General features: G+C 42.5%; 4 protein-coding genes across 8 annotated transcripts in view; 3 read left to right on the top strand and 1 right to left on the bottom strand.

Annotated features, from left to right (window-relative positions):
- Window positions 1-4,998, top strand: part of slc4a2a (solute carrier family 4 member 2a) — a gene marked incomplete at both ends in the record, with an annotated part of 32,240 nt that extends 27,242 nt beyond the window's left edge. The window contains 5 exons of the mRNA XM_083690260.1: window positions 215-381; window positions 1,048-1,301; window positions 1,562-1,731; window positions 4,357-4,530; window positions 4,918-4,998. Of these exons, the coding sequence (XP_083546386.1) occupies window positions 215-381; window positions 1,048-1,301; window positions 1,562-1,731; window positions 4,357-4,530; window positions 4,918-4,998 (846 nt within the window). The remainder of the gene's footprint in view (window positions 1-214; window positions 382-1,047; window positions 1,302-1,561; window positions 1,732-4,356; window positions 4,531-4,917) is intronic.
- Window positions 4,999-11,444: 6,446 nt separating this feature from the next.
- ubtfl (upstream binding transcription factor, like) lies at window positions 11,445-26,293 on the top strand. 3 transcript variants are annotated; one of them, XM_083672108.1, is made up of 20 exons: window positions 11,445-11,583; window positions 14,477-14,583; window positions 14,976-15,157; window positions 15,570-15,653; window positions 15,802-15,957; window positions 16,129-16,193; window positions 16,421-16,541; window positions 16,626-16,736; window positions 18,294-18,421; window positions 19,131-19,272; window positions 19,735-19,776; window positions 19,946-20,077; window positions 20,229-20,387; window positions 20,934-21,044; window positions 22,030-22,115; window positions 22,352-22,541; window positions 22,831-22,878; window positions 24,842-24,976; window positions 25,369-25,491; window positions 25,654-26,293. In XM_083672108.1, exons 2-20 carry the CDS (start codon window positions 14,523-14,525, stop codon window positions 25,741-25,743), a joined length of 2,166 nt encoding a protein of 721 aa, XP_083528234.1. In that variant the 5' UTR covers window positions 11,445-11,583; window positions 14,477-14,522; the 3' UTR covers window positions 25,744-26,293. The 3 variants fall into 3 exon arrangements, with proteins under 3 accessions (XP_083528234.1, XP_083528233.1, XP_083528232.1); XM_083672107.1 differs by having other exon boundaries at window positions 20,934-21,062; window positions 25,372-25,491; XM_083672106.1 differs by having other exon boundaries at window positions 20,934-21,062.
- A 356-nt stretch (window positions 26,294-26,649) lies between these two features.
- fastk (Fas-activated serine/threonine kinase) lies at window positions 26,650-42,905 on the bottom strand. Its single transcript, XM_083669391.1, has 11 exons — window positions 42,147-42,905; window positions 35,626-36,571; window positions 34,792-35,110; window positions 33,859-34,046; window positions 32,418-32,566; window positions 31,954-32,170; window positions 30,552-30,711; window positions 30,255-30,346; window positions 29,397-30,114; window positions 28,920-29,034; window positions 26,650-28,447 (listed from the first exon to the last, which is right to left on the bottom strand). Exons 2-11 carry the CDS (start codon window positions 36,527-36,529, stop codon window positions 28,361-28,363), a joined length of 2,949 nt encoding a protein of 982 aa, XP_083525517.1. The 5' UTR covers window positions 36,530-36,571; window positions 42,147-42,905; the 3' UTR covers window positions 26,650-28,360.
- A 1,818-nt stretch (window positions 42,906-44,723) lies between these two features.
- On the top strand, window positions 44,724-69,072 carry afg3l2 (AFG3-like AAA ATPase 2). 3 transcript variants are annotated; one of them, XM_083670850.1, is made up of 17 exons: window positions 44,724-44,940; window positions 47,444-47,543; window positions 49,462-49,539; window positions 49,903-50,048; window positions 51,358-51,510; window positions 51,813-51,887; window positions 52,359-52,483; window positions 53,214-53,487; window positions 55,402-55,539; window positions 57,299-57,452; window positions 57,720-57,827; window positions 58,556-58,681; window positions 58,921-59,031; window positions 61,816-61,931; window positions 62,302-62,502; window positions 62,805-62,999; window positions 66,463-69,072. In XM_083670850.1, exons 1-17 carry the CDS (start codon window positions 44,845-44,847, stop codon window positions 66,703-66,705), a joined length of 2,439 nt encoding a protein of 812 aa, XP_083526976.1. In that variant the 5' UTR covers window positions 44,724-44,844; the 3' UTR covers window positions 66,706-69,072. The 3 variants fall into 3 exon arrangements, with proteins under 3 accessions (XP_083526976.1, XP_083526975.1, XP_083526977.1); XM_083670849.1 differs by having other exon boundaries at window positions 49,462-49,548; XM_083670851.1 differs by lacking the exon at window positions 44,724-44,940 and adding an exon at window positions 44,971-45,176 and having other exon boundaries at window positions 49,462-49,548.
- Window positions 69,073-70,633: the final 1,561 nt, after the last annotated feature.

Genomic DNA, 70,633 nt, shown 5'->3' with positions numbered 1-70,633 from the left:
TGTTGGCACAAGACTAGTATATGAACAAATAATGCATACATTAGGCAAACACCAGCTGATGTACAACTAACTTCATTCCATCATGTTGACTGCTGGTCTCCAGCCAAACATTTTGATGTACAGGATTGTTTCCCCCTTTGACTACAAAGGTCAGTGTTTCCTGCACCTTTTCTACCCCCTCACCCTGACCTTTCCTCTTTGACCCCTGGTACAGAAGCTGAGCGTGCCTAAAGGCTTCTCTGTGACGAGCCCAGAGAAGCGGGGCTGGCTGATCCCCCCTCTGGGCTCCGATGGCCAGTTCCCTGTCTGGATGATGGCCGCCAGCATCCTACCTGCCCTGCTTGTCTTCATCCTCATCTTCATGGAAACGCAGATCACTACGTTAGTTGCTTCTCACCCTAGCACTTCATCGTTACGTTTATAGGCTGGTCACACACAGTTTTTGCCAGGCCAGGTGCATTCCTTACATTCTTTATTTGTATAACATTCTATGAAGAGTTTGATGGCCACCTGTGTATAATGCTTGTGGTGCATTATAATACTTATCCTTTCATAACACATCACGGCTCCTATGAACAGCCTATGCCAATACATAGATGCCTATACATTAATTACATACAGTAAAGGTGGTTAATGCAATTCTTCACATCATTCAGTACTGTAAGTGTTATTTGTCAGTATCTTCCCAGTATCTACCCGTTCCCTCTCCCTTCCCATTATCATCTTTGTCTTCTCTCCCTCTCTCTCTTTCCCAATACCCCTTATCTCTCTCTCTCTCTCTCCATTTCACTTGCTGTCTCCTTCATGCTTTCTATGTATAATGTTGTATTTCAAATTTTACAAGACACAGCAATCAATGAATCAATCAGTCAATCTTTATTTAACAACACACACAACACAACACACTTCATAGGAATAAAAGAAGCAGAGAAGCAGCTAAAATACAAATAACAGGTAACTGGTAAGAATGGGACAACAAAAGAACAAGTAACAAAATAATAAATAAATACAAAATGTCATTCTTTCTCTCCCTCTACTCCCCCTCAGGCTGATCGTCAGTAAGAAGGAGCGCATGTTGGTGAAGGGCTCAGGGTTCCACCTGGACCTGCTGCTCATCGTAGCCATGGGCGGGATCTCGGCCCTCTTCGGCCTCCCCTGGTTGGCTGGTGCCACGGTGCGCTCCGTCACCCACGCCAACGCTCTAACTGTGATGAGCAAGGCTGTCGCCCCGGGAGACAAGCCCCGTATCCAGGAAGTGAAGGAGCAAAGGGTAACAGGGCTCCTGGTGGCTGTTTTCGTTGGTGGGTGTCACATTCAATACCTTATGAAACTCTGAGACCACTTCTTCCTGAACATTATTTGTACTGTGGCATACCGCTGCATTTAACATGACATGACAGACATGATTGATATACTATATCATCCTCAAATGATGATATTATGCGATCATAACTGCTTGAATTATTAGCTTAATGATGGAGAGTATAGAATATCATTTTTCAAAAAGTGATTCCTCCTGATGTTCACAGGGTAGCAATGTCTTCTCTCCTCCCCTGGGCAGGTATGTCCATTGTGATCGGAGATCTCCTGCGCCAGATCCCCATCGCAGTCCTTTTCGGGATATTCCTCTACATGGGTGTGATGTCACTCAATGGTATCCAGCTCACAGAACGCATGCTTCTGCTGCTGAGGCCCCCCAAGTACCACCCTGACCACACCTATGTCCGCAAGGTCAGTGACATCCCAGCACACCTACTGTGGGATCTAGGGGCAGCTTCCCAAACACAGTACATGAAGTTTCATTCCAAAACGTTATATCCACCATTGTCCCAAAAATATTTTCTTTCCAATAAAATAATTGCTGTCATATAATAAAACCCTTCATGATATATTTGTAAGGACAGTAGCCATGTTATGTTATTTGTTTACATCATAATTAGGGCTGTATAGATAGAATGGAATAGAATAATCAAACAGATGTATGAACTAAAGCTTTTGTAGATGGATTTATATTAATATCTGTTTCCACATTTATGTTCGGCAGAGACTTTTGGCTATATTTTATTGATAGCAAAGCATATCTAATATTGATAATCTGACTCCAATGTAATTATCACTATGTGCAAATAATTGTTGAGTCTGTGCTTATTTAGTGTAAGAAAGGTCAAATAGAATTAATCAAATTAGGTTTTAATAATACTGTGTACTTATACATATATTACAAGGCAAATGCTTCATAGAAAAATTGTACGTTCTAATAGAGAGAGTAGAGAAGGAGGGAGAGAGATTACCACAGGTCATCACAAAACAATGCTACTCACAACATGATGAGAACCTCACAACAGGACACAGGAACAAGAGAGAGAGCTTTTCCCTGACCTCTGCTTTTTATATCATCCTAAAAACCACAGTATTTAAATCAGGAGCTGTTGATAAGGAGACCACCAACTATCATTCATCTTATTGCATCTAAACTGATGACATCACAGTTGACACCTCAAGACATTCCACAGAGCTCAAAGCCATTTGTTTCCGGGGATAGTAAACTTAAGAAGATTGGGGCACAATTGAAATTTGACACACATTTTAGAAAAACATTTATTGGATTTCTATATGTCAGATCAAGGACAAGAAGTTAAAGCTATAGTGAGCAAATGTGTTTAATCGACTGCCAGCCCTAATAATGATCATATTCTGATTTTATCAGTCTTGATTATTAAGATTATGATAAATGTTACATTCCCAAAGATTTTGCTAATCGAAATATACAGTTTGGAATGAAATACAAATTATGTCAACATTTGCCACCTGAATGTTTAGATTAGATTAGATTCAACTTTATTGTCATTGTGCAGAGTACAGGTACAGAGACAACGAAATGCAGTTAGCGTCTAACCAGAAGTGCAAAAAAGCAGAAAGTGCAATGAACAGTATTTACAGGTAGTGCAATATATGAGCAGTAAGTAGTGCAGTATAATATAAGTAGTGCAGTGTGAGCAGTATATGAGTAAGCATTAGCATTATAGCAGAGTAAATAAGTTACAGTATGAACAGTGTAGCAGCATATGAACTGTATAGTAATGCAGTCTAGCAGTATATATGTATTCACAGTACATGAGGTAGATAGCAGAATAAATATAAATATGGAATGCCGTATGAACAGTATAAACAGGTATGTACAGTATGTGCAGAGTATTAACAGTAGTATTAAGAAAAATATAAAGATATGTGCATTATGAACAGTATGAACAGTATGGACAGATATGTACAGAAGAGCAGTGGTATTGAGGAAGAGCAGTGGTATTGAGTAAGAGCAGGGGAGTGGTATTGAGTAAGAGCAGGGGAGGGGAGTGAGGTCCGACTCCTGCTGAAGGCAGGAGGGGAGAGGGGAGTGACAGTGCAATTGTCCGGGTGGGGGGGGGGGGGGGGGGGGGTTGCAGGGGTTGCAGGGGTTGCAGGGGTAGTAGGTTGTCAGGTAGGTGCAGTGTTCGAGTTCAGCAGGGTGACAGCCGCAGGGAAGAAGCTGCCTCTGAACCTGCTGGTTCGGGTGCGGAGAGACCTGTAGCGCCTCCCGGAGGGGAGTGGGGTGAAAAGTCTGTGGTTGGGGTGAGAAATGTCCTTGACGATGCTGCGTGCCTTACGCAAGCATCGTTTGCCCTGGACAGCTTCGATGGAGGGGAGTGAGGAACCGGTAGATGCGTTGGGCAGTTTTCACCACCCTCTGCAGTGCTTTCCGGTCAGATGCCGAGCAGTTGCCATACCACACTCATGTCTCAGATGGCAATAGGAACACTACCCCCCCTATACTAACCCTAAACCCGAGACCTCTTCTCCCCTGCTATCCCCCTGTACAAGTTCTCTCCTGCTAATAAAATATATATCTATAAAAAACAAAAAATGCCTACTGGCATTACGACTGCCAATGGCCCCTGGTGTTAGCATTGATTACTTTGTCTTATGATGACTGTTGGATAGATGATTCACTTACTTAAACAAATGTATTGTTGTACGTCGCTTTGGATAAAGGCGTCTGCTAAATGGCATAAATGTAAAAAAAAAAAAAATTTAAATGATGTCACCTTTCATATCATTATCATGACAATTTATTAAATTATCATGATATCGACTTTTTCCCCATATCGTCCGGTACCATACATTGTACTTAATTATAGAGTGTAACTCAATGAGAAAAGATCGATTCAAACAATATAGTTTGTTTTTTGTCCATTCTTTCCTTGATGTACAGACAGCATAACAATACAATAAATAGCGTAGTGTAGTGGAATATCAATGCAGCTAAGCTAGTCTTTGCAGCATACATAACCGTACTGCTCTGCTAATATCTCTCTGTTCCAGGTGAGGACCTTGCGCATGCACCTGTTCACAGTCATCCAGCTGGTGTGTCTGAGCACGCTCTGGGCGGTCATGTCCACCGCTGCATCGCTGGCCTTCCCCTTCATCCTCATCCTCACCGTCCCCATTAAGATGTTCCTGCTGCCCCGCATCTTCACCAAACGAGAGATGCAATGTGTAAGTCTGAGTCCTACCACACACACACACAAACACACACACACACACACACACCAGGGGAGCAATCCTGCAGAGAGATTTTGAAGCCGGCTATACCATGTGGCCATGGGGAGAACTGCAGCTTGTGCCAAAAAGCATGTTTCCCCGTTGAAACCAACGTTAAACTTTGTACTCCATCTGTTCTCTCTGTCTCCCTGTCTTGTTTTTCTGGTCTAGCTGGTTGTTGTTGTTGTTGTTCTTTTTTGTAATGTCCACTTCTTTTTGTAAAGTGTCTTTGGGTCAAAGAAAAGCCCCTCATAAGGTTCATCCTAAATGCTGACCATGACCACTACTCTTGACCTCGAAGCTCAGTTTCTCTCTCTCTCTCTCTACCTTTGTCTCTCTCAGTTGGACGCAGACGACGCAGAACCGACATTTGATGAGAAGGAGGGGCAGGACGAATACACAGAGATGCATATGCCTGTATGATTGAATGCCCCTTCTGGATTGGATGGACCAAACTGATGGGCCATTCTGCCAAACAATAGGGGCCCTATATCCATTAAGCTTGCCCCTAACCCACCTAATCCTTAATTTGTTCACCTGATGCTTTATGGCACACAACTGATCGTCTTTTTTAATGGAATTGTTTGAATCCTTGTTATAGTCCCCAATCGTGTATTTTGTATTTTTTATATTTTGCATTTTGAAAGGTCATGTTGACGATGTCACAGGATGTTTTACGTATATCTTTGAGGGGTGTTAGGTAGGAGTGGGAGGTACCTTGTGTCAAAGTTGGGGATTGTGATGATAGTGATGACCCTCTAGTAATGTTCTTCAGAGTGTCCTGAATCAAATACTGGTTGCAATTAATTGATTTCAATGTAGCTCTTCAACTTCCAGTCAAACTTCCCGATTCTATGGCTTGTACTCCTGCTGTAGTATCTTCTTGCTCATCATACCTATACAATACCTCTGATAGCTTATACTAGAGCTTAAAGCAGTAGACCAAGCAATGTGTTTGTGGAGCCTGTTGGCCAGCAGCTTGCAACTGTGACACCACTATAACCTTATACGTCAAATCAAGATTGTTTAGAGAGATAGCTGTAAGTGTTTTGCTGTTTGATATTGTAATGTATTTCCCCTCCACCTCATCATATCCAGTATCCACACGACATAGGAAATCGAGCAGTGGAGGTAGAAATCTGAGGACAGGCTCATTGTAATGCATGGAACGGAATGAGGAATTGTATCAAACAATTGTGTGTTTGATACCATTCCTCATTCCATTCCATGTATTACAATGAACCCGTCCTCTGATTTCTGCCTCCACCAGCCTCTGAAATCGAGAGCATGAGAACGATTTATTGATGACTGTTTCACGTCTTTTTACCTCGATGGTGGCAATTCTATGTGGCTATGCAATTATGTTATCATTATGAGATACAATAACAGTGTCCCCCAGCACACCAAAGAGTTCTAACCATGTCCTAGTAGTTTTATGTTCAAATTGATCAGTTAGACTGAGTCATAGAGGACAGCAAAATAGTATAAAACTAACCTTAGCCACAGTTGCAAAGCTTACAATAGCACTATTAGCCTGGCAAGATTGAAGCTCTGATGTGTGATTCACTCATCAATCTTCTGGCAATTCATTCCAGAAAGTTATCTTAGATGGTGCCTTTGAAACCAGAGAAGGAAAGAGTCCAGTACAATCTGATATTAAGAGGAAGCAGAGAGGGTTATTGTGGTAAGCTCCCAAATCAAGCTTTAGGCTGTGACCAAAAGCTCATACTGCCTACTGTTTACTAAACGTATCTACTATATACTAGGCATACTACATACTATTTAGAGCCTACTGTACTGTTAGGTGAAGTATGCAGTAAGGGACACATTTTGAACATACTACACCTCATTCATACTGAGAAACAGTCATCTGTAGCTCAACCATGTTGTTCATGGTCATTGGTTTGTTTTCGTTACTGCCCGCTTATCTTACCTGCACCATTAATATATATATATATATGCCATTTAGCCGATGCTTTTATCCAAAGCGACTTACATTGCAGTGAGTGCATACATTTCAGTATATATGGTCCCAGCAGGAATCAAACCCACAATGCTCTACCAACTGAGCCACAGAGGGTCAGCAGCTTGCGACTGTGACACCACTATAACCTTATACTTATTGAATTGTGGGACTAAAATCGGAAAGGACTTCCTGAATAGTGTGCAGTGAATTCATCCTACATGGAAAGGCAAATGTAGTATGACATCCTGCCATTTTATACATACTCAATTTCGTTAAATTTTGCATACTGCAAAAATTTCCTACCATGCATACTGAAAATGGCTACTAAATAGGTTACAGTATGAGCATTTGGTCACAGCCTTAGTATGCTTGCTTCCAATCAGATGATGTTGAGGACAAATGTCAGGGAACCATAGCAGGTCTAAAATACTACTACAGTGCCCTCTGGTGTATGTTTGGTACAAAGGGGTCATCTGAAATCTGTGTCCAGTAAAATACATTGTCCATTTTTTTTCCTATCCCCTTCCTATACTAAGACTGACAAACACTGTAGCTACTAGTGATGTACAGTGATGTAAGTTGAGCCTTGTTTTGCGGAGAAAATCGCAGTGATCAGAAAATCGTTACTATTTTGGGCCCATGACTTCAAATGAAGATTACTGGACACCTTCTGATTTGCAGATACTCATAATGTTATGGTTTTAAACTGTTGTGCTATGTCAGGTTCATCATAGGTCATGTCATCTTTTCAAAAGTAGTGGTGCGAAGATAGAATACAGAAAGTGCTTTAAATATTTGTTATCTCATGTTTTTGTCCCTCCATATTTTCTTATTTGGGTTTTTTTTTGTTTTGTTTTACTATTCATTTCATTTACATTTTATATTTCAGATCTATTGTTGTCATGCAGTGATGTAGAAATGAGACTGAGAAATGAAAGAGAAATATTTTCAAGAATGTGCAAATATATCCATACAGTATATTTTCTTAGGAATCAATCTTGATTCATGTTAAATGCTTCAGCTACTGCAAGCTGTTCAACTAGACAATTTGTCTTTGTGTTTGGTCTAATTGTCTAGAGTGTAGATTTAGGGCTTAAAATTATTTTATATGTTATTTTTTCACATACAAATAAATGTGTCTAAATGATTCAATAAAACAAATGATATTCTTTCGTGTCTGTCTTTGTACAACATATATGTATGTATTCAAGTTAGTTTTCAAGCAACCAGCAACCAACAAATATTTGGGTGATTTCTTTGTGTCACTGGGGTACATTTTATAGAAAAATATATATTTTTCATTTTTTTTCTTTTACTTCTATTGACACAAAAATAACCTTCAACTTTTTTTTTCATATCTGTCTGTCTGGATTCCACTGTTTTGCGTTGTTTTTGCCTTGTCACTCACGCAGACTTTTGATATTCTGCTATGATTTTCAATAAGAAAAATGTTGATAATATAAACATATTGAATGCACCTGTTTAGAAGAAGAGTGAAATAAATAGAAACTATATGAATATACTCTCACTGTGCACTTTATTAGGAACACCTGTACACCTTCTTATGGTGGAGGTGGTGTAATGGTGTGGGGAATGTTTTCTTGGCACACTTTGGGCCCATTAATACCAATCAATCATCTTGAATGCCACAGCCTATTTGAGTGTTGTTGCTGACCATGTGCATCCCTTCATGGCCACAATCTACCCATCTTCTAATGGCTACTTCCAGCATGATAATGCACCATGTCACAAAGGAAAAGTCGTCTCAAACTGGTTTCATGAACATGACAATGAGTTCAGTGTTCTTCAGTGGCCTTCCCAGTCACCGGATTTGAATCCAATAGAACACCTTTGGGATGTGGTAGAACGGGAGATTCACAGCTTGAAACTGCACCTGAAAAATCTACAGGAATTGCGTGATGCAATCATGTGATCATGGACCAGAATCTCAAAGGAATGTTTCCAACATCTTGTGGAATTAATGCCACGAAGAACTGAGGCTGTTTTGAGAGCAAAGGGAAGTCCTACCCAGTATTAGTATAGTGTTCCTAATAAAGTGTTCAGTGAGTGTATATGTGCCTAAACCATTTGTTGCTTTTTAATACAAAATACACTTGTCACCCAGTATTGCGTCATTACCATCACAATGTACAAATTATATGATTAGTTTTTCAAACGTTGGTGTACTTGGTTACCATGGAAATTAAACATAACAGAGCACATGGATTTCATAGAGGGAGAATTTGATGTTACATTTACATTTACATTTTAGACATTTAGCATTTTATCCAAAGCGACTTACAACAAGTACATTTGTCTAAGTAAGTGAATCATCTACACATCAGTCATCATAAGAAAAACAATGCTAAGACCAGGGGCCATTGGCAGTCACAATGCTAGAAGAAGGAAGAATTACTTTTTTAATTTTATTTTTTGTATTTTTATTTACAGTAGAGAAAACTGTACAGGGGGGTAGTGGGGATGAAGAGGTCTTTTGGAGGGACAGTCAAGATGTAGTCTGAAGAGATGGGTCTTTAGTCAACGGCGGAAAATAAGTAGTGACTCTACAGTCCTGACAGCAGTGGGAAGCTCGTTCCATCAGTGGGGCCCCAGGATAGTGAAAAGCCGTGAATGAATAGCACGACTGCTGCATCCACGGCGCATTCTGGATGAGCTGCAGAGGCCTGATGGCGGAGGCGGGGAGCCCGGCCAAGAGTGCGTTGCAGTAGTCAAGGCGGGAGATCACAAGTGTCTGGACCAAGAGTTGTGCTACTTCTCTCGTGAGGAATGGACGTATCCTTCTGATGTTGTAGAGGAAGAATCTACAGGAGCGTGCTGTCGCTGTGATGTTTGCCGCACAGGATAAGTGGTTGTCAAGGATCACCCCAAGATTCTTAGCTGTATGGGAGGAGGTCACAGTAGAGTTCTGTACTGTGATGGAGAATTCTTGGAGAGGACAGGCTTTCCCAGGGAGGAAGAGCAGCTCAGTCTTGTTAAGGTTGAGCTTGAGGTGGTGGGCAGACATCCAAAATGTCTGTGCTGAAATATCTGCAAGACACGCAGAGACACGAGTTGCCACCTGTGAGTCAGAGGGAGGGAAAGAGAGAAAGAGTTGAGTGTCATCTGCATAGCAGTGGTAGGAGAAACCATGTGAGAAAATTACTAAGCCAAGAGATTTGGTATAGAGGGAGAACAGTAAGGGCCTCGGACGGAGCCCTGGGGGACCCCAGTCGTGAGGGCTTGTGGAGAGGACAGCGATCCTCTCCACGTCACCTGGTAAGAGTGATTGGCCAGGTAGGATGCAAACCAGGAGAGTGCAGAGCCAGAGATTCCCGGTTTTGAGAGGGTGGAGAGAAGGATCAGGTGATGATGTCCAGAAATGTAAGAAAAATCAAGGTCAATATGACTTCAAAAGAGAATATTTGTATTGTACTTCATTACCAAATAGACTATAATTTCATCAATTTATGTTGACATTTTTAAATGATGTTTTCATTGTGTGTATTTAGGATACATTATATGATATGAACATGCTAGAAGCCCTGCAATTTGTGACCAAACAATGTAATTCCCATTCATTATGGTATCATTACCATCACATTTAGGCATGAAAAAGGTCAATAAATATGATGATAAAAAAATCTGATTTCATACACATTAAAATGTAATATCTTAAAACACAATTTCTGTAATTTCATTTTCAACTAAAATGGATTGTTTGGTAACGACTGAATGATGTGATGGTAAACACATTTGCCCTGGTCTAACTATATTTAAAAAATTGAAAAGCGATACAAATCTAATTCTTAAATAGAACGGTCTCTACCTCTATCAGATCATGTTTCCAGACAGTGAAAAAACTATTCAGATCGAAAAAAAAAACTGTTTTGTGAGGTTTTAGTTTCTAGAAATGTTAACAGCCAAAGGTGCAGTGGTTGCAAAATCATCCATTTTGAGAATTTGCAAATGATTAAATATCCAATTGATTATTATGAATATGACTTCTACATATGTTAATAAGAGTAGAATTATTATTTTTGTACCTTATCATAATCAAAATAAGAAAAACTATTACTTTATTGGTTATGTTGTTTAATTCAACAAGTCCTTCCAAGATATGTGTGTGTGCGTGTGTGTGTGTGAAAAGAATATATAAATCTCCGTAGTGTAGATAATTCATCCAATCCTCCTTTGGTAACAGATATGGAGGTTTTGGAGGTAGACTACCTTTTGCAGGGGGTGTGAGACGTCGCCTTCCCCACCCTATTTATTATTGGCCCGTTTCACGTCAACGGCACCGTGACGGCACTTTCATGAGTGTTCACGAAACGTTAGCATTTCCGTGTCGTAGTGTGTTCCGGATTCGAGTTGTAAGTTTAGAGATGCCTCGTTTGTGTGCAAACTAGCCTACCTGCGTGTACATACAACTTTAAATGTCCTCATTATAAAGGTCTCTAGAAGCCTGCGTTGTCTTTGACCATGCATGGAAAATGTAAATCGCATGATCTCTGGCCTGGATCTCAAGTGCAGTATGATAGTGTGGGCCTCTGTTTTGGCGAGACGTGGGCGCTAGGACTAATCGGGTTAGGACTCTCGACTTTGGCTAGTAGGGGTGTCGGGTCGGCTTGTCTGGCCAAATGACTCTACAGTCAACGTCTTATGAGACACTAACTCAGATAATTAAAAAAAGAAAAATATCAACAATCAATCAGTACAACATGCAAACAAAACATACCTGCATTATTATAAACAAAACATATAACACAGTACCGTCATTCACGCAAGCTAGATACTGCCGTATGTTTTTAGTTTTAGCCTCCGCCTTTGTCTCCTTTTTTCTCGCATGTTTTCCCTCGGAGTTCCTCCCCCTGCGGCGCTGGGCGGAGTTTCATACCGAACCAGACGCTCCTTTTGTCGGATCCGTTTCGACCTGACTCCCCGGGGTTTACGGCTGGAAAAAAACACACACTAAACAACCCTAAAATAATTAACACGAAAACCTTGCTTTGTAGTAACGCGCTGGTTCTTAACTGCAACGAAAGGTGAGTGAATACTTGTGTTTTGACGACGATACAAGCGGTTTTCATGTCGTTTGTCCCCGAGTCTTTATAACACTCATGGCGGCTCTGCAGTGAGAGCTTTTGGGCGAGAACAAGCAGAGGAACCCGCTCATGTAGGCCTAGCTGTTTTTCAGCAATCTGGAGCCAGTAAAAGCATTTCTATAATTTGTATTAATAAGCGCGTTTAGACAATACAATCACTGAGACTGGTCGTTCTGCAATCATCTGCGAATTTTTACATGAAAACAGTTTTCTTGCAAAACGATGCAAATTACAAAATCTGCCTTATTCAGTCTTAAAGGAAATTGCGACGACTTGGAGGTATTCTTTTCCATTGACTTGGTATTTAAATGTATCTTAAGCAAATTTGGTGTGGCAAAAACAAACGGGCTTTTCGTGCCAGCGGAAGCTACGTTAACTCTTGCCGGAATAAGGGCGCCATTACTGGGGTAGCAAGCACCGAACGCTCGGTGTTCCAAGACACATTTAGCGAGACACTAAAATTACCCATTAAAATAGTGATGCCACGATTTCTAGACATTTTAATGGTGACTCGTGTATGCACTGTAACCTATATTACAGTGTTCATAGTTGTAGGCCTGTTATTATCCAGACTGAGATTATTTGCTAACCATCTGCGTGCAGATTCTAGCATGTGACCGTTTAGTGCAGTGTCATTTTCGAAAATATAACTTGTTTTTTCGAAGTTTGACCTTGTGAGCGGGCTATGACACTGCACACCGGGAAAGCGGCGCCTCGGTCGGCTGCACAGCTGCGCCACCGCTTGGGGGAAGCGGGCGGGGGTGTACGCGCAGTTTCTGGCAGCCCGATTCAGCCGCCACGGAATGTTGAAGCTGTTCCAGGCGTTCTATCCGTTCTGTTCCAGAGCGCTCCAGCCTGTCACATGGAGTGTTGCAGCAATATTCTAAAAGATTTAGTTATACTGCTGTCAGTGGAGCTTTTTGCTATTCCAAATGTCATGGCATATTTTTTTCTTCTTTCAATTATATTTTGCCTGTCTAGTTTGGTTTCATATCGTCAAGCCTAAGGTCTGATGTGGGAAAACAATAGCTTCGAAAACGTATTTAAATGTTGTTGAGAGTTCAGGCTACAGCGTAGGCTCCTTTACTTTCTGTAGAGGCTCTCTGCGGGTTCGTGCCAATGAGGAACGCAAAGCGGGAAGGCAGGCGAAGGCGCATCCCCCCCAGCTGAACCTTTTTTCCGGCTGGCCCGTTCGGGAGACGTTCCCTCGCCTGCCTGGACTATTATGACAGACATAACCATGTAACGGCCTCACGACTTGACTCACTTTGTCATAGTTAACCATACATATCTGCAGCAACCCTTGATGTAGAAATAATGAACCATTAAGAGAGAAGAAATAATGCAATAAATGTATAATTTATTTATCAAAGGAAAAAATAAAGAAAAAAAACCTAGCATGGATCAGTTTAGGTTAGTTTGGCCTCCGTCTTGGAGTTACCATCGTGGCCGGTGGTGGGGCTGGGAGGACTGCAGACCCTCGTCCCTCCTGTCCGGAGTCGAGACCGAGGCTTCAGTTTCGGAAACGCCCGTGTCTGGTTTGCTGGATTCGGCAGCACACTCGTTCCATTTTCAAACCCATATAACCAACTACAATTGAACTTCTGCTTCACACCACAGTAGTTTATTGTAGTCTCATGTCATCTTGGCAAAGGCTGCAGTTTGCTCTCTCGGCATCCTATCAGTATGCAACCCTCACCGTAGCGTCGCTTGACTGAGGCCTTTGAAATGACATTCCAAAACGCATCGCCGGACGAATAAATAGAGTGTATCCATTGGGCTGCCGTTGAAATACAACAATATTGATCTGTATGACTGTATCCTCTGTTCATCGCATTCTGTGTCATTCTGCTCCACCAGACTAAAGGAAGGCGATGTTATTTCCTCTGGGCTGGGGAGGTGGGTGGGAGAGGCGGAGCATCCGCAGTGTTGATGACTGACTTTGCTCTGATCATTATAGAAGCATGTTCCTGACATCATGAAATATGAAATTCAAAGCGGCAAATGATTAATCAATATCGTGTTTGTAACTCCTTTCCCCAAATGTGTAGGCCGATGCACTGTTTGTGACTAAATGAAAATGACAATTAAAAATGCTTTATTGCATTATCATGATTGAGTACGCATAATGCCTGCCAAATTGGAAAAAGAAAAGTCTATTTGACTTTTCATTTGTATCGTACTATCTGATACAATACTGCCACATTGAAAAATGTAATGCAAATGCTTATTTGACAGGTCAGTTCCCATGATTGTCATTTCATTCACACATTTGGGAAAAGGAATGGGAAAGACGATATGTTATTGATTAATAATTCTTTGAATAATAATAATTTTAATTTAAGATTTCACGATGGCATGCAACGATAGTGAATTGTAACCATGATCGTTACTATTAAAAACAAAGTCGCATTTGTTTTTCCGAGCGCTACTATAGGCTCCGTTATTCCGAGCGCTACTATAGGCTACTTTGATCTGTTGGCCACAAAATATCAAAGCGAGTGTCTGCTTGCTTTGTACGACGCAAAGGTTGTGCGAAAGTGCTTTAACATATATCATCCGATACAGTATATATCGGACAGTGATATAGCGTCCGATACAGTATTTCGACGTAGTCGTGTGTTTGTATAGATGGAAAGAAGTCAGAAGAGCTCTTGAAACATTGAAACATCAACCTTTTACGCATATTGCTGTTTTTGACGCGCAGAGCTCGAAGGTAGGCTGTGTCTCTTGTCTCTGAACGTCTCCCATGTTTGGCCATAGTTTTCGCCAATGGCAGAACTCAGGTTTAAACCAAAGTGATTGAATGAAACTGTTTTCTCTTGGGTTTCAGAGTCGTCAGAAAGCGGGTCAGTTGATCTGCCCTCAGACACTGCACTATGAATGGCAGCAGCAGTGTATCCTCTGCGCCACAGACTGGCCGGATAAAGGTCGAGCCAGGTAGGCTGATGTAACATGTCCATGTTCATTACCAACATGTGGAATATTGGACTATCTCTTGTTGAATGCCATTCCTCCAAACCTGTGATTCTTGTTAAGATCAAAGACTATAAACTTATATTTTGGCTGGAGATCTCGCACAGTTAAACCTGTTTTTCTTCACCTTAGTCATGTTATCTTGCCTTGAAAAAGGTGATATAGTCAAAATACTTTTGTTTAGATGCATCTGTTGAATTCCGTTCACATTTGATTGATCAATTTGGATTTGACCATACATTTCTCGGTTGGGCCTATAGTGTTTTATTTTGGGTCAGCACAAGGTTAAATTGTGTCTAATGAGGGGCCAGTCAAAACAACTTTAAACTGCCCTGTCTGTGCTTGTACCTATGCAGTTGGGGATGCGTGGAGTAAGGAGGACTGCCTGATTCTGTTGGAGAGGATCCGGAGCCTGTTGCCTGATGTGGATGCCATGAAGTACAAGACCACAGAGTCTCACTTTGACTGGGAGAAGGTCTGCTTTGGAGGGTTCACCAGTGACATGTGTAAACAGAAGTGGCAACAGGTGTCCACAGAGGTTAGCCAATCAGAATTCACTGTGTAGCGGGGGAACAGAAAGGCCATTTGAATGTATATGAAGACTGAGTCAGCAAACTTTGACCTACAGTAAATGAAAATCATGTGGGAAGCATTTACAAACACAAGAGCTTTATACATTTTTCTAAATATGTTTTTCATCCATCTGTAAAGGGAGACATGAGAATGAATGTGTGTGACTGCGATGTTCCTCTCCTAGAAATGTGGCTAGAAATGTAGAATTAGGAATTTGGGCAGAGTTGTAAGTGAATTGCCCTGTGATATAAAGTAGATATGTCAACAGTAAATTGATCTCTGTAGTTGTATTGCTGCAATCACTAAAAGGGAAAATGTATATAAATGTGAGTTTCATTTGGAGGTTTACTGTATGTCTGACTTATTTATGGCTTTAGGTACGGAAGTACAGGACCTTGACGGAGCTCATAGTTGATGCCATTGAGTATGTGAAGAACCCTTACAAAGGGAAGAAGTTGAAGGTAAAGAATCAGATTTTTTCTTGTACGTATGAAATGTAATGATATAATGCTTAGTTGGAGTAGTAGACTTGCTAAATTAGTGGACTTGCCTTTTTGTGGGTGAATTGTTGTGTGAATGACAATTATGCTATATTCCTCCGGTTTTAAGACCCACCCAGACTTCCCAAAGAAGCCCCTTACACCATATTTCCGGTTCTTCATGGAGAAGCGAGCCAAGTATGCCAAGATCCATCCAGAGATGAGCAACCTGGACCTCACCAAAATTCTATCCAAGAAATACAAGGAGCTCCCAGAGAAGAAAAAGGTGAAGGTCAATTTGTTGTTATCATGTTTTTTTGAAGAAATATTTATTCAAAGACTGATTCCATCCCATCAACAATGTCAAAAATAGAGAACATTATTTCCTATGAAGAGATGGAATGAAATAGATGTTCTGCTACTGACCAATTATGGATTTATGTTTTGTTCCCCACAGCAAAAGTACATCACAGAGTTTCAGAGAGAGAAGGAGTCGTTTGAGAAGAATATGGCACGATTCAAGTGAGTGTCATTCTCTCTCCTGTTGACATTTGTCATGATGATCAGCCATCATCATGGTGGGCGGTCTTAGTGGACTACTTAGTTATTAAAAGCTATTAAAAATATTAAAGTTTAGACAACTTGCTCTAGTTCAGATGTTGAGTTGATTTGATTATTGCACTTTAAATGCAATGCTTTTAATGCTCCTTTAACAAACTCTGCCCTTTCTTGGCTCTATTTCACCTCAGAGAGGACCATCCCGAGTTGATAGAGGAGAAGAAGAAGTCAGACCTCCCAGAGAAGCCCAAGACACCCCAGCAGTTGTGGTACAACCATGAGAAGAAGACCTACATGAAGCTACACCCTGATGTAAGTGTATCCAGGGGAACCTGACTTTTACAAGTACTGAATTGAACACTCATCCCACAATAACCAATTCACTTTTGTTGCCAGGTAAGCCAGAAGGAGCTCAAGGAGGCCCTGAGGAGACAGTGGTCCCAGCTCTCTGATAAGAAGAGACTTAAGTGGATCAGCAAGGCCCTGGAGCTACAGAAAGATTATGAGGTGAGAAGGTGAAAGGCTCAAATTGACAGTCAATTTGACACATGACGTCATAGACAGTGATGCGCGCCCAGTTGACTCACGATTTTCAGCAGAGCGCCATTTGTGTCAACGAGAGAAAGTGCTTTGATTTCATCAAAGTTAGGAGGTTTAAAGGGACACGTCACCATTTTTTAATATCACATTCATTGTCTCCAGCGCCATACCAGTGTATACATATGTGAAAACTGTGATTTTCTACATTCTGTAGAATGGGTTTTAAGGAAAATCACTCCTATGATGTCGTTCTTTTTGAGAGACTCTTTTTACTGACTCGAGAGTCATGATTTCGTTTTCTGAGTGACTTGTTCATTTGTGTCGTTTGTTTGACTTAATGGTCGCAATGAATCAATCCTACAGCAGGATTAATACGAGCACTCCTCCATCTCAGCGGCTCGGATACGTGTGCCGACTACCTACTGTCTACCGATTTCTTTTTATTTATACTGTTTTTCTTGTGACTACTTGGTTCAGGGGAACTAGAACATGTTGTATGAATAATCTTAGTTTCGTTTGTCGTTATCATTTTTTTTAAATATTGGTGGATATTTGTTCTCAGTAGGCTATCTGTATGATATATTCAGCTCTGTCATATCGCGGGTTTGAGTGGCAGTTTGCCAACAGCGACGCGAGTAGCCTATCTCAAACACACGCCAGGTGCGCTCTGTGGTTACACGATATAAACGCCCAGGCTACTAAAAGACGATTTATGGTAATCGTATTTGTATGCCTAGCAATCACAAATTAAAAGTGTTTGAAGCAGTTCAAAGTCTCAGTCACAAATGACAGCTCTAAAGTAATAAACCTAGTGCCCCTACGGTGAATGAGATGTGAGAGAGAGGCTTGTAGAATCATGATTCTTTCGAGTTTTCAGTTAATCGTTCGCTGGTAGGCGGTCCTGCGTGCTCTGGGCATTACTGAATCTAATGAGTCGAAAGATTTGTTCTTTTGACTGAACGACTCGAAAAGACAGTCAGTTAGAGTCAGTAAAACCTCCCAGTAAAACAAAACAAACTTCCCATCACTACTGAGTGATTGGGGAGTCAATATGGCGGCCACACTAAAACAGTGGTGCAAGTCATGAATATGAAATTATTATTATTATTATTATTATTATTATTATATGTAGCTTAAACCACTGTGAAGTGCTGATACATTCAGTGTGTGTGGAGGATAGGTGATGTGGAAAGATAGATGTTTTCTAGCAACATATGTTATTAGTTATAGATGAATGCACTTTTTTGAATTTATTGAGTTAAGCTTTCGGTCGCAAGACCTTCATAAGAGCATACATAAACAAAAACACACTTTTTAGCAACCATTACTCCATCGTACATTGCACAACCTAGGGAATAGAATGCACTTTGGCCCCTCTTCTGAGGTATTTAGTATTATAGCTAAAATCAAAATAGATGACAAGATATTTGCCAGTGTTTCAGAGACGATTCTTAATGTGGAGATAACCTTCCTCCATTTTTCCAATGTCTCCATGTTTGACTGAATCTCTTGCTGTCTCTGCAGGGTAGTATGAGAGCCTACCACGAGGCACACCCAGACCTGAACTTAGATGAGCATGTCAAGTCGGTCCTTACCAAAGCTGAGCGGCAGCTCAAGGACAAGTTTGACGGCAGGCCCACCAAACCACCCCCGTAAGTCTTTGCCATGTTGAAAACACAAACAAAGTTTTTTTTCCCCTCTTGAAAGGGGTTGAGAGTTTCTTCTGACCAGAAAACTCTGTGCTATGTTTTTTAAGAATCTTGAATCAGTTGTTAAGTAGTGGTTTTCTGTAATGCGCTGACATGGCTGGTTTGCTCCCCACTGTAGAAACAGATCATCTGTACCTTGTTTCGCCCTGAAACTTTTAGATCAGTTCAATAAGACAAGAACCCAAGTAGCATTCTAATCCAATAAGTTTCCCTTGAACTTACCCTTCCTTTCACAATGTAATAATGCCTAACCCAGATAAACACGGTGCACTCTCCACCATGTTGCTTACATCTGCTCAATCCTATCTGATTAACAAGGGCAGTGGAAGGGGGCAGTTTGTCTGGTGTGAGTTTCCCCAAAGATCTCTAGCTACTGTGGCACTTTCTTTCTACAACCCAGGCCCTAGAGAGTAACAATCTATGTTTGATGGTCAAGCTAATCGGTGTGAGCAAACAAAATTCTGCAAATGAAGCATTATGCTCTACAAGTGGTCTGGGCCACGGTCGTTATAGGGAAATGAAGTACCACGTTACAGTGGCCATGAAGCTTTCAGGAACTCACCTGAGATTGAATCGTAACCCAGATTGACTTCTACTACAGTAGCTGTCGTCTCTATTGTGCTGAGCTTTGAGCTTTGGTTGTGGTCTCCAGAAACGGGTACTCCCTGTACTGCGCTGAGCTGATGGTGAACATGAAGGACGTTCCCAGCACGGAGCGCATGGTGCTGTGCAGCAAGCAGTGGAAGATGATGACGCAGAAAGAGAAAGACATGTTTCAAAAACGCTGCGAGCAGGTCAGTGCCTTTTATCACGTTAACTCCACATAGGCAACTGCAGTGTTTCCCCTCCACCACCCAGCCTAGTTCAGTCCCCTCCACCACCCAGCCTAGTTCAGTCCCCTCCACCACCCAGCCTAGTTCAGTCCCCTCCACCACCCAGCCTAGTTCAGTCCCCTCCACCACCCAGCCTAGTTCAGTCCCCTCCACCACCCAGCCTAGTTCAGTCCCCTCCACCACCCAGCCTAGTTCAGTCCCCTCCACCACCCAGCCTAGATCAGTCCCCTCCACCCACCTCCACGCCTTCACTTTTGGCCTTTATTAGTTTCAAATTAACGTTTTAGTGTTTGCTACTTTGTTATTTTTCTCCCCAAGGACAAGCAGTTTAATGAGTGAGCCATGACAGTCAATGTATTATTTGTCACATGCAAATCTGATTGATGCTTTTATTTTCTCCTTGGCTGTGTTGTCTGCCTACAGAAAAAGAAGCAGTATGACATCGACCTGCAGAGGTTTCTAGAGGTGAGTACAAAATTATGATGATTATTATTTATTTATTTACAATTTGTCATTTGAGAATGAAGTCTACAGTGATTACACTATGTCAGCATAACCATACGTGTACAACACATCCAGTATCCCAAAATCAAGTGCATCACAGTACATCACATGTTGGTGCTGTTTCCCCCAGAGTCTCCCAGAGGAGGAGAGGGATCGCGTGCTAACGGAGGAGAAGTTGGGGGGTTCGAGGTTGGGCATGGGGGCTGGCAGCCCCCATAGAGCCAAGTCTCCCTCCACCAAGCTGAGTCTTAAAAAAGTACAGGTATGTCACTCTGTTCCGCCACTGGGAATGTTTGGTAATGTCTTCTGTCGAGTTACTGTTAGGTTGTGTCACCTGTCAAGTGGTGAGGAAGAGTGGAAATCTGTTTTATGCTAGGTCTGTGACATTTATGCTACGTCTTTGTCATTTTTAGGAACGGTGTCGTGACGCTGAGCTCGAGCACTGGGTGCACACAGGCACAGCAAAAGAGAAACGTGACGGCAAGAAGAGGACAAAACTCCCCGAAACGCCTAAGACTGCTGAGGAGATGTGGCAACAAAGCGCAATAGGAGATTACCTGGCGAAGTACAGGGTGAGAGACAGAGGAACATGACCTGGGGCACAGCTACTGGGTTAGAGGCACAGCTACTGGGTTAGAGGCACAGCTACTGGGTTAGAGGCACAGCTACTGGGTTAGAGGGGTGGAGAGAACATAAACATTGCAAGCCAGGACCTGGCCTCTGATGACCACTGTACATAAGCTCATTAAGTAAATCAGAGCCTTGTTGTGTAACAGTCATCCCTGCTTATCTGGAGGGGGCAACGGCAGTTTAGTAAACTGTATTATTATTATTATTTATTATTTGAATGTCCAATGTCAATGACTTGCTAAGTTTGATTATATATATATATACAGTAACCTGCCATGAACTTGAGTGTGGTCATTGCAGGAGCATACTGCATGGCATGTCCTTGGCATGTATGTAGTCGCTTCCCGGCACTGTCAATACATAATGGTTTTAGAATCCGTAAGAAAAAGCTTGTCAAGTGCCTGGGTACGCGAGTACCTGGAAAATACACTGAAAGCAGTGAAGTACAGTCCTCACAGGAAAGATGACTCTGTCTCCCTCTGGTACAGAGTGACCGCAAGAAAGCCCAGTGCGCCATGGAGGCAGCCTGGAAGGCCATGGAGAAGAAGGAGAAGATTCCGTGGATCAAAAAAGCGGCCGAGGATCAGAAGCGATACGAGGTTCAGTACCGGCCCGTGGTCAGTGACCAGACGTTTTGACCGCTGTCTTCTCCAGTGTGCTGAAGAAATGTCAAAATGTTGGTCGCCCCCTCCCCTCTCTTTACCCACCCCCCGTTCTCCCATTCAAGCCCCCCAGAGATCGGAGTCGGCGGCCCCTCCCAGCTGGATGCATTGGTGTTATCTCTATTCTTCTATATGTTCTTTGTTAGTTCCGCTTCTTTCCATTTTACAATGTCTTGACAGTGTCTCTTATGTGTTTTTATTTGTTGAACTCAAATGTGATGCGGTGTTTAAAGGCACAGTCTGCAACTTTCTGTTCTAGTTAAAAGTGCTGCCCCACTTGCGAGGGGTCAGTTATGGGGGCATTAATCACAGAATTCATGTAACCCAATGGCATTTACGTTGTCCAAGACCCACTTCTATATTTTACAGACAAGTGAAGGGGCTGGACTTTTGACTAGAGAGGAAATATAGATTGTCTTGTACAGGTATGGGTTAGATTTTTCAATTAATCTATAAGTCAGTCGCTGGCATCCAATTTTAAAATAGGTAATCGATCAATCGAAAAACACCACCTTTCCCCCTAATTTTCAGTGGGATTTGTGAACTGAAGCAAGCCACTTGTCTTTGAGATTGAGGGTGGACAGCAGCAGACCCTGCTCTTTCATTCACTCACTTTCACTATTAAATCACTCCTGGCAGGCTGGTCAAGCAAGAGCTCTGCAGTCGTAATAAAAAAGGAGCAAAATTGTCATTGTCGAAATTATGGGGTCAATGAATCGATTAATCGACACTGGCTACCATCAATTAATCGATTAGTAAAAACTCGCACCCATCCCTAGTCTTGAAATATGTCATCTGTATTATATACCCATTGGACTGTCCTGTGTTGAGGAATTGTGTATTCTCATGAATCGTATGCATTGGAATGTGTGTTTGTGAGGTTGACTCTGCCCATGGTGTAATGACAGGGTTTGTCCTGCAGAGGGAGCTGTTGGAGATGAGAACGCCCCAGCCTGGACAGGGCCAAAGGAAACCCAAATTTGAAGGGGAGCCCAAGAAGCCACCAGTGTGAGTGATCTTTAGGGTTAATGTATACAATTGTCCCACTTGTTGGGTGAATATGCTAACCAACCTACTTTGAAGAGACTTGTTTCTTTCAAATATCTTTTTCTTTATTCAATTCATTTCTTTATTTCTCTCTTTCTTTCTGTCAGTTCTCCTCATTCATTCTCCTCTTTTCTAGTGTGCCTTCCTTGGTCCCTTATTGTTTCTAATCTGACACTGCCGTCCCCCTCCCTGTGCAGGAGCGGTTACCAGATGTTTTCCCAGGAGCTGCTGACCAACGGTGAGCTGAACCACTTCAGCCTGAAGGAACGCATGGTGGAGATTGGCAAGCGCTGGCACAAGCTCAGCCAGAGCCAGAAGGACAAGTACAAAAAGCTGGTGGAGGAGCAGCAGATCGAATACAAGGCTGAGCTGGAGGCCTGGGTTCAGGTAGGTCAGAGGCCACATTAAATATCCCGTAGTTCCACAGACGAAGGGGTCAAATAAAAGACCAGACGAATGTCTCCTATTTTCTGCACCTTTATTCTTGCCATGTTTCTTAGATGACATTTCAGTCAATATTGAGGAAAATGTCAATGACAAAAAAAAATGCCTTAATAGAAGACAATACCTTTTAAGCATGTAAGATGATGTGTTTTGCTTATAGGGTACACATAACTAGTATTTGTCTCCTTGTTTATCTCTCTTAATTTTTCTGTATTTCTTTCATTGTTTTCAGTCTCTCACGCCTCAGGAGCGAGCCATCTATAAAGAGTTCTCCACCACGGTGAGTAACTCACTCTTAAGTGCAACATTGCATGTCGCACTGTGTAGCCATGAATTAAAGAAACAACATGCTCATTCCAAAAACGTATTCAAAATGCATGTTTGGGTGTATGATACCAGAATATTATGGCACACGAAATATGGACAGCACTCCAAAGAGTAAATGTTATATTATTTATTGCACAGGCATGTTTCCTGACATTACAACCCTTTTTGTACAAGTTATTTCAGGGCACCAAATAAGGGGCATCAGGTGTTTCTGATTACACAACAATGCACTCTCTCTCTCTTGGCTACCAGTTCTGAGACCACTTTCAACCACTTAACCAAGAACTACCACTCCTTGTTTTGAATTTGTTTTGTATAACTCATGATAGTTTAAAAAGTATTCAAACTTGAAAGGACATATTTTAACATGGAGGTCTATGGAAACCAAAAGATGTATTTATTGGACGGCCACTGCCTGCCCTTTACAACTTCCATACTATTCACACCGATCCAAATGTGCAGACAACGAAACATTATGAACCCAGTAAAAAATAATTCGATACCTGTTATACTTTTTAAACTCTTCAACTGTAACTCCCAAAACTCTCAGTAGTTAACATGGTGTTAAAAACAAAACTTAACTCAAAAACCTTAACTCATTTAGTGCCAACGGTTGAATAAAGCGGCGAAACTGTCAACATTCTAGACTAGAGTGTGCAACTTTATTCACCAGAAATGTATACTTTATAATGCATTTTGTGGATGTTAGGTAAATAGGTTGGTTGTAATTTGCATAGAAACGTGTATTGCGGTCTAAACAGCTAAAGTAAATAGCTAGCAAGTATCAGCTAGCGAAATGGAGCGTGATGAAAACAGTAAGAAATGGCGAACGACAGAGAATGTGTTTAATTTGGACAATCGATAGTGAAGAGGAGTTTTTTTGGGGGTACGAGGATCATGAGCTGGTGTCGAGAGAAGAAGGGATAATGAGGGAAATTGGCAGGTGGAGTCGAGGAGGATGACAACAGTCCCAGACCAGGTCCAAATAGGCCCTTATGATTATTCATAAAACCGCTTTACTTAGAAAAACCCATCCTGATTAACCTCATAATTGTATTGATCTATACTTCTCATCGATCTATCATAACTGTATAATCTGCTCTTATCTATCTGGCTATCCTACCCTCTTTTTCCATCTCACTTTCTTTCAACGACTCAGCCATCATGCTTTCTTCCTATTGCCAGTCACGACTGCTTTCTCAGTATAACTTGATCTCTCGATCCCTCCCCTCTTTCATCTATACATCCCCCTATCTATATATCCATCTATCTGCCTGTATGCTCACTAGTACAGGCAACTTAAGACAATCAGGTTATTTATGGCTGGATGGCTGGAGGGGTTCTGACGTAGTTGTTTACATAATGATTGTGTGTGTTGTGGCATGTCTAAGGGATATTTGAAATGTTGAGATCGGGGCATAAAATAGCATGTACTGTGAGGGTTAAAGCATGTACTGTGAATGTTATGTTAAAGGGAAATCTGCGATTCAAACAATAAAGCGGTCTCCTCACCACTTTTTGGTAAACAGCTGAGGGATGGGGGAGAAATGTAACCACTTTCAAATTCATAGACGGAGCTATGGATGCAAGGATTTACTATCTCTGAGATTAAAAAATTATAATTTTAACCATATTTTGAAGCTATTTAGTGTTTGTTTACAATTACATGGTTTATAAACAATGGAGTAAAACAAGCTTATATTTTGGGTTCTGATAGGGTTAGACAGTTGAACAAGAAAAATATGTTCCAGAAGAACTTCATGGGCTTGGACAGTCTTATTTTGGTTGTGGAAATAGTTTAAAGATGGTTTCGACGATAGATAGATAGATAGATTTGCTGGGAAAGAAAGTGAAAGTGAGATAGTAGCTTGAACTGTGTCCATATATATCCTTCCTTTTCCCTACTCCCCTTGTAGAAACGGCGAAGCACAACCAAAGCTCGGGGGCCGGGGACGAAAGTGCGTGTGACGGCGAAGGGGAAGGCGGTAGGTGCCAGAGCCGGAGCAGCGGGGGTCGGGGTGGGCAAGCGGGCCATGGCGTACCGTGCCAAGGTAACCATCTTCACTCACTCCCTCACACGTGGTCCATCACTCACAGAATCACTCGTGTATATATATTAATTCATACATACACACACACACACACACACACACACACTCCGGCAGTTTTGGAGGGGTTGACATGTGCATGGGCGATCAGGATGTGAAGTCCTGGTGGGCTGTGGGCGGAGTTGTTAGAAGGGGAAGGCACGTGCATCTCTGGTACGCCAGTGGATTTACCTGCTATTTATTCTTGTGTAATTCTTGTGTGTTCACCCCAGTGTTCATAGGATTCTAATTTGCGTAGTAGATGTACAGTATGTCCTAGTAGTTGTGTAGGTCATAAGTTTGTAGTTTGATTGTTCGTAACTTGGTGAATGTCACCGTGCGCCTTCGGTCTCCAGCAGGATACATCGGACTCTGATGACGACGACGACAAGACTAATTCGTCTGACTCGGAGGATGATGACGAGACGTCGGGCAGCTCCGACAGCGATGACGACGATGATGACGACGACGACGACGAGGTGAGTTTGGAATTGAGGGTCAGTCGGCACTTTCTTTTTGTGTGCCCCGCTACGCTATTTAAAGCCATTATCCACAGCCTGACTCATTCCTGCTGTGATGGTTTATTCAGATCGAGGTTGTGATCCTCTCTTCAACATTCTAAATGCTTTCTCCGTACGCAGAATGACGACGATGAGGATGATGACGATGACCGATCAGAGGGAGACAGCAGCTCTTCTTCAGAGGACAGCAGTGACTCGGACTCTGATTAGCCCCTACCCCCCGAGAGAGGAGGGGCTGTGCGGGACACGCCTCCTCGCAAGCCATTCGTCCCGTCTGACCAATAGGTGGCGGCGACATCATAGTGCTTGCAACGTCGGCTCCTCCCACCTCTTTCTCACAAGGAGAAACGAGTGACGGGAGAGAAGACAGAGGAATGGAGAAGTTAAGCTCTTCCTCCAGTTGACCCAGAGACTATTATTCGGCGAGACATGTTCTCTCTTTTACAGGGGTCTTTGTTACTTGTGTGTTCAATGCATACATTTTTTTATCGCCTTTATATAGGTGTTATTACCTGTTGCCGTTTTTGTTTTGTTTTTTAACTTTGAGAAGGAAATTTCGCAAGAAAGTATGTTGAGGCTTTTTGGGAATTTTTGAACAAGCCTGGTTTCTACAGTTTGGATGGGAGGGGCATATTGAGGAGTCCTGTTTTTTGTCCTTTAGTCTCTGAGCATCAGTGCAGAGGGAGGACTGTTGCTGCTTTCCCTCCATTGAAACATCTGGGCAAACCCTCAATAATAAAAATGCACTTTTTCTCTTGTATTCTCCTTGTGTGATTTCATGCATCACACATTGCCCTGCTAAACCGAATTGTGAATAGAAACGGCTTTCAATTCTATTTCTCAAGACAGCTTCTCAAATTAACACAATAATAATCCGTGGCTGTAAAACGTGTCATGCAAAAAAACTATTTGGAGTGTGAGACATGCAATCTATCGTTACCTCTTTGGCCACAATCTATAGACTTTTGTCTAAACTGAATATGAAAGTATGCATTTATAAAGGATTTAATTCATGTAATATTTGGCACACAACATATGGATATGTTCAGACTTTTCACACAAAACCAGGACACTGAAGTTGCTTTTAATTTTTTAATAATATGTTTATATAGACATTTCAATATGTATATATAAACAAACTCTTTCTCCCTTCCCGCAGACATCCACACTCACACATCCGGGAGGAGTGATACCAATAGTAATAAATAATATCAGTAACATTCTTTGAATCACCTGTGTGTAATGCATTTATAGTGCTTTGAATCACAACCAAGTCATGTGAGCTCATGTACAGTTCTTATAAAGATGCCTACGTTAGGTGATTCATAGAGTGTAACCTGAATGTCACTTCCTTTCTCCCTGAACGGCTACATACAAAAGTCCATGTACAGAGAGCAAAGCAAACGCACGCAAGTGGAAAGAGATGGATAACCCCTAACAACAATTACCATGAGCCATTTCTTAACTTGGAACAATGTCCAAGGGCTGGAAGTTATTTACAGGGCAAATCGACCATCTAAAAACATGACCGTTTGAGAGCTGAAGTGTTGGATTCAAATTTAGCACCATGAGCTTGCAAAGTATCAAACTAAAAAAATGCTGTATCATACACATCACTACATGTCTTAATCATGCATTACTTTTGTCATGCAAAACTCAGCGTTCCATTTGAATTTCCTCTAATTAGAAATATTTGTTCCTACTTGAACATGTCTCTAGAACAAAAGACTGCACTATGGACCTTTTGTGTGTGCGTGCTTGAGTGTGTTTGTGAATGTCTCCACTCTCCGGTGCTTGTGTTTGGGGGTGGGTCATCATATATGAAGGGCCACAGATAAAACCAAGGACAGGTAAGGGTCAAAGTTTAAGTCAGACTTTCACAATGTGAGTGCGTTGCTTTGCTTGGGACACAAAAGCCGTTAAGAACATTCACAAAAATATATAACCTCTTTTTAAATTTAATTTATCTATCCTCATCCCCATCCTACCATCCATTTCGCCCACATCCGGTGCACCATTATTATAAAACTCTATTTCAGAGAAAACCTATCCCCCCCCCCCCAACCCCACCCTCATCCTTTCATTCCAATAAACTAATTGTAACCCTCATATCCCCATCACCAAGTTACATCTGAATACGATTAGGTCAAATGAACAGTTTCTAGTCCTAAATACCATAGCTGCAACCCATGTCCCAGTCCCTACCCAAACACAGTAGTCCCTGGCATGCGTTACAACTGGAGTTAAAGAAAGGATATAAAAAAGGGACCATTTTTTTTTTTTTTTTTTTTTTTTTAAATGAACAACACCAGAACATCAATCATTATCTCCATACAACTCTACAATAAACATCTTATTCCCCACTCTTCCACACCAAACCATGATCAAAAGTTTTATCATAGAAATACGCTGGTCAAAATGTAAAATGAACATGACTGTTGTGTGATTCGTCACTCTAAATAATCAAGAGGCAAAATGGTACCTTAACCGTTGTGAAAAATGCTTGCATGCAAGCATGACAACATGATAGTAGACCTGTCATCCCCAGGGGACTTACCCATAGTACCGTTTTGATCATTGCGAGAGCGTACTGCACACAGACGACTCATTCTTTGATTTTTTTTTTGCCCAGGGTTCGTCTTTCACACCAAACCCCTAACCTTTTTTTCGCAATCCAAATCTAAGCAGCCACAATGGCAATCTCTCTCTCGCACACACACACACACAGATGTGCACACAGACAGACACACACACACACACAGAGATACATACATGCGCATACACACACACACAGATATACGCACACACACACTCAAGTCTTTCGTTGTCATAAGGGGACCTCCAGGAGCTTTTTGTGGAGGTACTGCTTCACCTCATCTATACCGTTCAGCTTCTCCAGTTCATGATAGGGCAACTATGAAAGAGAGAAAAGAAGGAAGAGAAAGTTACCATCTCTGTTGATGTTGCCCATCTAAAAGTGAACTGGGTTAAGTGATTCACTAGCACTCCTGAGAGCAGGAGACAAACAAAGGACAACAAAATCAAAAAAGTTTTTTTTTTTTTTTTGATGAGTGCTAGTAATATAGCTGTCTCCAATAATGAGCTGTTGTCAGGAAATAGACATATTGCTATTGGCTCACAGCAGCTAAGGATCACTGTAATTGGGCTACAAAATAAAACATTTTATAAATAATAATAACAATAATAACGTATAATTACATTTTTCCTTTTAGGGGAGGGTTGGGGCAGGGAGGAAAAAAAAGGGACTAGAAATGATGGAAGCAATGCTATTGAATAGAACGAAAATTATATTTTTCCTACAAAGGGAATAAAGGTTGGGGTCAAAACCAGTGGTCGTCACAATGTCGCGTGGTGGTCCTACTTACTTGTAGGATGACGTAACCCAACAGCTGCAGGTGGCGGTCTCTCATCGCTCTGGAGCCCACCAGCACGTCCGAGTTGTGACAGTAGTGCCACTTGTCGTTCACGGACATCACCACTCTGAAGGAAAAAAGGAAATGGTATTTAAGTAATCGAAAATAAATACATTCAAATTTTGGAGAGGATCCCGCCTTCCCAAATGAGCTACCTTTCATGCATCTTAACTTTGCTAGACAAATGGGCAGAATTTTCCGGTATGTTTCTGTATGTGTTGAACAACCAACTGTAATAAATCACTCTGTGAGAATGAGTTAAGCGAGCTTCACTTTTAGCCATGATTTCCAGCTAATCGTTCTTGAAGAAAAGACCTAGCTCTTTTAGTGTGACAAATCAAAACAACTCTTAGAAAAGAAGCGTGATTAAAGTAACAGGGTGTGGTCCAAATCGGACATGACAGTTTTCAGGTTCCCCTCTTCACTGACCTCTTGACCTGCCGTTGATCTCCTCCAGACCTCTCTGCATCAGATCGGTTAGAGGCGTGCAGCTGCAGTGGCGAGGTGGGGCCCACATCACTGTCCCTGCCTTCCGGATACACCACCCCCTCGTAGAAGGTCTGTAGATCACAGTCGTTCCCCTGGCTCCCGGGCCCGACAGCCCCAGGTCCTCCCTCGTCCTCCAGGATCTTCCCTATGGAGAACTGGAAGAGGGAGTCCGGTGCGGCAGCTCCCCCGGCCCCGGGGGTCCCTGTCTGGGCTAGGCCGTCGGAGGGAGGGCTGCTGAGCGTGGAGCTGTCCTGGCTCTCCAGGGAGTGCTCCTTGGCCAGGCTGGAGTAGTAGTCGGCTGTGGGCGCGTAGTAAGGGTTGTAGTCCAGCGGGCCCCCACCGTTGGGCCCCACCCTGGGGGTCGATGCACAGGAGGCCGGGGCCCCACGCATGTGGTGAGATAAGAAGACCACAGACTCTGGCCCTGTCCCTAAGGTGTCTCCCCCCGGCTGCTGGTCCCCCTCTTCCTCTAGCGGGGTGAAGGGAGAGAACTTCTGAAAGTCAGAGGTGAGGGTTGCCATAGCCGCAGTTCCCTCTGAAGGTTTGGGGACCACGCCGATGGCGGGGACACAGGGGGTTGAGCCCACCCCTAAGGAGGTCCCGGCCCCCGTGCTGATGGGGAGAACCCGGCCGGAACCATCGATCCACAGTAGAAAGTCTAAAGATAAATGGGAGCAGAGTGGAAAGGGTTGCTTTTCAGTGCTATGGAATGGAATGTGATACAGTTGTATTCTGTAGTCGGTGACATCACCTTTGACGCTAACAGACTGTTAAATGTTATTATATTGTTCCCAGTACCTGTGTAATATCCCGGGGCCAGGACCTCATCTTGTTTGTAACCGTGCTCGCCAACCAGCTGCCGTAGGGCTTCAGCAACTAGACCCTTATAGCTGCAAAACACACAATAACTTTCACTTTCACAAAAAAGCTCCCTTGTTTTCCACATAGAAACATCTATCATTCTCACTTTCACTACATTACGCCCTAGGCTGCTCAGTCAATCACGAAAAACGAAATGCGAAGTAGCGTGGCTTGCTCACAGTGTGCCTACTGACTTAACAGTCCATCAAAGTTCTTTATTTCCACAGTCCCTACCTGTACTTGCGGTTGACCTCGTCTGCGGTCAGCGCGTGGTCGAACATGAGCACTTTGTGAGTATCCTGCAGTCGCGGCCCAGTGTACTCCTGGTATTCAAGTTCCACGGCCGCGTCCAACAGGGATAGGTACCGGCGTACGATCAGAGCGTAAGGGCTATCTGCAAAGGAGGACACAGAACGACAGGCCTGCATGTGAGCAACAGCAACTTGCATGAAAATACCGATCAACTATCCCCATACATTGCCCAAAGGTTGACTGCCTCCCTACTGTGCCCACCCTCTCCCCCTGCCTCAGAGGAAGACCCTTGCCCCCTTCTTCTGTTTGGCTACGGTGATCTACCTCCCACCACTCTGCGCTCCATGACTATTTTGGCCTACCCTCACTCACAAGCGGCCGCAAATTAACCTCTATAAAACTTTCAATCGGCAAAGCCCCACTCTACCTCTTCAAACTCCTCGCATTCTCCCAGTCCTGTTACGACCTATGCTCCAATAACTACATCCGTCCCCACTTCCTGCTCCATCACAGGCTCGGAAACATTTCAACACTCAGCTCCTACTGACTTGAATAAACTCCAACAGGATTTAAAACTCAGCCAATTTATCTCCCTCCCAAGTTTCATCAACAGTGTAATCGACCGTGTTATTCACTCTTGTGATCACTCTATCCGTGTTGTCTGTTATGTCTATTTCTATTTCTGTTTATCCTCAGGTACTGTTTGCTCTGTCTGTAACTTCAATTTTCTGCTTTGCTGCACATTCCATTACTCCTTCTTGGTCAGTTCGTTAATGCAAAAGAGAATATTCACGAGTGCAGATTAAATACGTGAATTTCTGCACACCGGAGAAAGGGTTAGGTGGGAAATGTAACCTGCTAAAAGGGACTCCAAGAACAATTTCATGAACAAATCCAATGTTTTAGTGACATGGGCCTTCTTCAAGGCATATTAACGTTTAGTTTAGCAAGTGCTATGCAGACTACTGGTGTCGTTTTTACCAGTTCCATGACAATGAAACATCTGAAAATGAATGTCAAATCTTAGATGTAAGAGTGACCCCTGGTGGCCTCAGTGGTATTACATTTATTCCAAAACTGACTTATGGATAGTCTCTTGCAAACACCGGTAAGTTAAATGAGGTCTGAGTCACAGACTTAGGTTTGCCTGTACAACATACGTGTCACATTGTTAGGGTTGTGGGTGTACTGTTCTCTTTCACTGGTGATGAAGCAACATGCTTTGTGACGTATGTATTCTTTGGGTGTGTGTTTGTATGCGTTTTGTGTGTGTGAGTATTGGTCTGTCGACCGTCTCACTAGTAACATTAACTGATTACTGATGAATGAAACTTCTTGTTGGTGCATGTTTGAATGCGTGTGTGTGTGTGTGTGTGTGACTCACTGGTGACATTGCTGATGAAGGCGGTGGAGAAGACCCTGTGCAGCACCAAGCCAGGGAAGTGGCCTAGCTGGAACAAGGACATGAGGATGTTGACGGTGGCCAGAGGGGAGCTCAGCGCCTTCAGCTCCAACACCACCTCCAGCTTAGAGAAGAACTGGGCCTCGTTGGACGGCCGGTAGCTCATGCGGCTGAACGGGAACACTAGCTTCTGGATCACCTGGTGGAGAATGGATTGATCAAATCTAGGGTTGCTGATGTGCCCTTGAGAGCAAGGCATTTAAACCTTAAGTGCCCAGGGGATGTGCACTGTGGCGGACCCTGTGCTCTGACCTCTCCGTGTCTCAGGGGTTATACATAAACACTGCATAATAAAGCAAGGCAATGGACAACACAGCAATCTTAATCTTACCAACCTCTAAATAAAAACAATTATGAGAGAAACCTAACCAGAGGAAACTCTGTACCTTGCTGTCCAGGTATTCGCCTTTCTTGACCAGAAAATCAGCAATGGTGTCAAGGAGGCGAGTCTCTCTCAGGCGGTGACGGGCAACGTATTTGGCAATGAGGGCCATTGTGTACGGGGTGATGCTGTCCACCTTTTTAGGCAGCTCCTCTGTTGGGACAAGGACAGGACACACATGGGGAAAGACCTTAAAAATGACTGACAACAGTGCTAGGGTTTAGATAGTTCTACAGGTACATTAGGTTCATTAGAACATTAGGTTCCATCACATCACTTTGCCATCATGCAAATAGAGCATATGGTAATGGGACAATTGGCTTGACAGGTGTTTCTGGTAAGTCAGGTATGTTCTGTCACATTATTTGTGCAGGCATAAGAGATCTTTGAATGTCAAGGATGGATTCTAGGCTTTGTGTTTGCCTTTGGAGTTCTCTATTGGTGTTTCTCAACATGTGGACCAAAGTGGTGTCAATGAAAGTCAAGGAAGCCTGAGGCTGAACAATCAGAAAAAAACTTTAGGCGTGCCAAAATCAACAGTTTGGAACATAATTAAAAAGAAGCACTGGTGACCTCAGCAATTGCAAACAGGCTGGTAGGCCACAGCAGACTTCAGTGGATGACCAAAGAATGCTCACCGTAATTAAGAAAACCCCCAAAACAACTGTCCCACTGACAGTTATCACACTAATTATCAAAAAGGATGGTCACTTACAGTTTACTAAAAAAGTACCTAAAAAGCCTGCAACGGTCTAGGAAAAGGTCATGTGGACAGATGAATATTATCATGTGATTGCAAGAGGAAGGTTTGGATCTGCCCAAGATTTACCGCATACCACCTCATCTGTGAAACACGATGCAGGGGGTGTTAGGTTTGGGCATGTACAGCTGCCACTAGATCTGGCTAACTAGTCTTAATTGATGATGTAACTGCTGACGGCAGCAGCAGAATGTATTCTGAAGTGTACAGAAGCAAGCAAATGCCTCCAAATTCATTGGATGGCAGTTCATCATACAGTAAGACAATGACCCAAAACATACTGCCATAGCAACAAGTTAAAAAGTGCAAAGTTCTTGACCGGCAGTCAATCTTCAGATTTAAATCCAATTGAACATGCATTCAAGACTTTAGGCAAAAAGACCTAAAAACAAACAACTGTTTTCTCTTGCAGAGCATCACCAGAGAAGACACCCAGTGTCTGGTGGGGTCAATGGGTCTCAGACTTCAGGCAGTTATTGAATGCAAAGAATTGTCAACCAAATACTAAACACGAGTGCTTAATTTGGACATTTGATACATCTCTCCCATCAATTTTGGGTACCATGAAACAGAAATTTCTGAATGGTGAAACCAATATGTACACAAATACCATCGTATAAGTATCATATCAAGAACAGAACATTTTAATCTCAAGACAGTGTAAAAAGGGAATAAATATACGTACCGGCGAGGCTGCCAACGAACCTCTCCTGTCTGTTCTGGTAGAACAGGTGTGAGCTGAAGATGAGCTCCAAGCTCTTGTTGCTTGCCTCTTGTGCACATGCTGCCAGCATCTCGTCCAGCAGCGCCATTTCCTGGTCGCGCACTCCACTCACACTAGCCAGCGTGTGCTTGACCAGCCGCAGGATCTTTCTGCAAGTAGGAATCGTGACGATGAACTTCATCAAGCATTAAAATATCTTAAGAAGGTGTCAATCCTACCCAGAGAGGGTGGAACCATTTTTTTTACAGACAAATGTGATAAAGCCATGCATTTGTGGATCATGTTTGCATGCATAAGTGAAATGTTAGTGCCAAAATTCGTAAACAAATCCAGACTGGCAAATGCAGATTCAACAGTTATCAAACTGCTGTGTTGATTGTATGTCTACACATGGTAATGCTTTTATTTAAAACTTTGGAAAGATGTTTGTCACTGCTTTTGTTTTTATTCACACATTGTGATGTTTGTTTGTAAATGTGAGAAATAATATCTCAAATACAAATCAAGGGGTGTTTGTTTGTGGATAGTCAATTATATTTGTACTTTGTTTGTAGTTTTTGTTGACAGATCATGGTACACATTTGTGCTGCTTTTATTTACAATAATATTGTCATTAATCTATCTCCATATTAAATGACCTGAGAATGCAAGTATGGTTTTAAATGCCACTAGACAATATAAAAGAAGGTCATGAGGTAGGCTAGGTCTATTTCCTCGTGACCAAAATGTCACTAATAGCCGTTAATACACGTTTTATATACAATAGAAATACTCAAGACTTTATTTTCATAACACATGTAAGGTGATGGTTCTTTATGGCCAACATTCCAATATCGAAATATTAAATTGGAGCTGCGCCTGCTGCAACCCCTACTTTGTTGTCTCTGACCCTACCTGTTGGCCAGCAGCTGCTCCGGGTTAGGGGACACGTTGGTAGCGCTGGCGTTCCCCGTCGCCACATCCTGCGGTTGCAGCGAGCGCCACTTGAGGCGGTAGTAGGAGAGCAGGAGGAAGAGCGTCTGTGGGTGACGTTCTCGCTCCAGGTTCTTCTCCAGTCCGGCCAGGCAGGCCTCAGTGAGCGGGTGCTGGCTACTGGGGTGGAGCTTCATGCTGGAGCTGAACACCATGGACACGTCCTTCTGGTTGAACTGGCCGAGTCGCGACTGAGACTCTGCCTCCAAGATCTGCACAACCCGGGAGTCGTTGGGGAGGCCTAGGGGTGGGTCAAACATGGAGTACACATTTACGATAGTTACGTAGAAAATACGCCCCATAATCGTAGGGCAGTGGATGTGTGCAAGGGCATTAGACAAAGCAGCGTACAGGTTCATATTACCATTGAACTATTAAATACGCACCCCTAATTGAGCAATTTAACGTAAAACTATTTCTGGGATTTATTTCATAACTTTTGTCAAAATAAAGAATGTGTTATATTGAGATAGTTAACCTCTCAATCACATTAGAACTAACCCTAACCCAACCCTAACCCTTTATTTAACGTGACGTTACACGGGCCACAACAGTGAATAGCATGGCAGCTCTATGTTCCATATAGGAATGAAAAGGACTACATAAAAGGTAGGCTAAGTAATTAAATATAAACAAATCTAATTATGCTATGGAGGCCTATCAATTCTCAAGCAGCAAATTATTATTATTATTTCAAATGCCCATCCCTAGAATCTGCACAAGCAACCACTGTGACTACCTAAAGCCCAGCCTCACCTAGAGCAGCAACAGCATACAGGCAGTTGACGATGCTGAAGTTGTCAAACTTGGCACAGTCGCTCACTATGGCATCACACAGCGTCTGGAAGTCCTGGTGCTTGAGGATCTGCCGGCCCTCATTCTCCCCTCCTCCACCTCCTCCTCCAGGAGAAGAAGAGACCAAGGCTACCTCAGCACCCCCTCTGCCCACACTCCCCCCTACACCGCTCCCGCCCCCGGCTTGTAGCAGCTGGCCGATCTTCTGCAGGGCGATAGGGTAGTGATTGTGGGAGATCTTGCCCGGGTTCTGGGTCACCCAGCGCAGCACCTCGTCCGGTTGCCGCGAGCGCTCGATCAGCCGCTTCATGGTGAAGAAGGTGTCGTAGCTCATCTTCTCGTGGATGAAGTTCCACGTCTTCTTCTTGCCGCCACCGTTGGCACCGCCGCTGGCGTGATGGTTCAGGTGAATATGCTGCTGGTAGTGGGGGTGGGGGGGGAGGGGCGGCGGGGGGGCTAGGTGTGGAGGCTGAGCGTGTGGATGGTAGCCGTGAAAGTGAGGCCCCCGCTGGGTGTCGGGGCGGCCCTGGTAGAGAGGGGCGTAGCTGGGAGGCGGCGGGGGCGGGTGGTGGGGGTGATGATGGGGATGGTGGTGTGGGGGGAGATGGGGGTGGTGGTGGTGGGGGTGGTGGTGGTTCTCCAGCATCGGCAGCCCTCCACCTGCCAGGCCCGACCGCCGACCTGGCTTGCCCCCTCCACTTCCACTCCCTCCTCCTCCTGTGCTGTACAGGCGGGTGGCGTACATGCCAATGAGGGCGAGGGTGATGGCCCTGAGGCGGCGGGAGTTTGGCGGGTAGAGGTGGGAGAGGGGCGAGGGGACGCTGCCGCTGCTCAGGATGCCCAGGCCAGAGGGCAGCCACAGCATAGTAGACAGGCTAGTTGACCACTGAGCCACAGCACACTATACCTACAGAGAGGGAGAGGGGAGAGAGGACGGATGGAGGGGGGTGGAGGGAAGGAGGGAGAGAGAGGGGGGAGGTAATAAGAAATTGACCTTTGGTTTTACACTCCTGGGATGGCGTCATTCACACATTTCTTTCTATGATAATTCCTAAGATTACGACATACCAATCAAATAATACATGACTTTATACGGTGATACCCTATGTACAGTAACTCATAATGTAACTCAGTCATTCAGAATAAAACACTGACACTGATTAAGCCAACCACAACCTACTTCAACAGCTACCCTAATAAATGGAACAGAGACATTTGAAAAGACATCCCTAAACAGTAAGACAGATAGATCGATAGGTACTTTATTGATCCCCGAGGGGAAATTAAGCCGTTATAGCAGCTCACATCACAAACAACAACAAAATAAAGTGACTATAGAATAAAAACAATATTTTATTTTAGAATAAAATAAATATCTAAAACATTATATACAGTAAGAACAGTCCAGTATTATTTAACATCCCCCAGCCTGACTGTGATCACCCTGATCGAGCCAGCTGGAGCAGTTGTACAGTCTTATTGAGGCAGGCAGAAAAGATCTCCTATAGCGCTCCTTAGTGCAACGTGGTTGTAATAATCTGTTGCTAAAGGAGCTTCTCTGCTCTGCCAGTGACATGTACGGGATGGGATTAATTGTCCATGATGGCCAGGAGTTTGGTCCTCATCCTCCTATTGGCCACTTCCTGACACCGAGGACAGAACCAGCTTTCCTAATAAGCATGTTCAGCCTCTTGCTGTCACCTTCCTTGATGCTGCTCCCCCAGCATACCACCACTGTGCGGACAGCAGTGCGCTGGCCACCACTGACTGGTAGAACATGTTCAGCAGAGTCCTGCACACACCAAAGGACCTGAGCCTCCTCAGGAGATAAAGCCGACTCTGACCCCTCTTGTACAGGACATGTGTTACCAGTCCAGTCCAGTTTTTGTCCAGGTGCACCCCCAGGTACTTAGGTACATAGCTCTGGACCACCTCCACGTCCTCTATCTGGATGGAAACAGGAGACAGGGGGACCCTAGTCCTCCTAAAGTCCACCACCATCTCCTTTGTCTTGCTGATGTTGAGTAGCAGGTGGTTCTGCTCACACCATTCAACAAAACTGTCTCCTGGCCTCCACTGATACATCTCACAATAGCAGAATCGTCAGAGAACTTCTGCAGTTTGCAAGTATCTGTTTTGTGCCTGAAGTCCGAGGTATAGCGGTTGAAGAGGAAGGGAGCCAGAACTTTCCCCTGGGGGGCGCCAGTGCTGCTCCCCACCCAGTCCGACACACATCCCTGCAGCCGTACAATCTGTGACCTGTTGGTCAGGTAGTTCGTTATCCAGGAAACAATGGGGGAGTCTACCTGCATCCTCAGCAACTTATCCGCAAGTAGTATGGTGTTAAATGCACTGGAAAAGTCAAAGAACATGACCCTCACAGTGCTGCCAGCCTTATCTAAATGGGAGTGAGCTCTGTGTAACAGGTCGATGATGGCATCATCCACACCAATGTCTGTCTGGTAGGCAAACTGCAGGGGGTCCACGAATGTCTTCACCAGGGGCCTCGTCTTTCCATGGTCTTCATGATGTGGGATGTCAAGGCTACCGGTCTAGTCATTCAGAACACTGGGGTTCATTTTCTTGGTACTGGTACCAGGCAAGATGTTTTCCACATTGATGGGACATGTATTGCAGAGGGGAGTGAGAGGGTCTGCAATTATAATCTTTGGTTCTCGGAATTGGAACCTTGTTGTTTTCGGGGGTTGGTATTGAGAAAGGGTAAGCTTCCCCAAAAGTACATTTATCAAAATTCTATCATTACTCCTGTGATTACAATCAAAGTCAGTCATTTATTCTCACACTAAGCAGAGCCGTTATTATCGCCACAATCTAATTCATCTCCTTTAACAATGTAATTTGCAATAGTAGGCTACAGAACCGATGGATTTTCCAATGTGCTCACCAAACTTCACGCAGTTTTAACCTCCTTTTATAATTCTCTCCATTCTTGATCCTGCCCTCTCTTTTCAACAGTAACCGCTGGTGAACTTCACAAGTTGTGGTTCACTCCACAACGGCGTCTCGAGCACGTGCAACTGCATGCAGTGGACGCAATTTGGCTACCTGACTTTGCAGACGACCATAGATGCAGGGGGACATTTCTAAATTAAGATTAGTCTACATGTATTGCAAAGGGGAGTGAGAGTGTCTGCTATTATATTAGGTGATCGGGATTAGAACCTTTCTGTTTTCGGGGCTTGGTCTTGGGCCATGGTGCAATACCCAAATGACGCGCGTCCCCATCTCGGCCTGGCAGCTGCACTGATCGTTTCGGTCCGTATTCATTCTTAGAAATTCGAGTGAGACCCAACCCCTGGTGGAGTCCCGTCAGATTAGAGCTGTATCAAAGCTCAACAGCATAAATGTGTGTCAAGATCTGTGTTTCCATTTCTTTGTAGCCTAATTGCTGCGTCTCCCGGAGGTACACTTATTGTCTGTATCAAAAGTAATTCCACAGACTGTATTGGACATATTGTGGTTTGTTTGTTCTTTTCGCGTACAGTAGGCTGTATATTTTTGTGAGTTTTTGCTGTTGAAAATGTCCATCCATGACAGTAAAGCTCCTTGTTGCCATACAGTCCTGCTCTGGAGAGAGTGTCTCTCTGGAGAGATGGATGGTAAATACACTGGAGTTGATTTATAGTAGGGTGGGCCTACTGTATGACTAATGATGGTCTTAATTTATATAGGCTTAGTACAACTACATTGCATTCAGATGAATTTGGCATAATGCAGACCCAATCAAACAATCAATTTCAAGGGGACTTTTTAGGTTTAAATGTGGTTATAGCCTTTAAATTAGAAAATATTTAGACCTATTAGATTAATAGAGCTACTGTACATGTTGCCTCTATTGCGTGATTTGTGACACCCATCACACACCCAGGAGAAAGGGACCGAGGGCAGGGGGTTCCACGCTACAGAAATAGAGAACAGCTAGGTTCTATCAATAGTACATCTAGCCTTTTTGTTCAAACATTGAACCAATAAAACATTTAGCGGGCTATAAAAAGAAACCGCCAGAGATCAGGAATGTAAAGCCGTAATGCAAGTTCTTAAAGCTCTACTTAATTTCTAGAAACCCCCCAAATTCCCTCTATGGAATGGGTCTGTAATGGGTAGCGATCTGGTCTACAATGTGAGGCGGTGGTGGGGAGAAGCTGTGATTCAGTTTCTGAGCGAACGCATCATCTTCTCTAGGCTACTGCTGATCCATTCTTAAGAGATGACAAGAGAAGAGATGACGAGACATAGATTCAGTTTAAAAGTTCTTCACACACACGATAAAAACATGCACATAATGGTGAAAGACGTGAAAAATTGTATGCTATTTAATTTCGGGAATCAGATCAAATAACAAATAACCGAGGACAATGTTATTTGACAGCAATCAAAATGTAGCGAGTGCGTGTAGGCAGTGTCGTATGGGGTGCATCTTGGACAGAGTCAAGATGACCAAGGGCATAGGAGCTATCTTGACGTGTGTCGGAACCTGTCTTGGTTGAGGTGGGTGAGAGAGTGGGTTCAGCCACCTTGGCTTGGTAGCAAGCGTGCGTGGGCGCCGCGGGCAGGGAACCGTGTTGGACCAAGTGGAGTGGAGTGAGAGGGTGTAGGGGTCAAGTCGGGTCTCCAACCCTGTCAAGTGTGTGGGCAGCAGGGCTCATCTTGAGTTCAGTTTCAAGCGTGTGTAAGAACAAGAGTTGTAGCAAGTAGCAGTCGTGCTTCACTAAGCTGAAGAATTACCTAGGACTGCATCGTATTTATCAGTAGTGTTGTATGTAGAAAGAATTAAGCAGGTGTATAGGCTAGGATGCATGCCTGTCAATGTTTGATGTCAGAGCCCACAGTGAGCAGTGGTTGCAATAACACTGATATGCTGGGCTCTCCCTTAAAGAATGTAAGTGTGGCACTGTGCCATGCTGTGAACTTTGCGGCGCCACAATGTAAACATTTCAAGGCAAATTAAACGACACATTTAGTAATGACAGATTAACTATCTTTGATCACCAACGACAAAAACTAAAGTGAAAGTGTAATTGAAAGCGTTTTGCGCATTGACATGAATAAATGAGCCCGGTTTTGATAACGCAATCCAGCTCCACGCTGTTCAAAAATCCTGGGGAGAACCCTGGATATGGGTAACAGATGGTTTGCATTGAAGATGAAGAGAGGTGCCGATGATGAGATGTGAAGTGAAGCATTTGTGGTTCATTTGATAGATGATCACTCAGATGAGTGTGGGGTTCTGATGGATGGATGAAAAGTTTCTGCCTGGTCGCTGACCAAGCAGGAGTAAACATCCCCAAAACACAGCATAAGAGCCTGACAGTCAGTGTGTGCAAGAGTGGGGTAAGAACATGGCGTAGACGGACATGTGAGGGTGAGGGTAGGACATGACCGCGAGGTAGAAGCGGCGCAGGTGAGCATGGGTTAAAAAGACCATGGCCAGGAAGCAACGGCAAGATCCATCCCAGCATGACAAGTGGCAGACACTAGGTGGGCAGGACTGAGACGGTCCTGGTTGGGTAAAATGCTTAGCGGTGGCCTTGTGAGAGACTGTAGAAGCATGGGAGGTATACAGAGAATGCAACAGATGCTCGCTGTCAGCAAGTGCAATTAAAAGGGGCAGGGGCTCACGGAAGTCCGGGAAGGGAATGAGGAGTGAAAAGTAGTGAGCTGGAGTGAGCACATGGGAAGCCAGGTCACAAACTCGAGGAGAGCTAGCTCCCCCCCCCCACACACACACACACACACAGCTGTGGACTAAAGAGACTAAACTTACAGAGATACTCTGGTAATGGTTACATAACCCTGCCTCCCCTTCTAAAACCAATCCCGTCCAAAAAGGGCTAATGACTTGATTTAAATGACAGATGATTCAGGCATGACATTTCAAACATGCTTATTTAGAGTATATTGGTTACATTGTTTTTGGTTAAAAAAAAAAAAAAATGCTAACACTTAATGGTTAGTAACAGTGCCCTGATGAACAGAACCAAAGTATGGATTGAAATGTGTCCTTGTCCATAGACTTGAACTATCCCTTCAACCTTCTGCTTTGTTCAATAACAAACTGCAATGCATACGTTCTTACACCTTGAATATAACTTCGATTACTGTCACAAGTGTCAATCAGTGTGTCATCAATACAATTGTGTCAATTCCTAATGGGTTTCAGCTAGTTTAGTGTGGGCTAAAATTACCATAACACTCTGTAATTGATATGTTCCTCCACCTAAGAATATTGTCAATGAATTAGTTTTCAGCTCACTTAGGCATTTTTCTCTTCTGAATGTGATGCTTAAGCCTGTCAAGATTCCCTAGCTCAGATTGCTGCTAATGTTAGGTTAGGCGTTGGCTGGCCTAGCTATAGCTAGTAGCTAAGTTGCTAGCATCAGCTTAATATGACACTTCTAATAAATAAACAACAACTGTGGACTAGCATCTGGCTAGTTTTTGAAAGTGACAGTTATACTTACATGTTTGAGGTCAACCAAGATCCAGACGGGTGGGGTATAGCAGTGCTTTATAGCTATCTGGACTAGCTAGCTATCGCTATCAGCCACTACTACTAGCTAACTTTCTGTCTGTCTGATGAGAGCAATTGACAGTTTAAAATGCTTAATCTAGCTAGTTCGCGTCTCTTTTTGGTCCCAAAATCAATCAAGATCACTTGTTGTGTTAAGGCATAACACAGTCAAAGGGTAAACTGATGCTAGCGATATGTTCTGGCCTTGGCCAGCAATGAAGCCGCCCTGCTGCTGCTAAGCAGTTGCTTTTGGTTACGAGTGAGCTGTCAACTTGCAGTTAGCTAGCTAGCTAACTCACGTTGAATGACAGCTCATATTTCCAAGCTCACTAGCTAGATAATGTGCAAGTAATTTGCACGCTGGCTAACATAATAGCTCTCACGAGTTGTGGACATTCCTGCAACTCCTATACCCCTTGGTAATGTTGCTAGCTAGCGATCTGGCTGTCTCAACCTGCGGACTGTCCTCCAGCTCCAGACCTGCCTGGCTGGCTGGCTGACTGGCTGGCTGCTGGTGTTGGTCGATCGTAGCAGGCAGCAGTGGACATGGAATGGTGTGGTGACTATGCACTCAGGTTGCGCTCCTTCATTTATGTATCTGGTTGTCACTGGTTGTCACTTGACCGCATCGGCACCCGAAAAAGTTCTCACGAACAATCCAGTCACCCGTCCCTTTCACTCGGAGTCAACCACCCTGGTGTCCACCATCTTCCCGGCATACCGCTGCTAGGAGCTCCGCCCACCAACAACCAGAAACATGAGTGAAAACTCCGCCCAGCAGCTAAAAGGTACCTAAATAGCCTGCAGAGGTCCGGAAAAAGGTCTTGTGGACAGATGAGATGAATATTCTAATGGACCAGAGTGATTGCTCGTGGAAAGTTTGAAAAAAGATCTGCCCAAGATTTACAGCATATCACCCCATCTGTGAATCATGGTGCAGGGGGTGTTATGTTTGGGCATGCATAGCTGCCACTAGAACTTGCTTAATTGATGATATAACTGCTGACAACAGCAGAATGTATTCTGGAGTTACAGAAACGTCTTGTCTGCTTCAGTACAAGCAAATGCCTCCAAATTCATTAGATGGCATTTCATCATACAGTAAGACAATGACCCAAAACATACTGCCATAGCAACGAGGGAGGTTTTTTTGTGGCAAAACGTGGAAAGTTCTTGACTGGCCAAGTCAATTTTCACATTTAAATCCAATTGAACATGCATTTCCTGATGATAAACTTTTAGGCAAAAAGACCTCAAAACAAACAACAATGGAACATAGCTGCAGTACAGGCCTGGCAGAGCATCACCAGAGAATATGCCCAGCGTCTGGTGGGGTCAATGGGTCACAGACTTCAGGTAGTTATTGCATAGTCATAGTTTTGTCAACCAAATACTAAACATTGCTTAATTTGGACATTATATGAATCTGTCCCATTACTTATTCTGAATGGTGAAACCTATATGTATACAAATACCATCAAATAAAAACTGAGAATCTCTGCATTAACCTCATAGTAATTGTTTGATTTCAAATCCAGCCTTTTGGAGTGTAGAACCAAAAGAAGAAAAATGCTTCACTGTCCCTTTACTTATGCAGGGCACTGTACCAAGCGATTAGTTTCAACATGTCCATAATATGTCATGTTATTTCATCATCAACTTTATTGTCAATCCATCTAGCCTTCTATATCTGATTTGATTCTCGACGTAGCTTAATCATAAAAGTATAGCAGTTAGGTAATATGAGTACTGCATTGAAAGTTGACTCAGATTGTAATGACTTGAGAAATTAATTAACACTGTTTGTTAATTAATATCGATTGACAGAGAATGGTTAAACTTGCATTATACTTATAGAAAGCCTTACCTTCAGCCATGATGTGTACAATGTAATCCACTTGATATCATCATCTGAAGTAAATTAGCATTCCACAGAAAACATGCTCCAAATATCACTGATATTAAAATAAATAGGCCAATATCTTCCATCACTAGCCAAGATTGTTGATCTCAACTCATGATGTCCGCTCATGACAGGGACCCATGTTCTATCAAGCCTTGTTATGAATAAAAATAAATAAATAAATAAAAATCTGTTCTGAAGCTGTGATGTCTAAAAGTTCATTGCCCAAATAACACGTTTCCAAGTAAAGTATTAGCCTACTTTTGCTACAGAAGCCTATAGTTAAAAATCGAGTGAGGTACCATAACAACCTACATATATATATGGAATTCGAAAACGATTTTTTTTCATGATTATTCATCTTCATATTATTCATCATAATTAATAAAATCTGGTTGTCGAGCAGTTTCTTCATAAAACTCCCTTGGAGGACCATTTGCCGTGCATTTCTCATTCACTCCCTTTGGCCTCTATTGAGCACCTTGTCTTCTTGTATACCACAATGCACTACGATATTAGCCGTTAGGCGCATTACCTCAAAATGCTAAAAGTCCGGCCTCTTGGTTCCATACTCTTTGTTATTACCAAAGAGAGTTATTACGCAGCATGCTGATGACAGAAGAAAGAATGGTGGACGGATGGTGTTATGGAACGGGATAATGCATGATAAAAGTCGTCAGCTTGTTTTTGCCACACATTTTACTTTACATATTCAATAACCAAGGTTTCAGCGTGTCGGGTCATAATGGCCCACAGATACCTTCACTTGTCAAGAGGATGCAGGAATATTTTTAAAATGCTGCTGCCTCCAAACGTAACAACAAGAAGCTGTGCCCGACTGGTAAGCGTCTAGCAGCAGCATGTTGCCAGACCATGTATGACCACAGATTATGAGAATTAACCAAGATGACGCGGGACATTGCCATTACCGATCGTACTACCCAAGTACCGTTTGGACCTGGACCATTGTTATTTGCACTTCAAAGTGTAAACTGTCACTTGCTAGCTTTCAGGGGTCTGACTAATCCCTGGACCGTGCTCCAATGAATGTCCTATGTTAATATTACGCTGTTTCAGGTGTGTAATTGTGACCTTCCAAGTTGTAATATAAATCAGAATCTCCCAATAGAATAGAAAAACAATTCATGAATGCGACACTTTGGTTTGATCATGTTGAAAAATGTTCCATAACTGCAACGTTCCAGTCCATTCTAGCAATTAGACTGACCCTCATGGCAGGCCTGCGAATGACTTTGCTGTTATGTTGTTGGATAATACAACATGTGATCTCATGGATAAGATTGATTGCGCTGCTTGGCATGTAAGAAAGATACACATATATTAGTATTACAGTACTGCTATGTCTTGGTTAACTAGTTATCTATGGATGACATTACTTTGCCTAGGTTAGCGAACAATGATCAGCAGCATGAAAGTTTAACGTACAGTTTGGCATTCTCCTGGTATGGCTTTGATAGATAGGTACTTTATTGATCCCTGAGGGGAAATTAAGGCGTTACAGCAGCTCCCATCACAAACAACAACAACATAATAAAGTGATAGAATATAATATAATTTTAAAAGTGATAGAATATAATATTATAATAGAATAATAAAATAAAATAGACATCTGAAACATTATATACATTAAGAACAGTCCAGTATGATTTAATATGCCCCAGCCTGACTGATCACCCCGATCGAGCCAGCCAGAGGAGGAGTTGTACAGTCTTATTGCGACAGCCAGAAAAGATCTCCTATAGCGCTCCTTAGTGCAACGTGGTTGTAATAATCTGTTGCTAAAGGAGCTTCTCTGCTCTGCCACAGAGTCACGTAGGGGATGGGAGGGATTGTCCATGATGGCCAGGAGTTTGGTCCTCATCCTCCTATTGGCCACCTCCTCCACAGTGTCCAGGGTGACACTGAGGACAGAACCAGCTTTCCTAATAAGCTTGTTCAGCCTCTTGGTGTCACCTTCCTTGATGCTGCCCCCCCCAGCATACCACCGTGTACAGCACTGCGCTGGCCACCACAGACTGGTAGAACATGTTCAGCAGAGTCCTGCACACAGCAAAGGACCTGAGCCTCCTCAGGAAATAGAGCTGGCTCTGGCCCCTTTTGTACAGGACATCTGTGTTACCAATGCAGTCCTGTTTATTGTCCAGGTGCACCCCCAGGTACTTGTAGCTCTGGACCACCTCCACGTCCTCTCCCTGGATGGAAACAGGAGACAGGGTGACCTTAATCCTCCTAAAGTCCACAACCATCTCCTTTGTCTTGCTAATGTTGAGTAGCAGGTGGATCTGCTCATACCACTCAACAAAATTGTCCACCAGTCCTCTGTACTCAGTCCTCCACTGAAACATCCCACAATAGCAGAATCGTCTGAGAACTTCTCAGATGGCAAGTATCTGTGTTGTGCCTGAAGTCCGAGGTGTAGAGGGTGAAAAGGAAGGGAGCCAGGACTGTCCCCTGGGGGGGCCAGTGCTGCTCACCACCTGCTCCAACACACATCCCTGCAGCCGTACAAACTGTGGCCTGTTGGTCAGGTAGTTCGTAATCCAGGAAACAAAGGTGGCATCCTCAGCAGCTTATCCACAAGTAGTAAGGGCTGTATGGTGCACTGGAGAAGTCAAAGAACATTACCCTCACAGTGCTGCCAGCCTTATCTAAATGGGAGTGAGCTCTGTGTAGCAGGTCAATGATGGCCAGGCAAGATGATTTCCACATTGATGGGACCTTTTCCAGACTGAGGCTCAGGTTAAAGAGGTACTGGAGTACATCACACAGCTGGTCCGCACAGTTTTTAAGCACCTTTGGGCTCACACGTCAGGGCCTGCAGCCTTCCTGGTGCAGAGTTTCCGCAGGTCTATCTTTACCTGAGTCGTACTGATGAAGACACTGGAGCGGGGGGTGGTGGGGGGGTCATTGGCTGTGGCAGTGGTGCCGGGGGCAGAATGAAGAGTTGTTTGGTTTGGTGAAGTGAGTTCGAACTGTCAAGCAGAGAGACAAACTAAAGCCTTTCCTTATTGTTGCAAAACAATCCAGCCCAGCACTGCAGGAGAGCAACTGTTTTTTTTTTTTTTTGGCCTAACATGAACCCTTAGTTTGTCCATCATTAAGTTAAGCAATTTTAAGCGTAATGAGACGTGTAGTTAGTTTTATTGAATTGAGAAAAAGACTACTAGGCCTGTGCAGGCCTAATAGTAGGTAATTTCTCTATTTGACTCATGCCCTGCAGTGGCATGAGTCTTCCAGGCACACTGCACATTATGTGAGAGGATGTTCTGATGTTGATGTCATCACTGAATCGCTGAAAAACATAATCTCTTTCTATTTCAAAGGTCTCAAGCCACGCTGACACTCAGATAGCCATTGAAAAGGAGGCCCTCGTTGCTAATGTTTTAGGTGCCTATCGAAGACTTTGCTCCAAACCGCCAAAAGGTATGTTTCCTCAGTGTTCACTGCATTGGGTATATATATATCTTGTATATCTTAGAATGTGATGTGGGGAAACAAGTGACAGGGAAACAAGTGATTGAGGGGGGCTTGTACTACAGGGGGACAGATGATGGAGTTGGAGGAGGGGGGGAACAGGTAGGTTTTGAGGCGGGATTAAAGGATGGTTATGGATTCAGAGTTGGTGGGGGAAGTGATTTCCAGAGCCTGGGGGCAGCCCAGGAGAATGCTCTCACCAAAATTGCAGAGGTTGTATTTGGGAATGGTGAGGCGACCAGCAGTAGAGGACCTTTGTGACTGGGTGGGTTGGTGGAATGCTTTGTAGGTCAGGAGTAGGATTTTGTAGTTTATTATACTTACTATAATTATTCACTTGCAAAAGAGATGAGAATATCACTTTGGCTTCCCTGGTTAAATAAAGGATAAATAATAATAAAGAATCCAGTGTTTGGCAGGAAGCAAGTGGAGGTCATTGAGAACAGGGGTGATGTGATTCCAAGATTTGGAGTGGATGAGGAGCCTGGCAGCTGAGTTCTGGACCATCTGTAATTTATTGATGGAGTGGGAGGTGATGCCAAAAAGAAGAGAGTTGCAGTAGACCAGGCGGGAGGATATGAAGGAGTGGATGAGTGTTTCTGCAACAGGGTAGGAAAGTTATGGCTGGATTTTGGCAATATTGCGGAGGTGGAAGAATGAGACTTAGACTGTGTTACTGATGTGGCGCTCGAATGAGAGGGTGGAGTCCAGAATAGCACAGAGGTTGCGTCCATGGGGGATGATTTAGGTGCCAATATGGAGGAGCTCTGTGTTATTGCTGTTAATTTTGAGAAAGTTGTGTTGCATCCAGGTTGTCATGGCTGAGAGGCCGAATTCAATATGGCCCAGGGGTGGGTTCAGTAGGGATTTGGTACTGATGCAGTCATGGTGTGTCATCGCCTTAACAGTGTTAGTCCAGGTTGAAGTTGCAGAGGATCTGTCCAAAGGGGGAGTATGTAGATGTAAGGGGCCGAGGACCGAGCCTTGAGGGACACGCTTTGTGACAGTGGCAGAGTCGGGGGGTCCCGCCGTTTAAGTGTATGAAGTGTTTTCTTGGAGTGAGGTAAGAGCAGAGCCCTCAGCACCCAGATACTGCAACCTGGTGAGTAGGATTTTGTGACTCACTATGTCCAGTGCAGCACATAGATAAGGATGTTGAGGGCACCAGAGTCAGCAGATGAGAGGAGGTCATTGACAACTTTGATGAGGGCAGTTTCAGTACTGTGGGGTTAGCGGAATCTGGACTGTAGACGTTCAAACAGGTTATTGGTGGTCATTTGGCTTGAGAGTTGGGAGGTGACGATGCGTTCCAGGGTTTTAGCGAGGAAAGGGAGGTTGGAGTTGGGGCGATAGTGGGAAGTGGGGTCAAGACTGTATTGGGGGGACAGCGACAGGTTTGTAGACAGAGGGAACAGTTCCATGAGCAAGGGACAGGTTGAAGAGAGTGTCACTGTAAAGGTAGAGGTGGTGTTTGTGGGCTTCAGAGTGGACAGTGAGCCCAGACTTCTTCCTGCCTGCTTCATGGAGCAGAGCTCGGGGGTGAACCAGGGGAGGATGAAGCAGACTTAGTTTTCAGAGGGGCCACTGAGTTCAGAAGAATTGGGGGCGTGGTCTATGGGTAGGACAGAACAAATGGTTTCACATAGGTGAAGCCTTGATGTTGCGTAAGGAGATAAGCTGCAGATTTCTGAACTGTCAACCTTTCAAGTCACCTTTCAAGAGATCTGTGAACCGTATGTAAAGATAAAGCAATTAATTTGTAAAATGAGAAAAGAAAGCAGATAACTGGAAAGAGGATGGAATTCATGCCCACCAGAATTTCATTTGGTGATGTTTGCTCTCTAAAGTGTGTTTGTTTCTGTCTCAGGATTTGAAAAGTACTTCCCCAATGGCAAGAATGCTCCCAAGAGCAGTGAACCCACCACAGCTAGTGGAGCACCCAAAGGTGATTCAGGTCTCTTCTTTATTTTTATTTTTAATTCAGGGTTCTCCATTAGAGTGAAACAGTATAGTAGGGCAACACCATGTCAAACATGCCCCAAACAAAATGTTATTGTTAAAACAACTAATCTTCAGCAAAAGTGAAAATAGAATAGTGTGTTCAATCATGCATTTAATCATGTTTTCTTTTTATGAAGGCCTATAACTTATTTTGTGTTTGTAACACCACCAACTTTCAAAGATTAGCTGCACCACCATGTAAAATTAATCAAGAGATTCCACTAATATGAACTACTGCATCACACCAATGCTATATGCTTGCAAGTGGGGTGGCTTGTTGGCTGAAAATGAATTTTGTCATTGCCAGATGCCAAGCCAACTAATGCCCAGAGGGCCACTGGTAGATCTGGTGGAGGTGGTGGTAGCGGAGGAGGTGGTGGAGGTGCCTCAGGTGGAGGAGGAAAACGAGGAGGCAGAAAAGAAGAGTCTACTTGGTATAGCCGGCTTCAGAAGGTGAGAACTACACGCCGTTTGCACACTGCCCACACAAACTCCAACAACGCCCAACCCCATCGTTCCATCATTGCTAAAATGTGTTGTCTCTCCCACAACACTGTAGCATTTTTGCTTGGTGAAAGAATAATGTTATATCATTGTTTCCAAATCAATAGATTACCCTATTGAAAATGCATTTTGACAACGTAAACATATAGTTCCTTTGATGCCTTTTACATAATCGTTTGGTTGTCTTCATAGAAATGAACTGTGCTATAACAAAATCACCTTAGCTGATTTGAAAATATATCCATAAAATATAGAAAAATGAAGCAGGTTATAATATAACAACGCCATGTGGGCACATGGTGGCTCTACTCTGATCTTACAGGTTAGCAACACACTGGTGAGCTTAGTAATTGCAAACGGACGAGTAGGCCAAGGAAGACTTCTACAGTGGATGACCGAAGAATGACCATATTTAGGAAAAACAGAAACATCTTGTCTGCTTGAATACAAGCAAATGCCTCCGAATTCATTGGATGGCACTACTTCATACAGTAAGAGAATGACCCAAAACATACTGCGAAAGGAGTTTTTCAGGGCCAAAAAGCAGAAAGGTCTTGACTGGCCAAGTCAATCTTCAGATTTAAATCCAATTGAACATTTGATCATTTCATTTCCTGATGATAAGATTTTAGCCGAAAAGATCTCAAAACAAAGAACTGAAAATGGCAGCAGTACAGGCCTGGCAGAGCATCACCAGAGAAGATAGCCAGCGTCTGGTGGGGTCAATGGGTCAGAGACTTCAGGCCGTTATTGCATGCAAAGGAATGTCGACCAAATACTAAACATGAGTGCTTAGTTTGGACATTATATAAACCTGCACCATTACTTTTGGTGCCTAGACATTGACAGACATACTGTATACATAATAGACATTGACAGCTCTCTTACGCCTGCACAAATGATGTGACAGAACACAGCTGACGAACCAGAAACACCCATCAAGCCAATGTTCCAATACTACTGGTTCCCTGAAATAGGGGGACAATGTATACAAAGGGTTGTAATTTCTAAATGGTGAAACCAATCTGAAAAAAGAACACTCGTTGGATATAATGTAAGGGTGAACAAGAAGTGACAGTTCTGTCAATCAGGGTTGACGACAATATAAACAAACACTGAACCACCTTACACTGCACAAGTAGAAAGGAGCCTTAAAAAATTCACAGTGATGGTGTCTTCTCTTCATGTCGTTGACCACCTGACACTGTGCACTTACAGCCGATATGTACATGTTGTGTCACCCTATTATTATCCTCAGGGTGACGTGCCATGGGATGATAAGGAGTTCCGTATGTACTTCCTGAGTGGTGCAGTGTTTTGGACAGCCGTCACCTACTACTTCTTCCTGCGCGATGGGGGCAGAGAGGTCACTTGGAAAGACTTTGTCAATAACTATCTCTCTAAGGGAGTTGTAAGTATTTCTGTCTTGTGGACAAAAGCTAATGTGGCATTATAACGTGAAATGTAGTGTGTTAGGCAACTGTGATCAATGTGACTTTGATACAAGCATTTCAATAGAGTGGTTAGATTCCATTGTGATGTCCTGGACGGGAAAGGATCGGATAAGCATTGAGATGGAAGTGGCGACTGTTTGTGATTGAATTCCTATCTCAGCGTCTTCTCAGTTTCTTAAATCTTTAATCTAGTGATTTGTCCACTTCTGTTGCATTTAACTTGCATACATTTCACTTAACTGTCTTTTACTTTTTTCAGGTGGACAGATTGGAAGTTGTAAATAAGCGCTACGTGAAAGTGGCATTTTCACCTGGAAAGACTCCAGTTGATGGAGTGAGTTTTTCATTATACCAATGTCATCCTGCTTTAATTGTTTCATTCCTCAATAATGTCAATTCCCAAGTTCATGACCACCAGGGTCATGGACTTCCACCATCGATAGGATTTCAGACAGCATTCAGTTAGGCTTTGGTATATTTCTGTTGAAAATTGTCATTGACAGCAACCAATTCTGGGTACAGCTCTTCCACCCCCTTTCAAAAACAGTGACCCTAAGCACTGTTTTTGTTATACAATCTTGCTTATTTATTGTAGGTATGAGTCCAACTCAAGTTTTTGGCAGTTTGTTTAGGGCCAATCATCAATTTGTCTGAGTTAACCCCCAAAATTCACAATAGATGTGGACCACCTTGACTGATTTTTTTATTTAACAACTATTCTAACGCATCCTTATTAGTTATTGTACCCTTGTTAACGTATTCGGAACAAGCTTACTAATGATTTGTTTCTATTTTCTTCGCCCAGCAATATGTGTGGTTTAACATCGGTAGTGTGGACACATTTGAGCGGAACCTGGAGACGGCTCAGTATGAGATGGGTATTGAAGGGGAGAACCGTCTGCCAGTCGTGTACTCCACAGAGAGTGATGGGTGAGGTTATTGTGTGAGATCCTTTCATCATTTGGAATCCGCTACATGTTTATTCCAATTTATTCAGGAATATAATTTGGCATGAGATAAAGAATGGAAAGTACCAAATTGAAATTAATTTGTTATACTGCATGTTGCAATGCACTAGATAAACATGTTTACACAGTTTTATTCCCCATCAATAGTTCCACAGTGTATGTTCTAATGCAGTGGTCACCAACCTATGAGATGTGCAGGTTTTTTTTGCTAATTAACTAGGCCGTAACTCATTTAGTGCCGAGGGTGAATAAAGTCGCCCAAATTGTCAACATTCTTGAGATCCAAGGGTGACGTTATTCACCAAAAATGCATAAATTACTATGCTTCATTTTCTAGCCAATCAAAGTGTTTTTGCTTGGTAAATACCACATTATTGGAATTCTTTGGCAGTTAGTGAGTTAATAAGCTGAGTTGAACAAATTCCTGCCATGTCCTGTACACTAGTGCTCAATCAACTACTGTTTCTAAGGCAGCAATGAGCAATCTTATCCTGTAGGTGGTGCTGCCTTCTCTAACCATGTTACTATAGCCTTTTCTCAAAAGTTAGGAACACGACTCCTCGTGCCCTCTCCTCCGTCCTTCACGTGTTTTCAATAAGACGCGTGTGGAGGACTGAGGAGAGGACGCGAGGAGTCGTGTTCCTAACAGTTGAGAAAAGGCTTATATGATGTCTCTCTTTCTCTCTCTGTAGCTCCTTCCTCCTGAGCATGCTTCCTACGGTGCTCATCATCGGCTTCCTGCTCTTCATGTTGCGGCGGGGGCCAGCGGGCGCGGGTAGACCAGGGCGTGGCATGGGAGGCCTCTTCAGCGTCAGTGAGACCACAGCCAAGGTGCTCCGGGATGAGATCGACGTCAAGTTCAAAGACGTTGCCGGCTGTGAGGAGGCGAAACTGGAGATCATGGAGTTTGTCAATTTCCTTAAGAACCCTAAGCAATATGAGGATCTGGGCGCCAAGATCCCCAAGGTGAGCAGGCAGTATAGAACCTTTCTTCAGCCCAATTAAATAGCTACTCATATATATATATATATATATATATATATATATATATATATATATATATATATATATATATATATATATATATATATATATATATATATATATATATATATATATATATAAATAAAAATATGAGTAGCTATGTTATTGAAAACCCTAACCTCTGCAAAAGGATTTGAGAAATATGTACTACAGGGCTGTTTAACTATATTCTTAAGGGGGCCAGATTTTCCACCACTGTATTCATATAAAGTACCTTTATTGAATACAATCAATGTATGTGCTTATTATAGGCCTATTTAAGTGTATACTTTTCTTTCTTTTGAATAACACTTTTCTCACTTACTGGATATGAACACAGCACACACACTGATCTTTTTCTCTTCTAATGAGAGAAATTGCACTTTTATGATTGGGCAAGAGCAGAAAAGTTCAGTTCGTATGAAGGGCAATTCTCATTCATTCATTTGTGGTGTTCATTTGTCAGGAGGGAAAACGGGTGTTTGTTTTAATAGCATGAGAGAAGCTGAATTCACGTGTACATTGATCCAAACATAGTTAGAAGAAAACATGCCAAACTTCTAATGTTTGGGAATTGCTCTCAAAAACTTTGCACAGACTGAAGCTCCTTCCCTTAGATCAGTCTAGCACTGTTGCAAAATTCAACATCGCTAATTGGCTGTAAACTGGTACCTTGGTGATACTGTTTGACAGTACTTAATGGGCGGGACAACTGGGAAAAACCACCTCTCCTATTGGAGGAAATAAATGTGGGTGCATTTTGGCACCAAGTATCTGATTTTGGCAGGGATTTTTTTGCAGATGTTTATGAATGTTCAAAATTGATCAAATGACCAGTCTGAATGTATGGGCCTGGGCCCCAAGGTCTGGCCCCCAGGGTCTGGCCACCAGTTGAACAAGCCTGATGCACTTTAAAACAAGCTACATCATCAAGCCTGCAGTGAGTAATGGATGAGTGAGGTTACTCAAATAACCCAACAGAGATGTCAGATGGTTGACATTTGAGTTGTCACTTGAAATAAACCAAAATTAGATACTCAATAATTGATTGAGGGACGTTTCTGGGTGTCTACCACTTGCTGTGGGCGCGTAACCTGCGCCTTGCTCATTGGCTACCTACTGCCTGAGCTGCAAGCAAGCATTTGTCAGTGCTTGAACTGGAAGCCAACCTAAGCAACGGAAGCCTTTGTGTGCAAAAAAGTTTCTAACATGTATTCTGATGATTTTTCCAAGTAAATGTCCTGTTTGACAGACACAGCTTCACAACACAGAGTTGGCAGGAGATAATGGGGCTTCGGAATGGCTTAGTGTAGGGTATCCATGACAGGGTTTTCTGTCACAGTATGAATGCATAGCTGCTGGTAAAGCACTTGTTTCATGTGAAATGTAAGAGTCTCCGCTGGCTGGTTTCTGTGTTCATGTTTCCCCGAACATTTCCAAACTAAATAACTATTGCATTTCAACCACACAGGTCCTTTGTTAGTTTGAAGGTCATGTAACTAAAACCTCACTGGATTAAAAACATGAACATGATTGACAGATTCATTGTTCCAGTTAAAAGTCGTTGAACAACGGGTGGGAAAGAGGAGGAGACACTTCTGAATTGTCATTGCAATTCCCATTGCAGTGAAAAGAGGGCGCAATCCTGCCTTTAACAACCTATTTTGAAATGATGAAGTAAAAGTCTAGTAGTATGTTTAAACATACTAACAAATGTTATTTAATTAACAAAACCTCTTAAATCAAACATCCCATTATTTACATGAGTGTAGCAACACAAAAAAAACTAGCATCGCTAGCAAGCCCTAGAAATCTAGACATACTCCACCATTTATGCTCTGCTACTCCATGTTACAGGGGGCCATCTTGACAGGACCACCCGGCACAGGGAAGACTCTGCTAGCTAAGGCCACCGCTGGGGAGGCAAATGTCCCCTTCATCACGGTCAATGGGTCCGAGTTCCTGGAGATGTTTGTGGGTGTGGGCCCTGCCAGGGTAAGTGACAACTCATTGAATATCAGATGCTGTGTTGCTGTCAGATATATTTGCACTCAGTTTAAAGTCTGTTTTGTTTCAAATGAGTTACAAATAATGGTTGTCTTTTGTTTTACAGTGGTTTCAGAAAGTATTCAGACCCCTTCCCTTTTTCCACATTTAGTTGTGTTATAGACTCAATTTAAAATGGATTAAATTAAAAGAATTTGCCATCAATCCACACACAATACCCCAGAATGACAAAGCGAAAACACGTTTTTTGAAATTTCAGTAAATTTATTAAAATAATTGAAATACCTCATGTACATAAGTATTCAGACCCTTTGCTATGACACTATTACAATTAGCTAAAATGCAAAAATGTCATCAACAAATCACTCAATAAGTTGAATTGGGTCCATCTTAATGCAAGGATAGTAGTTCATGTAATTTTGGAATTAATATTTTTGTTTTTATAGGGTCTCTGATTTGCATAGGAATCAATTACACACTGTGTAGATTAGGATGTCTCTACCAACTCAGCAAATTTCATAATTTTCTCTTGATCTTGACAAACTCCCCAGTCCCTGCCAGTGACAAATATACCCATAACTTGATGCAGCTACCACTTCTCTTCACACAAGGAAACTGCATTGCATGTGCTGGATTTGTACCAAACTTAATGCTTTGTAGTAAAACGAAATAAACACATTTCCAGCCGCTTTCTTTGCTGTATCACATGAATTCATTGTTGCAAACACAATTATGGATATGAGAGAGATTATTTTCCATTAAGGGATTCTTTTTGGCCACATGGTTATAGACCAATTTTGTAGAGTAACTTAGATGATGTTGTCCCATCGACTGTGCTTTTTCCTCTCCACCCTTCAACTTTGTAGATTTTTGTAAGTCTCCCTGGGCCTCAGGGTCGCATTCCTGAGCAGTTTTGTTCCTCTCCATTTGCTCAGTTTGTAATGACAACCTAATCCACACAGTGTGTAATTGATTCCTATGCGAATCAGAGACCCTTTAAAAACAAAGATATTAATTCCAAAATTACATGAACTAATATCCTTGCATTAAGATGGACTCAATTCAACGTATTGAGTGATTTGTTGATGACATTTTTGCATTTTACCTCATCCTGGGGTATTATCATCCTGGGGTATTGTGTGTGGATTGATGGCAAATTCTTTCAAATATATATATATATATATATATATATATATATATATATATATATATATATATATATATATATATATATATATTTTAGGGCATTTCTGCTTTATTGGGATAGAGACAGTAGAGATTGACAGGAAGGATGGGTGAGAGAGAGGAGGGATGACATGCAGGATATGTCGATGGCCGGAATCGAACCAGGGACCTTGCGATAATATGGTATGCGCCTTAGTGTGCTACGCCACTGAGCGCCCAAATTCTTTTAATTTAATCCATTTTAAATTGAGTCTATAATACAACAAAATGTGGAAAAAGTGAAGGGGTCTGAATACTTTCCGAAGGCACTGTATGTTGTCTTACTCAATATACCAGAAGTAAGCAGATGAACATGCTTTGTGGTCACTAAATTCTTGCTGAAGATTTGCCACTTCAGACGAGCACTTACAACAAACTGTTTTACCTATAAAGCCTGCTCATTTTATAGTGGATTTGTCATGATTTATATTGTAGCTAGATTTGTTTAAAAGTGTTATGGCACATTTTAAAAGGGGGTACATTTTCTTTATAATCTCACAGCAGTGTGCTTTGTGCACTCTAGGTCCGAGACCTGTTTGTCATGGCTCGCAAAAATGCTCCCTGCATCCTCTTCATTGATGAGATTGACGCTGTCGGACGCAAGCGAGGGCGAGGGAACTTTGGTGGCCAGAGTGAGCAGGAGAACACACTCAATCAGTTACTGGTGGAGATGGATGGTGCGAATTTTTCATTTTTTCTATTTCCATTATTGAATGGAAATAGAGGGAGGTGTGAGGTTTCTTTTATAGTAGTGACATTGCGAGTTATTCTTGAGTTTTAGGCTACTAATCTTTCTGTGGTGGGTAGCACAGAGCCTTTGTATGTCCACACAAAACATCTGCTTCAAGTTACAGTTCACAATCCTCTCCTAACCCAAATATGGATTTTTTTAGATTAAATCGTCATTTGCATATTGTATAACTCTCTCTTTTGTCTTTCACCAGGGTTCAACACAGCGACCAATGTCGTGGTGCTAGCAGGAACCAACCGCCCTGACATCCTGGACCCTGCACTGATGAGGCCTGGACGCTTTGACAGACAGATTTACATTGGTAACAAACCCACAGCAGTTATTTATAGTATATGTGCACTGTTCTCACAGCATAATGCTCTTCTTTTTTACTGTGGCTTTTCTATATTCCATAGCTATCTGTTTTTTGGTAATCATACAACAAGGCCATAAAAACCTGATTCACTGATTAACGCTTTTTTAACAAAACAAAAAAAAAGAAGAAGAAATTCATTAAAACATTTAAATATTAAAAATGATTAATATGGTTAATGCATCATTTTCTGATCAGGATATGGCACATGTGGCCCCCAAATGATTTTTCTTTTCTAATTATTATTTTCACCAGGTATAGACACACTGGCTGGCTGAGGTCGGACTGAGGTCTTAAAGAGGCAGTGTTGTATTTTAGGAAAGACAGAAGTGCAAGTTATTTCATCATTAGGCTACAATTTAATATGCTTTATAGGTTTCACGTCATACATGGTCGATGTTTAAATAGCAGCATTTTCATTAAAGCCACAGTCTGTCATTTTCCCAGTAATTACTCAAATAATATACTGTATAGGCCTACCCCTGCTCTGTTTTGATAAATATGACTTAGAAATAGCATAATGACGTAATTGTCACCTTTCAATAACCAAAACACCAATGGCTAAGATCTCATCTAGGGCCCCAAAATTCATTAATGCTAATGTATTTAACAATCAGACTGAAATAGAATAATTCTATGATATTTCTCATACTTTCCATGTTTACCATTTTTCTCAGGTCCTCCTGACATCAAGGGCAGAGCGTCTATATTCAAAGTGCACCTGAGGCCTTTGAAACTGGACACGGAGATGGACAAGGATGCTCTCGCCAGGAAAATGGCTTCCCTAACTCCTGGCTTCTCAGGTTGGTGCAGAGGCATACTGGGGAATTGATGGTGGATAGAAGATTGGTGTCAAGCCTCACCTAATCATGTTTATAGGCTATGTTGAATATTACCATATTCTTAATCGTAAATTAGGTAGCATTTTTATCGTTATTTTTTCATGTTTTTCTCATGTTATTTTTCTAACTTAAATGTACTCTAGAAATGCATCTGAATGACCAGAGAGTATGTGCATTTTGCGTGTATTTTGAATTTTTAGGTGCTGATATTGCCAATGTGTGCAATGAAGCTGCGCTGATTGCTGCTCGCCACCTTTCTGATTCCATCAACCAGAAGCACTTTGAGCAGGCTATTGAACGTGTGATTGGAGGTGAGCACCACAGGAGTATAAATTGAAACTTTCTGACTTAACTACATGATTTTAAGACAAGCACGCCTTACAATTAATTAATTTACAATTAAAATGGTAAAAAAGAAACAAGTAACTTCTCAAGCCAGCAGGATTGACTGGGTGAGTTTCTCATATCTTTGATTGACAGTTGGTTTTGTAAGTCGTTCCGTACAGTGTTATTTAGCTGGCTGTAACCTTTACAAATTCGTTAGCAGCCTACCTTGTCTCTCATGTGGATTTAATCAACATTTCAGTTTGCTTTATACAATTGCTAGCAACTCTACGAAGTAAGTTAGTGCATGTTGTTTGAGATAGCAATGTTGTATTTTGCAAGCTCAACAAGCTAACAAGATAACTTCAGCAACATCATTTTAGTACCATTGTATTCTGAACAGCTGCATTTTCCCACAACAATCTAAATGGCCAGTTTCATCTATTCTTGGCTTGGTCTGTACTGTCCGGGGATTATCCGCAAGTAGTAAGGGCTGTATGGTGCACTGGAGAAGTCAAAGAACATGACCCTCACAGTGCTGCCAGCCTTATCTAAGTGGGAGTGAGCTCTGTGTAACAGGTCGATGATGGCATCATCCATACCAATGTCTGCCTGTTAGGCAAACTGCAGGGGGTCCAAGGATGTCTTCACCAGGGGCCTCGTGTGCTAGCACCAGTCTTTCCATGGTCTTCATGATGTGGGATGTCAAGGCTACCGGTCTATAGTCATTCAGAACACTGGGGTTCCTTTTTCCTTCGCAGACTTTAAGCACCTTTGGGCTCACACGTCAGGGCCTGCAGCCTTCCTGGTGCGGAGTTTCCACAGCTCTCTCTTCACTTGAGCTGTACTGATGAAGACACTGGAGCGGGAGGGGTCGTTGGCTGTGGCAGTGGTGATGGGGGGGGCGCTGAAGAGTTGTGAAGTGAGGAAATGGTGGGGCTGGAGGGGGAGGGGAATGGAGGGGAGGTGTGAATGCAGTCAGAGGGGCTGGAGAGGGAAGGGAGTGGGTACTGGATGGGACAAAGGGGTATGTGAGAGGTGTGAATGGGTCCAGACAGGGCAGGGGGAGGGGAGGGGTGCTGGTCCGGTAGTTGAGCAGGGCTGGAGGAGCTGGGGGGAGGAGAAGGAGAAGGAGGACAGAGTGGAGAGTCGTTGGTGGAGCTGGGGGGAGGGAGACAATGAGCCCCCAGAGTCAAACCTGTTGAAGAACTGGTTCAACTCGTTGGCCCTGTCTAGATCTCCAGCCACTTGTGTGTCGTTAGCCTGCTTGTAGCCGGTGATCTTCCTCATGCTGCTCCACACCTCTCTTGTATTGTTGTCAGGCTGTCCTCCATCTTCCGCCTGTAGGTGTCCCTGCTCTTCTTGAGCTTCTCCTTGAGCTTCCTCTGCACCCACCTCAGTTCTTCCTTGTCACCAGACCTGAAGGCTCTCTTCTTGTCCTTGAGGAGGGCCTTTAGGTCACTTGTAATCTAAGGCTTGTTGTTGGGAAGGCACCACACCCTCATAGTAGGTACGGTGTTCTCCACACTGAAGTTAATGTAGTCCGAGATGCAATGTGAAAGACCATCAATGTCCTCCCCATGTGACTCACAGAGAACTTCCCAGTCCGTTGTCTCAAAACAGTCCTGCAGTTCATCATCCTCCTGTGTCCATCTCCTCACAGTCCTAGTGGTCACAGAGTGCTGCTGGACTAGAGGCTTATACATGGGCTTGAGGTGGACTAGGTTGTGGTCCGATCTGCCCAGAGTGCTGTAGAGATGTAGGCGTCCTTCACAACAGCATATAACAGGTCCAGTGTTTTGTTCTCCCTTGTGTGGAACTGGGAGAACGTTGCCAGTGTTTTTGTCAGGGTGACATGGTTAAAATCCCCAGAGATTGCAATGAATGCGTTGGGGTGCGGGGTCTGTAGTCTCGCGTCGGCAGAGGGGGGGATATATGTGACCACAGCAATAACATGTGAGAACTCACATGGCAAATAATATGGGTGAAGTCCTACGGCCAAAAGTTTGATGTCCGGGCTACAGACGCTTTCCTTCACGTGAATATGGCCAAGATTGCACCATCTGTTGCTGACGCATACAGCAACTTATCCCCCTCACTGCACTGATGGTGAATCCTGTCCGCCCGCACTGTCTGAAAGCCCTCGATGGTGGTGTTTGCCTTAGGAATAACCTCCTGTAGCCATGTCTCCGTAAAACACATAAGACTGCATTCACGGTATTCCCTCTGACCTCCCGCCAGTGGCGTAAGCTCCTCCATCTTATTGCCCAGAGATCTCACGTTGCCCATGATGATAGAAGGAAGATACGGTTTATATCTTCTTTTCTTCATCCGTCGCTTCATCCCCACTCTGCTTCCCCGATGCCGTCCCCGTATTTCCTCAGGTACATTGGGCTGCACGCTGGCAGCCATTGCCGACTGAGCCAATGGGATCAGCTGTTCTCGAAAGTAAACAATAGCGGTCTCACAGCATGCAAATCCACCAGGAATAAAAACAGTCCCCATGAGAAGTAAAACGGTGAAAAAGTAAATAAAAAATCTAGTGTCCATGTTTTTTTGGGTTAAATTTCGATGCCGGTTTTAACAAACAGTATAAAAACTACTATAAATAACTAAAAAAGATGGGGCTGCTGAAACAGGCAACCAGCTATACCGGCACCTTCGAAACCAATAGATTTTTTTTTCTAACTTTGTTTTATCAACAATGCAGTTATTTTTGTGTGAAATAGCACACATATGTGAATGTCCGAACATTGTGCTTGAATGCCTAGGTCTTGAGAAAAAAACTCAGGTATTGCAGCCTGAGGAGAAGAAGACTGTGGCATACCACGAGGCAGGGCATGCCGTGGCAGGATGGTACCTGGAGCATGCAGACCCTCTAATCAAGGTAGGCCCTTCTCCTAGGGCTCGAACACCAAATAAGCAGCTTTAGTCTTGATTGCTACTTGATTGCTACTTGATTGCTACTGTTTTAATTGTTTTAATTGTCCAGCTCAATTAAAATTGTCGACCCAGAATAAACCATCCTTTTTTTCAAATGGTAACTTAAAGACCACTTGTGGCAGCTGTCAATTTACAGTGCCACTACCCAGATGAAAATAATATTTGTTTTCTTTCTATTACATCAGGTGAGCTTTAATTAGCTTGCCTAGTGTGCAGGGTGGTCAGGGTACGAGCAAGGTGTAGTCCAGTCTGAACCTCCTCATAACCTCTAAATATGCATCATTGAACGTTGTGAAATTTGCTGTCCTCCCCAGGTTTCCATCATTCCCAGGGGCAAAGGTCTGGGCTATGCTCAGTACCTTCCCAAGGAGCAGTACCTGTACACCAAGGAGCAGCTGCTGGACAGGATGTGTATGACGCTTGGCGGTCGTGTGTCTGAGGAGATCTTCTTCAGCCGCATCACCACGGGGGCACAGGACGACCTGAGGAAGGTCACCCAGAGCGCCTATGCCCAGGTCTGACTTCTCAAGGGGGCACACTAGTGTAGGCCAATGCAACTTTAATTTAACTGCAAAATATTTTCTGATGAGGCAATCCTTGAGGAACCATCAACATTATGTAATGATGTATGTTACAATTAATTGTGTAATTTAATTGTAATGACTTGTTTATGTATGTACCATATTTTAACCGTAACAACTGTAAGATATGTATAACATGTTTATGACAGACATCACAGGGACAGGTTGCCATCCATTTTCATTACATGTCAAGCTTAAGTCATGGAACATGCTGTACCTTTCCTGTGTTTCCACAGATAGTGCAGTTTGGCATGAATGACAAGGTGGGCCAGGTCTCCTTCGACTTACCACGGCAGGGCGAGATGGTCCTTGAGAAACCCTATAGTGAGGCCACGGCATGCCTGATCGACACAGAAGTGCGTTTACTCATCACAGAGGCCTACCAGCGCACCATGAGCCTGCTGTCTGAGAAGAAGGCCGAAGTGGAGAAGGTATGGGAGAACATGTGCTGGCGATATGGTGGTTAGGAGGTTTGAGGGTAGGGAGGACGTTACAATTACATGTTTCGGAAAGTTTCCACACTTTTTCTTGCTGTCCTTGACAAATTTACTCTGGCAGTTTTTTGTGGTATTTTGAGGGGAAGATGTAGAGTAGCAGAAGGTAACACTTCAGTTTAAGTATTGTAGTTTTGCACATTGCTGCCCTCTGTGGCAAAGATAGCAAATGTGTGCATATCCATGTAAACAAAAAAAAACCATACAAATGCTACGTAAAGGCCAGTGTTCGACCATGACAATAGATTTTAGAAAGAGCTTTGTTTGGCCCAAAACCGCACTCTCCACTGAGAGTTTTTCGTCATGTTATCTCATTCCTTGATTGCTACAGATTTATTATGGCCATTTAGCACCATTTTAAAGCTCAAATGTGTTTAAATTGTTCAATAGTCACTGGTGCTTGCCAAATTGTGAGCTTTCACTTAAGCACACAGTAAGTGCATTCAAAATATGTACCTAACACTGTGTTGAAGTGTAAACTCATTATTAGTCAAGTGTCAAGCGGCTATCGAGCAATTTAAACTAATGAGTTATAACTGTTTGTTAATGCTTTATAAAGGATTTATAAATAAATTACCAGTAGTTTATAAACAAGTTAGAAATCATGTATAACCCTTTATAAAGGGCACCTTAAAGGTAGAATCCATAATCTCAGCAACTTGAAATGCCCCCCATCACTTGCGATGTGGAGGGTAAACATTGCATCTTAAACCAAAACATGATTTACATTAGCTATAAAAGGTACTACAGATGTTAACCAAATTATGGTCACTGGCACATATCAATTTGTCATCAGTCATACTAGCCATGTCACACAAATATGTTTAATTCGGAATTGAGGAATTGGAACAAACCAATATTAGTTAACTACATAAATAATAGCAGCAAGCATCTTTCACTACATGATACATAACCCTTTAACGCCCGATGTTCCGTATAGGCAACAACCTGGTAAAATGTCTGTACGTCTAACAACAGATCCTAAGAAACACTTTTGTTGTACAACCAATTGATTGTTACACCAGTGCTAAGTTTTCTCTGAAAAATGGCACACATTTTGCACAATCTGCACACATTTGTGCTCCTCTGAAAGAGTCTCTTGCTCGAAAGGGTGAGTTTCTTACATTCAATGGATGCAAAATGCTCATAAGATGTCCAGAGATGCCAGAGTATATGTTCTAAGAAAAATATGAATGTTTGGGGAAGGTATAGTCACTTGAAATGTAGATGTTGTGTATACGCAACATTGGGCGTTAAGGACTGTAACCACACTTTCATGCTTTGCATGGCTCAGAAGCTGAATGAAAACTTCAGAGTCTGGATCTCTTTATCTACATACACTATCTCTTTATCTACATACACTATCTACATACACTACATACAGTGCCTTCAGAAAGTATTCAGACCCCTTCACCCCTTCACAGACCCTTTGCTCTGACACTCTTAAAATGCAAAAATGTCAACAAATCATTCAATACGTTGAATTGAGTCCATCTTAATGCAAGGGTATTAGTTCATGTCATTTTGGAATTAATATCTTTGTTTTTATAGGGTCTCTGATTTGCATAGGTATCAATTACACACTGTGGATCAGGTTGTCATTACAAACTGAGCAAATGGAGAGGAACAAAACTGCTCAGGAATGCGACCCTGAGGCCTGGGGAGACTTACACAAATCTACAAAGTTGAAGGGTGGAGAGGAAAAAGCACAGTCGATGGGACAACATAATCTCAGTCACTCTACAAAATTAGTCTATAACCAAGTGGCCAAAAATAATAAATTTCCTTCATGGGAAATAATCTCTCATATCCATAATTGTGTTTGCAACAATGAATTCAAATGATACAGCAAAGAAAGTGGCTGGAAATGTGTTTATTCGGTTTTACAACAAAGCATTAAGTTTGGTGCAAATCCAGCACATGCAATGCAGTTTCCACATCATCTCTTGTGTGAAGAACAGTGGTAGCTGCATCGTTATGGGTATGTTTGTCACTGGCAGGGACTGGGGAGTTTGTCAGGATCAAGAGAAAATTATGAAATTTGCTGAGTTGGTAGAGACATCCTAACCTACATAGTGTCTAATTGATTCCTATGCAAATCAGAGACCCTATAAAAACAAAAATATTAATTCCAAAATTACACGAACTACTATCCTTGCATTAAGATGGACCCAATTCAACTTATTGACATTTGCAAAAAATTGACATTTTTGACATTTAGCTAATTTTAAGAGTGTCATAGTAAAGGGTCTGAATACTTATGAGGTATTTCTGTTTTTCAATTTCAATTTTAATACATTTACTGAAATTTCAAAAAAGGTCTTTTAAATTGAGTCTATAACACAACAAAATGTGGAAAAAGGGAAGGGGTCTGAATACTTTCCAAAGGCACTGTATGTGAGTGTTAACTGCCTATATTTCGCTAGCGAAAGAATCAGAATCAGAATTATTTTATTTGGCCAAGTATATTTGCACATACAGGAAATTGACTTGGTGAGGTTGGTGCATGGGCATAAAAAACAAATAGCAAATATTGACAAGAAATTTCCAAAATAGCAAAGTATTAACAAAATAGAAAGTAGCACTGTGGTAAAAATAGTATAATATTAGATATTTGTCAGACATTTGGCTCTTAAAATCTCAATAGCACTTCAATGGTGAGTTCAATTCACCTGATATTGAGCTCATTATGATGGAAAAATCTTCTTTTTAAAAGAAAAGCTTCAATAGCACTTCACCTACACAAAACATTTTTTTAGAAATAAATGATCAAATGCCAATTGGATTATTGTTATTATTCCAAGGTATGTCTTAATGTTTACTTAGTTGCCCAGCTCTTTGAATAAGTTGCTTATCAAACAAGGCAAGTATCAAGTATTTTAGGGACAACTAATGAAGGTAGGATAGCTACTGACCATTAACTGAAGCAATGGTTTAAGTGGGATCCTCAATCAGTATCATATTTTGATGGAAGAAGGCTGTGTGTTATATGCCAGCTGCTACTACTTTAAGCTACTGGATGTTGTACATTTGTAGTAAGTTGGCTTTGGCTCTGTTCACTGAGAGGAGAGCATGTTTATTTCCACTGGAGGGGAGGGGAGAGTGATGCACCAACACACATGCTATATTGCCAATATAGGGAGAGAAAAAAAAGATATGCTTTGAATTGAAAGTCTGTGTAGAATTTTCACTAAAACACACCTTGGCCAAAACAAGGAAAGCCCTCGTGTTTTGGTTTAAGATGCAATGTTTACCTTCCAGAACTTAAGTGGTGGGCGGCCTTTCGATTTGCAGTAATTACGGATTCTACCTTTTAATCTAACGTAATAGCTACCTGCTCTACACTGTCACTCAACAAAAATGTGAAACTGAAAATCTATGTGAAACTCCTCTACCGTAGGTGGCACTGCGTCTGCTAGAGAAGGAGGTTTTGGACAAAAACGACATGGTGGAGCTGCTGGGGGCTAGGCCATTTGCAGAGAAGTGCACTTATGAGGACTTTGTGGAGGGCACAGGGAGCATGGAGGAGGACACCTCCCTCCCAGAGGGTCTCAAGGACTGGAACAAGGACCACAACAAGGACAAGGAGGAGAGCACTGAAGAGCAGGTGGCCAGACAGATCACTGGAGGGATGCCTTTCTAGACCTCCGGAACAGGGTTTTGAAGTAGGGCAATACCAAGGTTAAAACAAATGGGTCTTCAAATGGATTTTGTTGAAGGACCTCATCAGGCTCCATCCCTTAATGTAAAAAGACTGAGCTATGCCCAGGGATACCTCTGATTAGTCCTTTGGTTGGTTGGGTCCTTTGCCAGGATCTGTTATTGACTAAAATGTTCTGTTCTCTGGGACTGGGCAGTGATGTTGATGTAATTTATCCCTCAAGCCCCTGTTATAACACTCCTCAAGGACCAGGGGGGCTTGGGATTATGAGGGGAGGGTTATGTGGCAAGATGTTTTTTCAACTTCGATATTGAACTATTCAAACAGTGGAAGTGTTCCCTACTAATGATAAAGAAGTATAGAAATCATCTTTCATTGGCTTTTGTTCTGTAAGTTAGGCTAATACAAGTGTAGCTGAACATATACAAGTAAATGTGAGCGTTAAGTAGACAACCAAAACTTATGCAAAAAGTTGTCTGGTGACTTTTGAGTAGTCCAGCAAGATAATGTAGACAAAAAGATGGATGAGGTTAAAAAACAAATGATGCTTGCAACTTACCTGTTTGTCTCTGCTTCTGTGAAGTGGAGTCCAAAGTAAAACCGAATGAAATGTGTGAAGGCAAAATGTCTTCTCTCTTGTCTCTAATTTGTGTTGTTCTGAAAAACTGATAAGGGTGATGGATGAATGCTGAAAATATTAAACTGAAAAAGAACACATTCACATGAAAGAAATAAACATGCACTGCTTGAATACAGTAAACGGACGTAAAAACCTAAACACTGGGTTACTATTACTAGTATTACTAGTAACTGGGTTACTACAGTATTAAATGCATCATACTTACCTGTCTTAGTGCCACTGATGTGACCGCAGATTCTGTTGACGGAAGTTTTCATCATTTACTGTATGTAGCTCATTAATATTCCTTCAGTAGGTTGCACTTGACGAGTCCTTGAGGACCACCATGCTTAGCTTTTATTCACTTCATTTGAACCATTTTATCTGTGGTTAATCAATTATTAATGCATTTCTTTATTGCTACAGATGTATAGAGTGAGTGGCTTGTTGTCTCAATAGAAAACTTGCAATGATGCAAGCATGGAGGTATGTAATATATAATGTGTAAATGTGTATTTGGGAATTGTGAATCATTGTGAATATGTTTTGATGCTGTGTTCAAATATGAAAATTATATTTAACTTGAAAGCAGTTTTTGTGTCATGATACTGCAAATGTGCAATCAAAATGAAAAATGAACATAATTACAATATAGTATATTTGAGGATGGGTGACTTACAGTAGTCTAATCTTGACTTGGGTGAACACTTTGAATATGAACACATATTTCCATTTTACATGGCTAAGAAGTGTAAAAGTGAAGAAAATTACTGAATACCATAACCAAATGAAACAAATCTATGCATGCAGAGAGTGAATGTGTGAGTCAAGTGCATCTAATTTTAAGTCCTGTGCAATGTCCATGGTGACATCATCTTTGGCACTGTTGCATGTGAAATACTAAGCATTTATTTTAATTCTGTTTCTTGGTCACTGAAGCTCACATCAAATGCACCCCAGCCAGAACCCATTTTTCGCAGTAACATAGGTGTACCTCTGAAGCCATGATAGACATTATACAGTAGGTGAGGTAACCAGACCTCCAGCTGACACTGTGGTTGCATCCCAAAAGTCTTCCCTCTATTCCTCACACTCTCCTCACTTTCATATCAAAACACATTGAAGGAGAAAATCTACAGTTAGCCTAAAATGTACATTTTAGCAGGTTTTAGGTCCAGAGTCCCTCAGTCCTGCTCCTGTTTTGTTGTTTTATTCTGGCACTAGATATGAGTGATTACCTGGAGAGTGCACACTGCTCACACCTTGGTTCCTATCCTCATTTGTGACTCGTATTATATTAAGATTTTGTATTTAGATTTGCCTCCTAGCAGATGCTGCAGTCAGACCCTGTTGCATAGAGGTCACTGTAATAGCATCTGACTACAGTGACCACGAGGAGGCAAATATATAAATCCAGAGGACATAAGGTAGCCTACGTTTAGCAGTTTACTGTACCCCTGTCTAAAAACAATAATCTCAGAGACTAACTAACACCGATGTTGATTTGTCATCAAAGAGCTGTGATGTGAGTCCCCGTTTAGCTTTCCAGGAGCTTTGAAACTAGGTTCTATTCTGTCTACCAATCTGTGCCTTCAGTAATATTTACCCCCTGGACTTTTCCCACATTTTGTTGTGTTACAACCTGCCTCTAAAATAGATTTAATTCATGTTTTTTTGTCACTGATCTACACAAAATATCCTATAATGTCAAAGTCTACATTTTAGAACTGTTTACTAATTAATTAAAAATGAAAAGCTGAAATGTCTTGAGTCAAATAAGTATTCACCCCATTTGCTATGACACTCTTAAAATTTGCTCAATTGCGAAAATGTTGTCAACAGGTCACTCAATAAGTTGAATTGAGTCCATCTTAATGCAAAGATAATAGTTCATGTGATTTTGGAATTAATATCATTGTTTTTTATAAGGTCTCTGATTTGCAGAGGAATCAATTACACACTGTATGGATCAGGTTGTCATTACAAACTGAGCAAATGAAGAGGAACAAAACTGCTCAGGAATGCGACCCTGAGGCCTGCGGAGACTTTTTTTTTTTTAGTTAAATGGCTGAGAGGAAGAAGCAGTCAATGGGACATCATCATCTCAGTCACTCTACAAAATGGGTCTATAGCCAAGTGGCCAAAAATAATCCCTTAATGGAAAAAAATCTCTCACATCCATAAATGCGTTTGCATCTTGTTATGGGTATGTTTGTCACCGGCAGGGACTGGGGAGTTTGTCAGGATGAAGAGAAAATGATGAATGTTGGTAGCGACAGCCTAGTCCATACAGTGTATAATTGATTCCTATGCAAACCAGAGACCCTATAAATATAAAATATATTAATTCCGAAATCACTTAAACTATTATCCTTGAGATGGACTCAATTCCATCTGACAATACTTATTGACTCGAGACTTGAGTAAAAAAAAACATCAAATAAATCTATCTAAAGTCAGACTGTAACACAGCAAAATGTGGAAAAAGTCCAGGGGGGTGAATACCTACTGAAGGCACTGTATACTGTACACAACATCCAAATATAAGTATAATACGAGCCACAGATGGGGCTACTTGGTTCCAAGTAAGAATCCTTCTGTTGTTGAAAGCCAAGGACATAAATCAACCGGACTGTAACCCTGGAGTTAAGGATATTCGATCCTGCCAAAGACTGATGGACTCAATTATGAAAAAGTTCAAAAACCACTAGAGGGGGATAGAGCTGTATGCTGTAAAACTTCTCTAACAACTTCTGTCTGCCATTCCTCATCCTGTCATGATGGTACCTATAGTTAGATGGTGCTGTATGTATGTATGGTACTTATCTAACAAGCATTTTACAATTCTGAATCCCTTTCCCTTTTTCAGTTGGTTATGGACAACAATTGCATAAGTCTATTGCAGTAAAGGCTGTTGGAGGTAGAAACCAGAGGATGGGCTCATTGTCATGCATGGAATGGAATGAAGGATGGTATCAAACACGTGTTTGATACACTACCATTCCTCATTCCATGTGTTACAATTTCCATGCATCTCCAATTTCTACATCCACCAGCTTCCACTGATCTATTGGTTGCATGGTGTGGTTGACAGGGCAGGGTGCTCACTGCTCAGCAATAGTGCTGAAGCCTCTGCCCCCTGGTACCACTGCCTGAACCGGGAAACTAAGAATTGATCGATTGTTTCTTTTCAATTTAAAGAGGTTACTGTTCGAATGAACTCTGGTGTGATTACTTAAAGGGACAGTTCACCACATTTTAACCTCATTCATTATCTCAAGCACCATACCA

This window comes from Argentina silus (assembly GCF_951799395.1).
Source record: "Argentina silus genome assembly, chromosome: 1".
Classification (NCBI taxonomy): domain Eukaryota; kingdom Metazoa; phylum Chordata; class Actinopteri; order Argentiniformes; family Argentinidae; genus Argentina; species Argentina silus.
This window is presented reverse-complemented; position numbering and strand designations above follow the sequence as displayed.

What these genes read in the sequence shown, in the direction of transcription:
- ubtfl (XM_083672106.1), top strand. Translation starts at nt 14,523, where the DNA reads ATGAATGGCAGCAGCAGTGTATCCTCTGCGCCACAGACTGGCCGGATA. An exon ending in GGCAACAGGTGTCCACAGAG is followed by an intron (nt 15,158 to 15,569) that starts GTTAGCCAATCA and finishes TTATGGCTTTAG; the next exon opens with GTACGGAAGTACAGGACCTT. An exon ending in ATGACGACGACGACGACGAG is followed by an intron (nt 25,492 to 25,653) that starts GTGAGTTTGGAA and finishes CTCCGTACGCAG; the next exon opens with AATGACGACGATGAGGATGA.
- fastk (XM_083669391.1), bottom strand. Translation starts at nt 36,529, where the DNA reads ATGCTGTGGCTGCCCTCTGGCCTGGGCATCCTGAGCAGCGGCAGCGTC. An exon ending in GCGAATACCTGGACAGCAAG is followed by an intron (nt 32,171 to 32,417) that starts GTACAGAGTTTC and finishes ATTCTCCACCAG; the next exon opens with GTGATCCAGAAGCTAGTGTT. An exon ending in GGCCCCGGGATATTACACAG is followed by an intron (nt 30,115 to 30,254) that starts GTACTGGGAACA and finishes ATTTATCTTTAG; the next exon opens with ACTTTCTACTGTGGATCGAT.
- afg3l2 (XM_083670849.1), top strand. Translation starts at nt 44,845, where the DNA reads ATGGCCCACAGATACCTTCACTTGTCAAGAGGATGCAGGAATATTTTT. An exon ending in GAAAGACTCCAGTTGATGGA is followed by an intron (nt 51,888 to 52,358) that starts GTGAGTTTTTCA and finishes TTCTTCGCCCAG; the next exon opens with CAATATGTGTGGTTTAACAT. An exon ending in GTTACTGGTGGAGATGGATG is followed by an intron (nt 57,453 to 57,719) that starts GTGCGAATTTTT and finishes GTCTTTCACCAG; the next exon opens with GGTTCAACACAGCGACCAAT.